Source organism: Coptis chinensis, chromosome 7 (genome assembly GCF_015680905.1).
Source record: "Coptis chinensis isolate HL-2020 chromosome 7, ASM1568090v1, whole genome shotgun sequence".
NCBI classification, from domain to species: Eukaryota; Viridiplantae; Streptophyta; class Magnoliopsida; order Ranunculales; family Ranunculaceae; genus Coptis; species Coptis chinensis.
Genome location: NC_141462.1, coordinates 84,401,405 through 84,473,493, shown reverse-complemented (window position 1 = coordinate 84,473,493; position 72,089 = coordinate 84,401,405). Strand labels below are relative to the sequence as shown.

The 72,089-nt window shown below is 38.1% G+C and overlaps 3 long non-coding RNA genes and 1 pseudogene across 3 annotated transcripts; 3 read left to right on the top strand and 1 right to left on the bottom strand.

Moving 5' to 3' along the window:
• Window positions 1–30,375: 30,375 nt before the first annotated feature.
• Window positions 30,376–31,087, bottom strand: LOC147489500 (uncharacterized). The gene is made up of 3 exons (XR_015202977.1): window positions 31,016–31,087; window positions 30,623–30,716; window positions 30,376–30,506 (listed from the first exon to the last, which is right to left on the bottom strand). It is a non-coding gene; the product is annotated as an uncharacterized LOC147489500 (long non-coding RNA).
• Window positions 31,088–54,267: 23,180 nt separating this feature from the next.
• Window positions 54,268–54,726, top strand: LOC147489499 (uncharacterized). The gene is made up of 3 exons (XR_015202528.1): window positions 54,268–54,320; window positions 54,426–54,468; window positions 54,543–54,726. It is a non-coding gene; the product is annotated as an uncharacterized LOC147489499 (long non-coding RNA).
• Window positions 54,727–56,681: 1,955 nt separating this feature from the next.
• Window positions 56,682–58,228, top strand: LOC147489498 (uncharacterized). The gene is made up of 3 exons (XR_015202340.1): window positions 56,682–56,814; window positions 57,629–57,662; window positions 57,831–58,228. It is a non-coding gene; the product is annotated as an uncharacterized LOC147489498 (long non-coding RNA).
• A 2,447-nt stretch (window positions 58,229–60,675) lies between these two features.
• LOC147489497 (U2 small nuclear ribonucleoprotein B'' 2-like) lies at window positions 60,676–64,100 on the top strand (annotated as a pseudogene).
• The last annotated feature ends 7,989 nt before the right edge of the window (window positions 64,101–72,089 follow it).

The following is a 72,089-nucleotide window of genomic DNA, read 5'->3' as shown; positions in this document are numbered from 1 at the left end:
TGGGGTAACACTGATTCTTCCAGATTTTCTAAAAACACTCCTACTAAAGTTACGTCTATGTTCGAGGTCAAACCCAATCCAGAATTAAAAACTCTGATCGAGTCCCTAACCAAAAAGGTTGATGCTCTTTCGGTTCAAGTAAATGATCAAAAACCCAAACCAGTCATGGCTGCCAACACTTACCCATGTCCTCTTTGCTTAAGTCCTGAGCACGCTGATTCTTATTGTCCTTTGGCATACGAGTGCCCCCCCCCCCAATCATCTGAAGAGGCTTGTGCTTTCAACATCCTTAATGCACCTTGACGACAACATCCAAATTTGGCTTAGAGCCCCCCTGCCCAACAACAAGCTCCTTCGGGTGTCAACAACGCTCCTGTACAACCACCCGCGAACTACAATTCCTACTGTCAAGGAAATCCTCCTCAATTCTAGCAAGGGCAAAGTCATTTCCAAACAATGCAAATATAGGGTACCAAAACAACCGCAGCCTTGTTCCCGCTAATCAAGGATATGGCTACCAAAATCAACCCATAAACAATAACCGTGAACTTGTTCCTGCTGCTACACTGGTACAATCCACTGCCGATAAAACAGCTGAAACTTTTTTGACTTACATAAATCAACATAATCAAATCCTAGCATCTATCCAACAGTCTCTTCAGCTGTTAGCACAGGATAAAAGTCAAAAGGGTGTGTTTCCTGGCTAAGCAGTTCCAAACCCTAACCCTACAAACACTGCCTTTGAACTTAACAATACACCAGGATCTAGTATTCCCAGCCAGGATGAGGTAAATGCCATCACCACTCTTCGTTCTGGCCGAACCATTGACAATCACATACGAATGCTAGACGTCGAATCGACGAAAGCCACGGCTAACGTCCTTCCAACTCCTACCTCGCAACCTACAATGGACAAAGTTGTTCCTTCCATATCTACATCCACATCACTAGGGAAAGATGCCACTGATCCATATGCGAAATTCCAACCAAAAGCTCTGTTCCCTGCCCGTTTGGCAAAGAACAAACCTGATGAACAATTCGATGAGATCCGTGAAACCTTCAAAAATTTGACCATAAACCTACCTTTTCTAGATGTGCTTAAGCATTTGCCTAACCATGCCAAGTTTTTGAAGGACATGTGCACCAACAAATGACATACGAATGTTCCTCAACAAGCGTTCCTTATCACTGAGTAGTTTCCCTCGATTACTACTACCAATGGTGTGGTTAAATACAAAGACCCAGGTCAACCAACTGTACCATGCACATTGGGCGACAAGTATACCTCTAACGCACTTTTAGACCTAGGCACCAGTGTTAACCTACTTCCCTACTACTTATTTAAGCAGTTAAGTCTTCATGAATTAAAACCTAACAATATGACTCTGCAACTCGCGGATCGCTTCATCAAGTACCCAAAGGGCATAGTAGAAAACGTCATAGTCAAGGCCTAAGATTTTTACTACCTAGTTGATTTTGTCATTCTAGATACCGAAGTAACCTGTGACTCCTTTTCTATCATTTTGGGACGTCCATTTCTTGCAACTGCTTACGCTCTCATAAATTATCGAGATGGTTCAATGACATTGTCTTTTGGGAACCTTTCTATCGAAGTCAACGTGTTCAAATTAATTAAACAATTTCCCGATCCTATAATGGAGGGTGAGATTAGCTTGGTTGATAGTCTGGCACACAATTATTTTACAAACTCTTTTCCCCCAGACGAGGTACACCAATTTATTTTTTTTGATAATCCTGAGTTTGACGATGACTTATACGTTAAGGATGTTCAAGCATTATTAGAGTCAATACCACTATTTGACCCTACTGTAGCAATACCAACCGATCCAGACGAACCTGACTCGCTCTTTTCCATTGAAGAGACGGAAGCTCACGAATCCTTGATCCCCAATCCTCCAACTCTGGATTTAAAACCTCTACCCTCTGATTTGAAGTACGTGCATCTCGATCCCGATGGTAGTCATCCTATAATAATTTCTTCTCACCTGACTATCGACGAAGAAGCACGTTTGATTCGTGTCATTCGTGAACACCGCTCTGCTATCGATTGGTCATTAGATGATATCAAAAGAATAGACCCTAGTGTATGCACACATCGCATACATCTGGATGATGACACAAAGACATCGAGAGAACCGCAACGTCGCCTTAATCCCGCCATGAAAGAGGTGGTGAGGGAGGAAGTTTTACGTTTACTTGATGCGGGTATCATATGCCTTATCTCTGATAGTGACTGGGTTAGTCCTATCCACATTGTTCCCAAAAAGTCCAGCATTCAAGTTGTACAAAATTAAAATGGTGAATGCATCTCCACTCGCATTCCATTAAAATGGAGAATTTGCATTGACTATCACAAACTTAATGCCAGAACACGTAAAGATCACTTCCCTCTCCCATTCATTGACCATATGTTAGAACGTTTAGCCGGTCATGCTTACTACTATTTTCTTGATGGCTATTCCGGCTACTTCCAAATTGCCATTGATCCTACCGATCAAGAAAAGACAACTTTCACATGTCCCTTTGGAACCTTTGCATACAAACGAATGCCTTTTAGTCTTTGCAATGCCCCAGGCACTTTCCAACGCTGCATGCTTCACATTTTCAGTGATATGGTGGAACGTTATATGGAAGTCTTCATGGACGACTTTTCCATTTATGAAAATTCCTTTGATGACTACCTATCCAACCTTTCTAAAGTGTTAACGCATTACGAAGAGAAAAATCTGGTACTTAATTGGGAGAAGTGTCATTTCATGGTTACCAAAGGAATTGTTCTAGGTCATATTGTTTCAAAAGATGGGATAGAGGTTGATAAAGCTAAAATTGTTAAAATTGTTTCGCTACCTTTCCCCCGAACAATTCGTGATATCCGTGCCTTTTTAGGACACACTGGGTTTTATAGGCGATTCATTCAGGATTTTTTTAAAGTTGCTCGTCCCTTAACCAATCTCCTGCTTAAGGATGCGGTATTCGACTTCAATTTCAATTGCAAACAAGCTTTTGAAACTCTAAAAACCGCACTAACTATCGCTCCTATCATTCAACTCCCTGATTGGTCTCAACCATTAGAACTAATGTATGACGTTAGCGACTTTGCTATTGGCACTGTACTAGGCCAACGACGTTATGATAAATTCATTGTCATTTACTACGCTAGTAAAACTCTTAATGACACTCTACGTAATTACACGACAATTGAGAAAGAGTTCCTAGCTATTGTCTATGCCTTGGAAAAAATTTGCCCATACCTGGTCGGATCATCCACCGTCGTATATACTAACCATGTCGCACTTCGGTACCTACTCGCAAAAAAGGACGCGAAACAACGATTGTTTCGCTGGATCCTTCTCTTGCAAGAATTCACCCTGGAAATCAAAGACAATAAAGGAATCGAAAATGTCGTGGCTGACCATTTATCAAGGCTGATTGGTGACATTGATAGTGATTCTAAAGCCATCTGTGATTTCTTCCCAGACGAATATTTGTACTCCATTTTCTCCTCTCCATGGTACGCGGATATCGTTAACTACCTAGTTACTGAGGAAGTTCCTTTCTCTTGGTCACGTCCTGATCATAAAAAGTTATTATCCACTATAAAATTTTATTTCTGGGATGAACCTTACCTCTTTAAGTATTGTTCCGACCAACTCATTCGTTACTGCATTCCCGACTGGGACCACACCGACATATTATCTTTTTGTCATGAACAATCTTGCGGCGATCATTTCAATGGGAAGAAAACTGTGGCCAAGGTATTACAATGTGGTTTTTACTGGCCTACCCTTTTTCACGATGCACACGAACATTGCATAGCTTGCATTCGTTGTCAGCACCTAGGTCGAATTACCAAACGCAATATGATGCCCCTAAATCCTATCTTAATTGTGGAAATTTTTTATGTTTGGGGCATTGATTTTATAGGACCCTTCCCTATTTCTCAAGGGTTTCTCTACATTCTAGTCGCTATAGACTATGTGTCCAAATAGATTGAGGCACTCGCATGTCGCTCAAATGACCATAAGACTGTTGTGAAATTTGTAAAAGAAAACATTTTCTCTCGTTTTAGTGTCCCCAAAGCTATCATTAGTGATGGGGGTACACATTTTTGTAATAAAATTTTTGGGTTTTTAATGAAAAAATATGGAGTTACTCACAAAGTTGCTACTCCATATCACCCACAGACGAGTGGCCAAGTGGAAGTCTCCAACATAGAGATAAAGTCCGTTCTGGAGAAAACTGTCAATCCATCAAGAAAAGACTGGTCTCTCCGCTTATCGAATGCCTTGTAGGCATACCGAACAGCATTTAAAACACCTATAGGGATGTCTCCTTACCGTATTGTTTTTGGAAAACTTTGTCATTTGCCAGTTGAACTTGAGCATCATGCCCTTTGGGCCATCAAAAGCCTTAATTACAATATTAACGCGGCAGGGGAGAAACGAAAACTGCAATTAAATGAGCTTGAGGAGATTCAGAGTGATGCTTATGATCTCTCGAAATCCTACAAAGCTAATATGAAAAGAGTGCACGACAAGCACATTTTGCGTAAAGATTTCAAAATTGGCCAAAAAAATTTACTGTACAACTCCAGATTACACATTTTTCCAGGTAAATTAAAAACATGATGGTCTGGTTCTTTCATTGTGTCAACTGTGACCCATTATGGGGGAATCACTTTGCTTAATCCACAAGATAACAGCAAATTTCAAATAAATGGACAACGCCTCAAACATTACCACGAGTTATGCTCCCCAACTGTTGAACAGACTCTTCTTCAGGATCCAATCTACATAGACTAGATGTTTCGTTTGGCATACTCAATCTTGTTTCTATATAGGGTACGCCATTTTTGTAGCCAGGCCATCTTTTATTTTATTATCTCAAAAGTTCTTTGAAGTGTGTGGTTGCAAGTGCCGAAATTGTAGTCCACAAAAACTCTATTTCAGAACTGAGTATAAATGTCTTTTGCAACACGAGCAAACGTTCTTACTGGTAAATGATAGGTACCAAAAATTTCACTTCCTTCCTTCTCTTCCCATTTCTACTCTGTGCCTCGCGAACTTCAGCTAATCATTTGGTGTAAGTCTCACTCATCACGAATAGGTAATGGTCGTAGTACTTTTGCTCGTAAACAACGTTCGCGAAAGATGGGGTGGTGTATACATTGTCAAATACCTTTCTGTCCAGGTCTTGACTTCCTATGCGATACTAGCCGGTATAAGGTATACTTTTGTCTGACACCAGCTGTGCAAGATAAATTTCGTCGCCGCGTCGTTTCTCCCACAGGTTGGGAATCGTCTTGAGGATCTGACGTTAAAAGACTCGCAAACGTCTTGAGAATCTGACGTTAAAAGACTCAAATCGTCTTGAGGATTTGACGTTAAAAGACTCGCAAACATCTTGAGAATCCGACGTTAAAAGACTCGATTCGTCTTAAAGATCTGACATTAAAAGACTCACCTTGTAGATATATATATATATATATATTGTTGCCTTTCTAAAAATGGCCCTTGCATTAAGTTGTGCACATAGAGATTCGTATTCAACCTCGAATGTTGCATACTTGGAACACGTACGGGAAATGGATTCCACCAGACCAACCCCTAGAATTTGTTATTTTGAGTTCCCTTTGGGGTGGTTTGAGGATAACCGTATGTAATAAGGGTAATTTTATTAGACCGTAGCATGCACAGTCTAGGATGGTACCGTCCTACCCCTAACCCCATAATACATAGAGGCAAAGCCACAGTCTGGTTGGATTGGGTTCACTCCAGAGCAGACATGACAGTTACCTATGAATTTAGATGGTGACTCTTCTGGATATCCAGTGTTGTTCACATTAATCTCCCTTGTATATAAATAAAAACTCTATTTATAAATAAAACACCACTCCTTCTTTTCAAAAACTGTTGTGACCTTTGAGAATGACTCATATAATTGGATGGCATTTTTCGTGCCGATCATTACGATAGCTCTTTCATCCAATTCAGAGTCAGAACGAGTCGTGGGTGAGCGTTTAGATTTTTTTTAGGCTTAAATTGGGCTTTAGGCTTTATTTGGGTTTCGGGAAAATTTTGGGCCCAACCAAATCTCATATTCTCAGCCCATTTAAACCCGAAACACCCAACCACACGCGTCACAATTCCAACTTTCGTCTTCCCTAAAATCTGGATCTTGTTCCCTCACGATTTAGTCTCGCACGATACAGGCCCACGTTAAACCCAAGTCTTGCACGAGACCACCACAGCTCAGAAACCGATTCCTTTCCATTAGCAACTCCAAATTCTTCCCCTCATCTCAAATCAATATCCATCATCTTCCTATGATCACCAATGGCCGGAAACAAGCGAATTTCGGTGGAGAAAAATTTTGGTTCACTATTTGAAAATGGGATGTTTGCTCCATTCTTCGAGACGGAAATACACTGTAGAGGATGGGAGTATTAGTTGTATGCCAATGGCGGGTTCTATTCAACAGATTTGGTGTTCAAATTTTACGACAATGGGAGCTTTAATGGAGACCATTTTTGGGTCAACATCGACGGCGTGCGCCGCGAAGTCACACCCGTTTTGATCTCGAATGTAATGGGCATGCCTGTGGTTGACCATGTGCTGACTCAGCAGCAGTCTATGTATCCAAAGACTTACGACCTAATATTCGACACACTAATCGAGAGCGAGTATAATATGGATGGGAAATGCGCGTATCATCGTTATGTGCGGCGAAACCAGTTTGTCGTGACTCAATAGCTGGGACAGAATGTCATTAGCACCTCGAAGCCATCAAACATCAACAAGACATTCATCCACCTACTCTGGATCTTCCAGGAGCGCAAGGGCAACTTATGCATAGTCACTTTTCTTTTTTATATCATTACGCATGCCACACTCAGGTCAGCCCCTCTTGTCGTTCTTGTAACGCAAGTTTTGATTAATTTGGGTTTCCTGCCTGCCACCCCGTTACTCCCTATGCTACCATATGAGAATATGCTTGTTTTCAAGAAATGCATACTGTCCCCATGGGAACCCACAACACCTATGGCAGCTGAACACGCTAACGTAGGTCCATCTCACCCACCCTTGTTTGATGAGACTGCTATGAGTAAGATGAGCCATCATATGGATGCCTTACGTGCTATGAACAGTGGCATGAGAGACATGTACACTCGCCAGGTATCGATGAAACATACCATGGGCGAGTTAAGGACGGATATGACCACTCGCCACGAGTCGCTAACAGACAACATGGGTGAATTTCAGCAAAAAATGCGAGCTTCCATGAATGCATTTCAGGACCATATGACTAGCTACTCGCCAGAACCAGTTCCAGCGAATGCTAATGGCAAACCAGCACCAGTTTCAAGCTCAGGTGATGGATACTCTAGGTGATATCCAGGAGCAATTAGCTTCCACGGGAGCTCGTATTGCATGTCGCCGCAAGACTCCTGGTTCTTCTTCCGCAGCCCATAAGGATTCTTAGTAGACAGTTTATTTTCCCGGTCTTGTATATTATTTATGTCGGATATTTTATTTACCTATTTGCATTTTAATTTTCCAACCTAGGATGTCTGTTATTTCCTACATTTTCTAAAATTTTCTGCCTTGTCAAATAGTAAATTAGTTATCTCCAAAATTATATTATATAAGTACAAACATATATAATAATATTAATAACAAAAATATATATACATATATATAAATATATATACATATATATTGTTGACGTCATACTTAACGGCAAATTTTACCGTTAACTAACGTTTTGCAAAATAGTCAGAAAACGGTCATGAAATCGCATCCAAATATGGTTAGAAAACGGCTCAATTTTCTTTCTATAAATAAGTTCAACACATCCTTCACATTCACTCCTTTCATCTTCTTCCCTCTACACTTCTTATTCTAAATATCGTTTTTTAGTTTGCTCCAAATTTCAAGCTTCATAGATGCACTAGAAAAGTTTGAGCAGCGGCAAATTGAATATGCTACTTAAGTCTTCATGCTCGTTTGTTTTATTATAGTAATGTTGTTAATGTGGCATATAGTCCTATCTAATATTTAGGTTTGTATTTTATTCCTCATGTCATTATGGTGTGTTTTCACATCTCTGTACGTTGTTACATCTTATTGTGATATTATATCTACATCTTCCTTGTCCTTCTACTTACGCTATTTACAAAAAAAAAAAAACGCACTCCTTGTAGTCACATGCCCCATTCTTCCCATCCAAACTACATCCACTTTTGCGCCATATTTCAGAAGATACACGTTGTCTAACTACCCTGTGACACCTCGATTCGTATTTTCTACATCTTCGGATTGGTGACTATTTATAGCAAGAATAGACACCTCTAAAATCCAACTTCCTTTTTCCACTAAATTTTCTTCACCACTCCATCTTTAATGGCTCTCACTCGACTTTTCGTGCCCGAACAAAATTTTATAGAAAATTTCCAAAACGGTCTTTTTCATCCATTTTTTGACACAGAAATTTTACAAAGAGGATGGTTCCCTCTATTACATCATAAGCAAGCATTTTATTCTAGAGAATTGGTCCTGCTATTCTATAAACACGGTTATTTCCAAAATGGGCAATTCTGCTTTGTCTGTGCAAACGGATGCGAGCGTGAATTAACTATGGAAATCATTTCCGAGGTACTTCAAATTCCCATTATGAACCAGGGGGTACACCTTCAGGATTCACCATTCGACAATATCAGGCATCTGATATTTGCAACTATCCTTTACGGTGAATACAACCGGAAAAACCATATTGTCTATCAGCGATCCTTACAAAGAAACCAATTATCTGTGATCCAATGGCTAGCTCATAATGTGCTTAGCACATCTAAAACTTCCGAAATAACAAAACCCCTCCTCCATCTACTCTGGATCTTGCAGACTAAATGCAATAATTTTTGCATAATTAAATTTCTCTGGAACGCGATCGCACGTGCTAGGAAAAAGGCAGCTCCTTTGCCAACCATTGTGACACTTATCATAATGCGCTGGGGTTTTCCTATTACTGCTCCTAATACACCTCTCAGAACAGCTAACATTCTCATCATTCACTCAGTTTGTATGAACGATTTCTGGACTCCCGACGTTGCAAAGAACCATGCGGGTGCATAAACTGGTGAAGCTTGTTCCACTGACAACATCTTCACTGAAAATGCAATACGCAACGTATTGAATCCTATGAAAGGCCTTCGTTTAATTCACTAAGGACTGATGACATTATACAAACGTAAGAACATTATCATCTCTAGTCTTCTTGAATTTCACGACCTGCGAACAATACAAGAAGAGGAACAAACACAATTCTTGCAAGCCACAACCAGTTCTTGGCAAATCACACTCTCATAATGGAGAACCACACCGAGATTTACCAGACATAGAGCGAAATGTTGGAATGGGTTGTTGCACGGATTGACGGCATCGAGAATCTTATAAATGGATTTCTCCACAAAAGGATCCTCACCGTTACTTTGGCCCATGACACAATTTAGATTGTGCAATTTGATGTTCTTTGTCATTTTCTTTTTAGTTGTTAGTATAGTGCAATTTTCCTATGGTTATAAATGTCATTTGTTTTACTTAGTTATTTCCATTGTATCCTCATTTTTGTTTATCTTTGTCTGCAGGTGGTAACTTTCTTCACACGTCTTCTACAATGGCATCTCCAAAGATTATTCTAGAACAATCTTTCCATTCGTTGCTGAATTCTCCTGCATATGGACATCTTTTCAGAGACTTCATCACACAAGTTGGTTGGAACTCCTTCATATTATACCCTGAGCAAACAAACTCTCCAGGTTTGGCAACTTATTTTTATGATCATATGGAGGATGTACCTGCTGTACATGGTTTCATGTTGAACAGAATTGCAATCCGTATTGGTAACACCCAACACCTTTTTTACGAGCCAGCAGTTGCTATGGCTTTAGACCTTCCTCATCTTCAGCCAGACATCCCCATTCAATACATGATACAAAACAACTTTAATGACTATTCTTGGGAAGATTTCGTCGCCCGTTATGGCGATGGCCTCGCCCAAGTCATTGAACATGTAGAAGCTGGCCGATGGCCAGACAACACTATTCCACTAGCAAGTATAACCATGAATGTTGGGACTACCATGTTGTTTATTCTTTTGAACATCATGGGGGATTGGCATTTTTCCACTTCTTCAAAATCAGCTTGTAAGACGTTCCATGCCCTGGCCCAGCAACATACCGCCTTCGACATCACAAACCTAGTAATTAAGAACATTAAGAGGGCTTGGTCTTTTCGGCAGCACTATATCACTTTGCTAGTTACAGCATGCAGGATAATGAGGGTGTACTTCCCACAGTTTACGACCACTTTTCATGACTGGGTAAAGGTAGACTCTATGTGTCCAACAAACAAGATAATTCGTTCTTTGCGATTTCAGGTATGGCGGCGCCCTGCAAGGTATCTAATGAAAGTTCGTTGTTTCCCTAATGACGATAACATGATAACTCATCTGGACACTTCAAGAAAGAGGAAGTGGAGCGAAGTCTAGAAGACTATGATAGATTGGCGTGACGCAAAGGAATGACATTTCTATAAAGACAAAGCAAGGGACCTACCCCCAATTTGTAATTGGGGCAATGTGAGTTGATGTACATATTTGTTTTACGTTTTGATATGAAAAATAAATAACCTAACCAAGTGCTTTCACTTTTATGATGTATAATATATAGTGTGTTACCATAAATTTCTGTGGAAGATGTCAGCTATATTTTTGCTCAAAGCCTCTCAGGTATATTCTTTCTTCCTCTTAATACTTTGAGGACACAGCGTCCGACTGTTTGGGGGTTGTGAGAACCTTTCGTAAATTTACGCATGCATAGTTGTATATAGTTCTATTTTATGTGTAAATAAATGTGTTTAGTGACAAATTCTCGTTTCCTTTTCTGTGATGAAAAATATTTAAAAATCTCACCCTAGCATTTGAATTATGACTTGTTCTTAGAAACTTAAGTTAATATGTATGCAATAGTTTTTACGTCTTTTCATGAGTAATCATGCACTGACTATCATTAAATATACATAGCACTAAGTTTCTGGGACCCACGGATAGACAACTTAATAATTTCCATATCCTATAAGAATCTAACCAAAAAGCCTCAAAATGTGTGATATGTGAGTAATGACACAGAGGAGTAGTTTTTCCGAATAGAGAAGTTCACATGTCTACTTACTTGATCACTACCCGAATCCTAGGCGAGAATTTAGGCCTTCTTTGGATCGATATAGCCAAAAATTCACACCTGTAAAAAAAAATTACCGCTAGTCGCCCCATTAAACCTTTCATTAACCCTTTCTATTTCACCAAAAATTTATTACCCATCTATTAACCACAAATAAATAAGTCCACCTGGATGATGAGTATGAGAAATAGGATGAAGTGCGGAAAAATGAAGAGAAAAATTTGTCACAAATCAAAATCAGTTACCTGCTTCAAAAGAAAAGAAAAAGAAAAATAGAAATATGTTTTCAAAAATCAAAAGAAATATCAAAGTCAGAATTTCCCCCAAAATCAAATCAAAAGGGAATACAAAAGCTTAAAAAAGCCAAGTATGGAAACCCATGTTAGAAGCAGGAAAGAAAATAAGGATTTCTCTAGTATAAATATCTTGAAGACTTTATTCTCTCATACTTATCATTTTCTATTTTTCCATACCATTTTCTTCTACACTACAACCTAAGCCCCATAAAACCTAATAAAGACTTCTAGCTCAATTAGGAGTAGGGTGGTGTGATAATAGGTAGTAGATGTGAATTCTCGACCTCGGCTCCTCTGATTGTCATTGAGTATGTGAGGAAATGTGTGCCCACTGAACACTGGAGTTAGCAAAACTTGAGTAGAAAATAAAAGAGAAATTGTGTTTCGACACATACCTGTGAGAACCTATTTAAGGACATTATCCAAAGAATCCAGAAACAGCCCTGCTTGTACATTTCATTGTAAAAGATCAATGCATGCATGCTCATATATAGATATTTTGATTATTGTATATATATTAACTTGAATTTCAAAAGAATTAATCCTTGTTTCCCCCGTTAGTGAGATATATAGATATCTAAGATTAATTAAGGAAACAAGCCTTTGTTACTGAGTCGTTGTAGTATAAATGAAGTTTGTGAGTATCTGATAAGAGCCCAAAACTGTAGTTTTAACCCCTTAACAATAATACTTTTAGACCAATTATGCGAGTAATAAATAAGAGTTAATGCTGACTACATGCTTTTATGTATTTCAAGCATTGGAGTCAATTATGTGCAGAAATGTGTCACTTTGGCGAAATAAAGGAGCAAGGGTTGGTTGCTAAGAAGTTCTGTGATTAAAAGTCAAGATTCAAGGAGAAAAAGCCTTTAAAAAGCCCGGTCAAAGTTTGAAAAGTCAAAGTCAACGCGCGTAAACAAAAGACAAAAATCGCTAGAACCTCCGAAGCCCATATCTTTGGATTCAGACCTCAGAATTGGGCCTACCTTATGTCAAAACGACCGGCTCGGAAAGATATTTTCAATGATCCAAACTTTGACTCAATCAAAGGAGCAAAACTAGATGAAAAATCTACTGAAGTCAAGTCCAGCTACAAAGGGCTCTGTGGACTGAGGAGATTGGGTTTTGGGCTCGATTTTCTGGCCCAAAACATGGCTTCTCAGCCCATGCACAAAAATGTGGATCTGGTCTCCTCCATTTCAACACAGAAGACTTAGCTTTTAAGGATCCTAGTTTTTTAGGTGGCCATTAGAAAATAGTTTTAGATCTAGATTTAGACTCCGTTAATTAATTAGTTTTTATTATCTTGTTTTAAATTAAGTAGTTGAATCAGTATTGTTATTTATTTCATTAGATCAATAAAGTTAGTTAGTTCTTCATAATCTAGATTCATTTCCATTAAATCATTTTAGTTTCAACTCATAGATTTAATTATCACTCATTACTATTTCAATTCAATCTTGCATGATTAGATTCCATTTAGTTCAATTAAGCAAATTTAGAATCTTTATATCATGTCTTGTTTAAATTCAATTGGAAATGATAGTTTAATGACTCTAAGTTAAACCTCCATTAGAGGGGTTTGAGGAAGCCTTGATGAAAGCTTGATTGTTGTTAGCGTAGAATAGTCGTAATTTTCCATTCCAATCTAGAAAGTAATTAGTTCACCATGAGAATGGGTTTGATTGCTTCGCATGCTAGATGTTAGTTGGTAGAGATTATCATGAACCAAGGCCCAAAATATCGATATCGATGAATATATCGGTGTATTCAAAAACCGATATATATCGGATATATCAAATATATCCAATTTTTTTGGTGACCAGTCCAAACTATTTAAAATATCGGATATATCAGAAATATAATATCATAAATATCATAAATATATCGGAAATATATATGAAATATCGGATTTATATTAAAAAATGGTCAAAAAGTCAACCGATATATATCGTAAATATAGGATATATCGATTATATCGTCGATATAAAGTTTTATATCGGAAATTCCGATATATATAGGGAAAAAAAAAGGGTTCTATATACAGTGGATATATGTCGGAAATATCGATGTCGGTGTACCAAAATACCGATATATATCGGCGATATATCGAATATATCGGTGATATTTTGGTCCTTGCCATGAACAACTGGGGATTAGGAAGAACCAATTGCTATGTGAAAGCATTGACATTTAGATTACGACATTTCTTCGTTAGTTGATTAAGTCGAATCAATGTGGAATCAATCCCCCATAATTCCTTATTATAGTATCAATTTAGCATTTTGTAGTTGAATTATCATATCTTGTTAGCATAATTTGCATCGTAGTATAAATTCCCATCATACTCTCATTAACTTTGGTAGGATTAATAGTCGTTGAAAACGCTAATTCTAAAGAACTAGGAGTGGAACGAATCTTCTACTCCAACTCTATTGCGATAGCATTGAGAGTAGAAAACTTTGATAACCATAGTGGAAAATAGCTTTAGTTTTACTTGCGTTAGAGTCTCGTTAGTTATTCGTGGGTAAAACTATTGTTTTATATTATATCAAATGGTGTCGCTGCCATCTTAGTTTCCTTTAGTATTGTTTTCTTTAGTATTGTTAGTCTTCCCAAAGTCCCATTAAACCTACCCACCCTTGTTTGTTTCTAACAGTGACTGTTTGGTTCAGAAACTTAAAATTTTTCAAAGAACAACTCTGAGTGCGACCCGCGCCCTTACAAGCCTAACTTCGAGCGCCCCTAGCGCTGAAGTGCCTGGAACTCGACTTGGACTTGAGCGCGACCCGCGCCTTGCCAAGGCAAAGTTCGAGCGCCCCTCGCGCTGAAGCTCCTGGAACTCGACTTTCACCTGAGTGCGACCCGCGCCCTACCAAGGCAAAACTCGAAAGCGCTGGAACTTCGAACTCGACTTTCACCCTCGAGCGACCAGCGCCTCCCTTAAGCTTAACCAGGCGCACGCAGCCCTATTCTGAACCGCCCAATTTTCACTGGTTATTTCAAATTTTCATTATTTCAAGTTATTCAATGTTTCTAACTTGTTACATACACTGAACTCGCGTAAACAAGACGCTATTCATAAGCGAAGCAAGGAGGCATTCAGGTACTTTTTTCTTCCACTCCTCGCATCTCCTGTTAGAGGTTTATACTAGCATATCAGGATTGTTTTGAGTGTTGTCGTGTTTAGTTAAGATTGGTCTTAGCCTTGCATGAAATTAAGGTCAGGCAGAAGAAAAACGCCTAACGTAATAAACCGGCAACGACAACAAACACGCCTTTCTAGTATACCACTCACTACACCTCTAGCTAGTATACCACACACCACACCTGAAATAATGGCTAAAAAAAGAGAGTCTTCTCTCTCTGACTCTTACAAAGCCTTAAACAATAGCCCAAAATCGTGCATCATTCTATCAAACCCAGTGGGGGATTTTCGAATCCCCCCAAATATATTTAATTTGTTACCCATTTTTTATGGGTTAGACCATGAAAAACCTTATCAGCACATGCGTAGGATTGACCAAGTCCTTACTACATTCCACCATCCTACGGTTGGTCTTTGAACAAATTAAACCGAGGGTGTTTTTTTCACCTTAGCCGATAAAGCAAGCATCTTGGTTAACTGCCCAAGCGCCTAATACTATGGACTCATGGGCCAAACTTGTTCAACTATTTATGGAACATTTTTACCCACCACTGAAGACAGATGAAATGCTTTCCAAGATTCATTTCCTTCGACAGAATCCTCATGAATCATTTTCAGAGGCTTGGAATCATTTCACCGATCTTCTTATAGAGTGTCCACACCATAACCTTGCGAAAGACACATTAGTTCGTGCCTTTTTCAAGGGACTGTTACACCACCGCAAAGAGGTGCTTGACATAATGAATGGGGGTAGTTTCCTAAGTAAGGGAGCCTCAGAGGCTTATAAATTTTTAGAAGATCAAACAAAGTGTAATCATAACTGGGGGGTAGTGACGATATCTCCCGCTCCACTAGTTCTTCTACAACAATTAAGGCCCCCGGTATGCTTGAGATGAAACCCGACCCTGAGCTTAAATATTTAATTAAATCTCTAACTAAAAAGGTAGAGGCTATCTCTGTTCAACAAAAACCTATCCTCCAGGGTTTAATAATCAAAATGTTAGGCCAGCAAACAATTATAACCAAGCCCCTTCACGACAAGGTCAAGGACAAGGTCAGGGTAATTATAATAATTATAACAACCAAGCTCCACCACGAAAAGGACAAGGTCAGGATAATTATAATAATTATAACAATAATAATTATAATACTAATAGAGGTATAGTTCTAGCAAATAATAACTATCAAAATCCACCAATTAATAATCAACGTGACATGGTTCCTGTCACACAACCTATAGCTAACACTCCTCCACAACCGGATCATTTTGACGCCTTTATGCAAACCCAACAACAGATTTTACAAGCCATCCAACTTTCTTTACAGCAGTTAGCACAAGAGAAAGTACAACCCAAGGGTGTGTTTCCAAGACAAGCGATACCTAATCCTAAAATAACAAACACAGCCTTTGAAGTAAACGGTAATACTAGTACGGAAAATGCAAGCGTAGGTGAGCTAAATGCCATCACCACTCTCCGTTCTGGCAGAGTGGTTGACAACACCGTAACTATGCCTATAGTTACCCCACCAGTAGTCCCTACACCAGATATAGAATTAGATACCGATATAGAAACTGAAGATCATACCCCTGTAGAGGTACCAGTTAAACCGCATCCTAAGAAACAAAAAACTAAGGTTAAACATCATGTTGATCCATATGCTAAATATAGAGAGAAACCACCGTTTCCTCAGAGATTAGCTATGTTAAATAAGGATACAAATTTTGACGAGATCAGGGAAGTTTTTAAAAATCTAACGATAAACTTACCTTTTCTCGAAGCGATTAAAAAATTACCTCACCATGCTAAGTTTCTCAAAGAGTTGTGCACTACTAGGCGTAAGACAAATATTCCTAAAGACGCCTTTTTAACTGAACAGTTTCCAACTTTATCAGAACATAATGGAATTGTTAAGTACAAGGACCCCGGTCATCCCATCGCATAATGCACCTTAGGAAATTCCCACACTCCATCCATCGCTTTACTAGACACGGGGCGAAGTGTTAACTTACTCCCGTATTATCTATACAAACAAATAGGTCTACAAGAGATGCAACCTACTAAAAGGACGTTGTAATTAGCGGATCGATCTATTAAGTACCCTAAGGGTGTGATTGAAAACGTGCTTGTTAATGTCCAGGATTTCTACTATCCTACTGATTTTGTTATCCTTGATACAGAAGTTGCTAACGACTCTGTTCCGATCATTTTAGGGTGTCCTTTCTTGGCAACTGCTAACGCGCTCATAAACTGCCGTGATGGTTCGATGTCCTTGTCTTTTGGCCATCTTTCTATTGAGGTAAATGTTTTTAAAATGATGAAATAGTTACCAGATTCGTCTGCAGATGGGGAGGTTAGTATGATCGAGAGCTTAGCTCAAGATTCTTTTAATAACACGTTTCCAGAAAACCAGATGCATAAATTTCTTTCTTTTGGAAGTTCAGATTTCGCCGATGACTCCTACTTAAAGGAAGTCAACACCATCTTTGAGTCTACACCTATCGTAGAGACCATTCGTTGTTCCATCTATCGAGTTTGAAGACCGCCTAAGCAAGTCTTCATTACTCGTGATGAGGACCCTCCGTAAGCATTTATCGACATTCCCACCACCCCTTGCTTAAACCCTTTCGCCCGAGTTAAAGTATATTCAACTTGATCCGGATGGTAGTCACCGGTAATAATATCTTCTATTGTCTAAGGATGAAGAGGCACGCGTTTGATTAGGGAACATCGCTCGCAATTGGTTGGTCCCTAGCCGACATTAAGGGAATTGACCCTAATGTTTGCAGACGATCGTATCCATTTGGAGGATAATGCAAAGACTTTCGCGAAACCTCGGCGTTGTTTGAACCCCGCCATGAAAGAGGTGGTCGGGAAGAAGTCTTACGGTTACTTTCGATCGAGGGTATCATATACCCAATCTCTGATAGCGAATGGGTAAGTCCCATTCATGTGGTTCCTAAGAAATCAGGTATTACCATGGTACGTAATGCCAAGGGTGAATATGTTGCCACGCATGGTCCTGTGAAATGGAGGATCTGTATTGATTACAGACGATTAAATGTCATGACACGAAAGGATCATTTTCCTTTACCCTTTATAGATCAGATGCTCGAACGTCTAGCTGGTCATGCTTTTTACTATTTTTTGGATGGCTACTCTAGCTATTTTCAAATTATTATTGATATTGATGACCAAGAAAAGACTACCTTCACATGTCCTTTTGGAACATACGCCTATAAACGAATGCCTTTTGGCCTTTGTAATGCTTTTGGTACCTTCCAGCGGTGTATGCTTCATATATTTAGTGACATGGTAGAACGCTTCATGGAAGTTTTCATGAATGATTTTTCTATCTATAGAGACTCTTTCACTGACTGCCTGTCTAACCTATCTAAGGTTTTGACATGGTGTGAAGAGAAGAGTCCGGTTTTAAATTGGGAAAAATGTCATTTCATGGTGAAAAAAAGAATAGTGATAGGGCATATTGTATCTAGTGATGGCATCGAAGTAGATAAGGCCAAACTAGATAAGATAGTGACTCTACCTATATACCTGGACGTCCGTGATATTAGAGCCTTTCTAGGCCATGCAGGTTTTTATAGGCGCTTTATCAAAGATTTTTCAAAAATAGCTAGGCCTTTAACTATGCTTTTAAAGGATGCCATCTTTGATTTTAATTTCATCTGTAAACAGGCTTTTGAAACTTTAAAAGCCGCCTTAACTTCTACACCCATTATATAACCTCCCGATTGGTCTAAACCTTTCGAACTCATGTGTGATGCTAGTGATTATGTTGTTGGTGCTGTCTTGGGACATAAACTAGATAATAAATCCCCCGTTATTTATTATGCTAGTAAAACTTTAAACGATACTCAAAGGAATTATATAACTACTGAAAAAGAATTTTTAGCTATCGTTTATGCTTTAGATAAGTTTCGTCCTTATTTGGTTGGTTTTAAGACTCTAGTTTACACGGACCATACAACCCTTAGGTGCCTTCTCGCAAAGAAGGATGCTAAACAGAGATTAATCTAATGGATTCTTCTCCTGCAAGAGTTCACATTAGAAATAAAGGACAAAAGAGGGGTCGAAAACGTAATTGCCGACCACTTATCTAGACTTACAAATGACGATGATAGTGATTCTGAGTCCATACCTGACTCTTTTCCTGATGAGCATGTATGCTATTTTTTCTGCACCATAGTATGCTGACATTGTGAATTATTTAGCGTCTGATATTATTCCTGATGATTGGTCAAGAAATGAACGTAAAAAGTTCTTGGCCAAATGATAAGTACCCAAAACTGTGTTTTAAACTCTGTAGAGACATTACATTTGGGTCAATTATGTGTTTAATAAATGTAGATTAATTGTATTTTTATGTTTTCACAGGTTTAACCATTCAACAATAAAATACACACAAAACCTGCATTTTAGCATGAAATACAACCGAATAAAGCTTGGACTTCAAATCTTCAATATCAACTCATTTAAAGCCTCAACACCTGACAGTCCAAATATCCAATCACGAGTGCAAATTAAAGCCTCAACATTTGCAGTCTTGAGGGCACTACGAAACTTATCGACAACCCTACCACCAATATTGAAAGCTGCTTCTGAGGCAATAGTTGATATAGGAAGGGACAGAACATCACGAGCCATCAAAGAGAGATCAGGGTATCGATAATGATTTCCCTTCCAAAAGTGAAGGACATATAACTCTAATTTCCTATCCAATCTTGGTTCATCCAAGTATAACTCTAATTGATTTTTTTTGGTGTGAGTAGACATTTCTTCATCATCAAATGTGTCAAAATCCTAGATCATAAGATATGATAGGTGGTATATAGTCACAACAATATAAAATTGATAGAAATATAATTAAAGAACTATATAAATGTAGTTTTACCTCCATAACACTATCAAGGCAATCTGGAGAATGATTTGATGGATTCTTTGAAGTGGTACTGGTAGACTCATTAGCATTTTGCATATATTGTGCAAAAAGAGAGGATAGCTTAGTAGAAACATCATCTAATTGAGGTGAATCCTTACCAAAAAAACCTATTGTAACACCACTTCACAAATTCTAACTTGTATCGAGGATCTAATATCACAGCAATGGCAAGAATCCCAGAATAATCTGACCAGTACTTCTCAAATTTAAGGTTCATTTCAACAGCCATGGACCGCAGAAAATAATCACCATCTTTTATAGCTTTGGCCAAAGTGTCTTGCACCATAAACACTTGGGGAAAGAACAAGTTTGATGTAGGATACTGTGTCCCAGAAAATATGCAAGGCACCTTATAAAACACACCCAAAAACTGACAAATCTTCTCAACCCTACTCCACTCTTTCTCCAGCGGGACAATGAGTATAATTCGAATCACTTAACTCTAAATGAATAAAAGCATTACGGTAGTAAAGAGCACTTTCAAGCATTAGAAGCGTTGAATTCCAACGAGTTGGAACATCTTGTATAAACCCTTTTACGTTCCAAAGAAACTTGTGCAATACAATTAGAGAACTTTTGCTTTCTTTGTTGTGAACCTTTCAAATACTTTACACTTTCTCTAATCTTCACAAATGAAGAATCAATTACTTTTAACCCATCTTGAACAATAAGATTTAGAATGTGCGCACAACAACAAACATGTAAATATTCACCGTTACATAATAAAGCATTCTTCAAATTAAGTTGGTTCTTCAATAAACCAATAAATGAATTATTAGAACTAGCATTGTCTAAAGTCATAGAAAACAACTTCTTTTCAATTCCCCACTCGATCAATAAATTATAAATTTTCTCAGACAATGCAATACCAGTGTGGGGAGTAGGCATGAAATGAAAGTTCAAAATTCTCTTTTGTAACTTCCAATTAGTATCAACAAAGTGGGCAATGAGGGAAAGATAACCATCAGTGCTAATGGAAGTCCACAAATCAGAAGTTAGACTAATTCTTCCTGGAATAGAATGCAACAAGTCTTTAACAACTCCTTTCTCTGTCTTATAAATATTTAGGATGTGGTCCTTAGTAGTATTTCTAGATACTAACTTGATTCCTTCATCAATATAACTCAATGCATCCCTAATTCCCTGATATTCAACAAACTGAAAAGGTAAATCATGTCTAACTATGGCCATATACATTTTCTCTCGAAACTTTTCAAGATCAAACTTTTGTGTCCTCATTGACAAAGAAGATTCGGAATTAGACAAAAACATTTGTCCTAAGTCAGCGGTATTTCTCCTAATACAAGACTTAATATGGCGAATCATATTATCAATCCCCATTTTACTGTCACACAAATAAACGACCCCACACTTACGACACTTAGCCTGGCTTTCCCATCAGCATGAACCGGTAACAATTCAAAACAATTCCAAACTTTCAAAGTTTTCTTACGAGGCTTACCATTGTTTGTATTTTGTTCAGCACAAGTGGCTTGAACTGCAGGTTCCTGGGAGTCCTGGGTCTCTATGTCTACAAGATCAATATGAGTTGGCGCCACATTGTGTTGTTCAGCAACTTCAAACTCCATCTATAAGAAGGAAAACAAACAGCAAGAATAAACAACTTAGTTAGAGATGTCAAAAAGTGAATCTAATAATATTATACGTACTGTTCACGTTCTATAAAATGGCTACATTGAACTGATTGAAGTGTTAACATAATGATATAAAAAAAGATTAACTTAATTAATAATTTAGAGAGGGGATTATTCTTTCCAGATGTTATTGGAAGCTTTTTCATACCATTGCACCAGCCACATAAAATAAGCTAAGTAAATAGAAAAATAAAAGATGAATTACCAGTAAATCAAGGTAAGGGGTTTGAGAAATTTGGGCAGTAGCTTAAGGAGAATTGGGGTTGAATACTTGAATGTGAGTATGTGACTTTGACGGCTTCATTGTTCTCTTTATAGAATTGAGACTAGGGTAAGATATCTTTTATTGAATATTTGAATGAATCTATAATATTCAATCTATATGCTGAATTGCCGGTTAATAATCCTTCTCAATCCAGGTGGAGGAGGAGGAGATTCTGGTAAATTAACTGTTGTTGACTTGTTGTGGAAAGAGAACACGATGTGTACTTGCGTCTTGCGCACCTTAACTTGGGTTACTACTTACTAGACCAGAATTCCAGAAACGTTATTTTGGTTTTTATGGACCAATTTGGAACATTAACGAGTTTGAAATGATAAGCTCAAAGTTTCGATGGAATTTCGTACGGCATTCAGTTTGTTTGATCTTTATCTTTTTAGTATTTTCTTTTAGGTAATTGGTAAATTGGGAATTTGGGATTATGATATTTAATAAAATATGGATACATATATGTTTAAGACTTTAAGGACTTAAAACAGGTCTTACGAGTCACGGGTTGATGACCCAACCCATTGGACCTGGGAATTAATCGGGTATACTAACGGGTTATTCGGGTTAACATGTGTGACCCTAACCCAACCTATTTATTTGACGGGTTTGGCGGGTCAACCCTTAAATGACCCAAAAGCCTTTTTTCTCAACCCAAACCCGCTAATTTAATTTCGTGTCGGATTCGTGTTGTCAGGTTAGCGGGTCGTGTACAAAACTGCCACCCCTACTCTGATTCATGCATTCAACCAGCTAAAATGATCAGCGTAGAAAACTCTACACGACGGTATCTAACTTCCAAAAAATGGTCGTACTGTTTGGAATATGAAGATAAAGCCAAAGCCTATTACTATTTAGTCCAAGCCCATTACTATTCTAGAGAATATTTCTATAATATTCCCTAGAATATTCCTAGAATATTCCCTGGGATATTATATTTTATTTGTAACCGTTAGATTTAGATTAGATGGATTGAATCTAGACCGTCTAAAAAACTATAAATAGAAGAGTCTAGTTTAGGTTTTTGGATGGAATGGTTAGATTCTATCGGTAGGAGTAAAGTAGTTCTTCGCTTTCCCAAGTATAATGAAGAATTTAATTTCCAATTTTTAATTAAAATGTTTTTAATTCAGTTTTATTTTCTGTTAATTAAAATAACAATTTAGTTATATGATCTCGGAGCAGAAACTCTGCCCGAGTGAGGATTATATCTGTTAGGGAGGGTGTTTCAATAATTATAACGATTAAGAACTGAGTAAGTTCACCCAGAGATGAGGTTCTAAATCAATTCCACACGCTAATAACGCTCGTTCAGAGATGAAGAGTCGTTATTAGGGATCAAAAATCGAGACTAACTTTTTTAACGGAGATATGATTCCCTCAAACGGATTTTCTATATTCGAAATCAAAGTCTATTTTATTTAATTTTCATCAATTTCTCACCTAAATCCATTTTCACAAACATCATATGATCGAATTAGTTTTTGTTTATAAATAAACATTTGCAATTTTATTGAAATGCGAACGAAATGACAAACCCGACCACTGTTTTATAGAAAGATCAATGCCGCCACTGCATTTTCCGTAAAATTTGCAAAATAAATTAATTTGGACACAACACTCCATAATTATTTCTAATCCCTCCACAATTTTTTTCATTTTCCTCTAAACAATAATTCCAAAAAAAAAAAAAAAACCAGAAATCGCACTTACTGCCTTCTTCTTCTTGATTAGCGAAAAAAAATGTTTTCTTCTTCTTTCTTCTCTTCTTCTCTGCACTTCATCCCCCTGCTTCTTCTTCTTCTATTCACATAAACCTCATCTCGCCCCTAACTTCTCTTAATTTCTGCTTCTAAATCACGATTTCTTCTTATTGAAGGTGTTGCTGCTGCAACTGGAAAGGCGTTGGGATGGTGGCTGTTGGTTGCGAGTTGGCGGTCAAAGTGGTTGGTCGGTGCTGTTGATGATTGGAGACTATGGGACTTTGTTTGGTGGTGGTTGATTTGTGACAGTTGGTGGTGACGGTAGATGCAAGTGTGCTGTTTCAGTGGTGCTGGACTGAAGGTGCTGGCTGTTTGGTGGTGATGTCTGTGCTAGTGGTGGTTGTATTGTGGGGGTGCCAATTGGTTGCAAGTTGGATGTGAAGATGGTTGGGTTTGCTAGAGGTGGTGTTGTTATTGGCGAGCTAGTGGAGATTGTTTGGTATGATGGATGCTGCGTGGACTGAAGCCGATGATGGTTAATTGGTGAAGTTCTAACGATGGTGGTGGTTCTGTTGGGATGTAGTGGTGGTGATTTGGTGCCGCTGTTGGTTGGTGTCGCGAGATGGTGGTTCAACATGGTCAATGATTGGAGGTCATGACTGTCTCGGTGGTGTTGGTTTGGTTGTTGCTTGGGAGTGCTAACTGGTCTGTTCTATTTTGTTGGAGGCGATGGTGGCAGGTTGAGGTGGTGTTCTGTTGTGGTGGTGTTGTGAAGATGGGTATGATGAAAAGCTGGTGCTTGTCTAGGTTATTGACTGTATGAAGTCATGCATGTGGTGAAGAAGGTTGCGTCTGATGATTGATTGAAGAAGATTAAGAAGAAAGTTCTGCTTTGTAGTTGTTGTGCTGTTTGGAACGTGGTGCAAATGGAAAGATGCACGAAGGTGGTTGGTCCAATCAGGTTGGTTGATCAAGGAGATGGTGGTTGATTAGTATTGCCATTCACCACGTCCATGTTCAAATTGATTAAGGACGTGTCCGTGTTGTGGAGATAGTGCAACAACTGCTTGAACAAGCTGATTCGTGGTAAGGTTGTAAAATTGAATAATGAGTAGTGTAGTTTGTGCTGTTTCCAAGTAATGGTGTGCTTTGTAATGTAATGAAGAGATGAACTACTAGTGGTGATGGACTGGTTTGGTGTTAAAGGCATGTTGCGTGTGTCGTGACTACAAGGATTGCGCTAGTATTGTTGTCGAGTGTTTTGTTTGTTTGATGATTGGTGGTAGGAGAAAGTAGCTGGTGTGATGTTTGGTTTGTTCACGTGAGTAAAAGTTTGTGTGGGTAGTTGTTGACTTGTTATGAGTGTTAACTTTGGGTTTGCTGGAGTGAGATTGATGTGTCTCCCACCTAACCTAAGCAATTACTCCAACTATGAGATTGTTGAATGTAATGAGTTGAGTGCATGCATGCGGCCCGAGGGATGTGTGCACATACCAATGAAAAAAAATAAAATAATAATAATAATAATAATAATAATAATAATAATAATAAAATAAATAAATAATAATAATAATATACGTAAATAATAAATAAATAATAATTTTGTGTGTGTGCGTTTAGGACTTATGACCTTGCCTCTTTTTGTGTATGTAGATGGTGTATGGTCGTTGAACAAAACAGAAGCGTATCAAAACCTAATTATCCCTCAATAAGTAAAGGATGAGTAGAGGTGATCGCTCCACTTTTTAAGTATGTTATGTTATGTGAGGGCGACGGATTTGGAAAGGGGGTTTAAGGGATTAAAAACTATGATTGTAGAGATTTTAGATTCTAATGCTAAACTACACTAAATTAACTAAACTATTGAGAATTTATAAGAGAGGGAATTCAAGAGATTAGAATCAACCAATATTTTTAATCTATGACCTTCTACTTCATCTTTCTATCCTCTTTTGCGGGCTTTGGTCCAAGCAACGAATCCTTTGGCCTTAGGCTTCCAAATAGGCTTTAAAATAGGTCCAAGTCGCATTTTTAATAGCTTCAATTCCTTGGCTTTCTCCATGATTGTCCACAAGCTTCCCATGTGATCCTTAATGCTCTCAAATGTCTCCTTTTTTTTTTTTTTTTCTAATATTCCACGTAACTCTCTCTTTGACCTGTAGAATCATAAAACATAACTTACAAACACTATTAGTCCACTAAGATGGCTAAACAAGAGGTATAATCGAGGGTTAAATTGCACTTTTTGAGCACTTATCACAACTCCCAACTAGCCTTTTGCTAGTCTCTTAGCAAATAAGATAAAAAAAAAATAGATAAGTGATCAAAATCACATCCTAATAACAAAAATAAAATCCTAACTCACTTTCTTCAGGCATCATCGCGATTGCATTTACCATATGCAACAAGGCTTTAAACCTTTAAGTTCCCCAAAAAGGACGAGTTATAGTCTCGTGAGGGTTTTCAGGTGATATACCCACAAAATCAATCAATAACATGTTCAAGAATGATAGTATTTTCAGAGAGAGAAATTTCTTACCCACTTAGTGCTTACTCCAACAGACGATCTCCATTGCTAACTACATTGTTACAAAGACTCATAGATTATGATGGGAGATAGTAAAAATTGACAAAATTCTCAATCAAGGCTTATGTGTGTACTTAGTCAATCTCCTATACTCTCCTATCCAAGAAACGGAATCCCTAGTTTACCATAGATAGATAATCTCGACTTTCAATCCTCACTGGTCATACTCTCAAAAAAGAATCTCTCAGAACATGGTCTACTATTTTATCTCATGTATGTGGGGAAAAGAATAATGAATACGAACATCCCACATACTACCTTGAAAAATGGACTTCTGGATGAAATTAGTCTCATGGAAAGAATGTCAATCACATATGAAGTGTCGGGTCCTTCACTTTAGCATCCTCTCACCTATTCTAGACTTCAGAGATCATCTTGAATGATAAGTCATGGGTTGTAACTTGGCTTGGGTATTGGTTTATGAAGGAAAGGTAAAAAGGATTCTAAGGTTGTTTCCGAAAACACTAAGGGTTTTGCTTCATTCTTTGGAAGATTTCTTCAAATTCTGTATTGCAGAGAAAATTATTCATTTGTCTTAGCTTTTCCATCAATTCTGTTCAACTTTTTTTTTTTTTTTTTTTTAATTAAGCTCAGTGTTATATCCTTGATTAGTACTGGATATGCTTGTTTTCCACTAGCTTCTTTCACTTAAAACAAAATGATGGTCTTCATTGTATCTCTCTGGTATTTCCTTGTAATCTCCTTTTGTGCTATTTCTTTCTCTTTGTGCCCCTCGTATTCTCATAAACATATTGGTATGGCTGATAAAGATTTTGGCTATACTCCTTGTCTGGAGTTGAGTAAAAAGGTAAAGGGAAAGAAAATGGCTTATTGTAAGGCTCAAAGGGTTTAACATGATGGTCCTACTAGGTGGGATAAAGGCTGAATGAGTTCACTACTTGACTTATCAGTATGATACTCTGTTTCGAATAGACTACAAGACGTAATGGCTATCTCCCCAGTTGATGTCATTTCGTGATTAACCAAATCAACAAATAATAAGACTATATTACAACGACATAAAGAACTGAAAAATGTTGAGTCACAAAGACTCGGATTTTTCGTAAGAACTCTCCAAAGAATGGGTATAAAGCTCAAGTCTCATGGGCTAAGTCTAAAAATTCTACTTCCAGTTTACTAGGGGTTTAAATCTCTCTTCTAGCAAAAGTACACAAAACTGACCAAGTATTATGGTGGTGCCTTTAAAAAGAATTTTATCAACAATAACTATGTCCGAGCATAATAAATAGTCTAAGCGGTAATGAAATTAATAATATCAACTATCTATCAAACTCAACACTATGCAATATAGAATATATATCCCAGACTCATCATTAAAATTCATTTTTCTCATGCTATTGATATAGAAACAAAAATGTTTTTGTTTTTGAAAGCTAATTTTTAAAATTCATTTCTCAAGTACACCCACCCTCCCCCTACTTATGCATACATTGACCTCAATGTATAAAGAAGTAAATGAAATGGATGACAAAAAGGTAGGATATTACCATTGATGCCGAATATCAGAATTAGTTCAAGAAACAAATTTTTAGGTCTTTTTACGTCAGATTCCCAAGACGTAATATGAGTCTTTTAAAGTCAGATTCTCAAGACTTTTGAGTCCTTTATAGTCAGATCCTCAAGACTAGTATTCCCACCCACTAGGTTCCACTTTGTAGGAATTTTCCGATCTCTCAAAGATGTGATTGACAAAAGTATACCTTGTACCAACAATTTTCTCTTAATGGTTGTAACCCAGGACAAGTTTTAGAATGGCAATTCTTACAGCAACCTAGCTTACGCACTCTCCTCTTATGTGCAAATGGACTTTTACCGAACCCTACACGAGCCATAGAAATAATCTTCCTTTGAACGTCAACAGGGAGTAAATCCCATAAACTAACAGGTGGGGAATACTTAGGTTTCCATCTCAAAACTAATCTTTCGACAACATGCTTACTTCCTATAGACATTTTCACTCGATCTACTAGAATTCCTTCCTTTGAAACTTGGTGACCCAGCACTATCCCTTCCTTTACCATGAAGTGACACTTTTCCCCGTTCAGAACTAAGTTGGTATCGCAACAGCGTTTAAGGACTAAGGAGAGATGGTGCGGACAATCCTCAAAATGATGTGAATGTGGTCTTCTCTTGGTCCTCAGGGTGAATATGGATCTAAAAATATCCTGAGTAACCATCAAGAAAGTAGTAGTAAGCTTGTCCAGCTAATCTTTCTAACATCTGATCGATGAAAGGCAATGGAAAATAATCTTTCCTCGATGCGCTATTCAACTTCCTGTAATCGATGCAAACTCTCCATCCAGTCTGAATCTTGGTTGGAATCAACGCATTGTTCTCGTTCTCGATCACTGTGGTTCCGGACTTCTTCGACATAACTTGAACTGGACTAACCCATTGACTATCAGAAATAGAGTAGATAATGTCGGCGTCAAGGAGTTTCATGAGCTCTTCTCGGACTACTTCCTTCATCTTCGGATTAAGCCTCCTCTATGGTTGGTTAGAAATCTTGGAATCCTCTTCCAAATGAATCCTATGTTGAACTATCATAGGGCAGATCCCTTTGATATCATCAATTGTCCAACCTATAGCTGACTTGTGTTTCTTTAAAAGTGCTACTAACCTGGATTCCTGCTCCTTAGTCAAATCTGATGCAATGACTACTGGGTAGGTTCCCAAATCTCCCAAGAAAACATACTTGAGTGTAGACGGCAAAGGCTTCAATTCTAGCTTAGGCGGCTCCTTCTTAAGCTCTTTAGATGGTCCATCAGGCATAGGCGATTCAAACTTTTCTTTGAACTTGATGTCATCCATGACAGGTGATGAATCCAAAATCGCATTGATTGCCTCGACATTAAATTCCTCACACCGAAGTGCATCCAAAGCTTTCAACAACTCGTCCGCCAGGATATGAATGAGTCGATAATCCTCGCGCTAACGCTTCAATCATGCATACCTCGTTCACGCATTACACACCTCCCCGGGCCGTGAACATATGGAAAACATTGGTCTCGACTTTCATATTACCAAAGGATAACGTCATATTACCGTTTCGACAGTTGATGAGTGCATTTGCAGTGGCCAAGAATGGTCTGCCTAGAATGATTGGTGATGCCTACCAGATGTAGATTATGTGTCGAGTACTATGAAATCAACCGGATAATAGAAATCTTCGATTTTGACTATGACGTCTTCAATTATTCCTCTAGGTATCTTCACTGATCTATCTGCGAACTGTAAAGTAACATCAGTCGATTTTAGATCCTTCAAGCCTAACTTCTCATAGACAAAATATAGTAGAAGATTCACACTAGCACCCAAATCTAATAAAGCTTGCTTGATGGCGGTCAGAAATGGGATATTAATATGCAAATTTTGAAATACATCACAAATCTCCTTGTACTGGTCATCCTTTATGGTATTCACTAGTTTCGAAGGAAACGGTGATGGCGGATTCTTCAATATCGGTTCTCTTCGTTCAGCTTCGGTTGGCTTGGTAACAGATAGTGGAGTGACAGGTGGAGTCACTCGTGATGGCTTCTTCTTACTTACTTCCACAGTAGTTCCGTCAACTTCTTTTGCAACAGTTTCTTCAGCAGGTGGCACAACACTAGATATATCTGGAGTGTTAGAACTGGGTGGGATGGTGGGGACATAAGTTTCCTTAGGTTCTGCAAAATCTTTTCCTGGTTCAAAGACAATCTTGTTATCAACTTTCTTGCCTGACCTCAGAGTGGTGATAGCATTAACTTGTTCATGAGTAATCTCTATGTTATCTACCTGCAGGACACCTCTTCCTTTCGGATTTGGCTCTGGCTGGCTTGGCAATGCTCCTTTTGATCTCTCTGTCAAGGCGACAACGATTTGCCCTATCTGGCCTTGAATGACACTAAAGTTACTCTCCAACTTCTGGGTTCTTCGATTTGTCTGTTTCAGCTTATTGACAATGGTGGTGATAGCTTCTTCCAGATGTGGGATAACTGCTTTGCTCGACTGAGGCGTAGGGGCAATATATCCACTCATAAGATCTGGTACTAACTCTCTATTTGTGTTAGCTTGGTATTGCTAATTCTGGTATGACTGTTGATTTCTGTATGGTTGCTGGCGGTTTTGGAACTGATACTGGTTATTCTTGAACTTATTTGACTGATTTTGGAATCCTTGAGGAAAATTCCTCTGATTTGTATTTTGTGGCTTCCAATAATTATGTCCCTGATTGAATTGGTTATTTCTTCCTAAAGAGTTGATACTACATGCCTCTGCATTAGTATCCAGATAGTATGAACGCTCTTCAGTGGTGTGGCCTTCATTAGAACATAGCTCACAAATGGCATAACAAGGCTTGGTTGGCTGAGGTTTAGCTTGGAAATTGTTTGCTTTTGGAGGATTCATGGAGAGTTGATCAAACTTCTTGTTCAGAGTTTCAAATCTTGTTGATAGGCTTGCCATAATTGATAGCATTACTTGGTTTGGATCTTCTTAAATTTGGTTGCCAAATTGCCAAGTATCATAATCCAACAACAATGCAATTTACATAACTCATCCAACAAATTGCTAATCAACCGATCCATCTCATACAAACTTAATTGAGCTACCATGTTATCTCACTTATAACCTAAAAAACAATATAAAGAAGAATGTGTTAGTTTGTTTAATAAGCTAAGTAAACTAAAAATATAATCATATAACGACATCTACAAGAGAAGAATTAGCAAAGATTGTTGCAGAGACCTCTTTCAGCCGCGTGGGAAGTTAATTTGCACCAACAGTAAAAAGGTCCTTGACAAGTGGGGGCAGAATCCCTGCTTCTATTAACACCTTTGCACTGGCATCAGAAGATGATATACTTCCATTTAATATATTAAAACTTCAGCCGTAAACCCAACTACTAAAATATATACTGATTCGTAGAACCGGCAACTTAACCATCTCGACAAATAGCAGTTAAATCAAGTAGCCAATCCTCAAATCAAAAGAAAACGATTTATATATGAACAACATCGCAGATACCCTAATACATGTCTTATACAATACAAATAGAATCATAAAAACAATACACAAACATAATATAACTTTTTCCAATTTCATTCTCGATGTCCACAAAATAAATAGAACTTAAAGTACCTGGCATATTCAAAAGGTCGTGTAGGCACATGATTCCGATAGGAACATTTAGAAATTTCCTTGTTGCTGAACCTACGAATAATAGACAAATATAGTTTAAATGCTAAGTAATTAGTCACACCAAATCAATGCTAAGTAATAGTAAGGCAAGTAACAACATTTAACAATCACTATCACCATCCCCCTGTTATTGCTATGGTATTCCTTTGGCACCCTAGCCTGCAAGTAAATGAAATGTTACAAATAAACCACAACATTACATTCTTGAGTTAAAACCTACATTTTACAAATGCAAATTTTGCCTTAGCTTGTTACAAAATGGCCATTCTGGTGTAGTGAAGATCTCCATCCACCATCAGAGTATTTACAACACTCAAACAATTGCATAGCTACCACCCAGAAAAAGACGAGACAATCTATCCATTACTTTAAAAAAAATATATTAATATACAAAATTAAAAGAAGAGATGTCAATTCAATCTATCATGGGCTCTCTTTTTTTTCCCAAAAGGAGTGCAAGAGCACAATAAATACTTGGGTTTACATATACTATCAAATATAAGCTATCGAGTTACTTTTTTTTCATATACTAAAGAAAAGCTAAAATAATAGCTAGAACGATAATGTGTACCAGAGTATCCAAACGCATGTATTAGTGATATCTGCAGCCCAATTCCAAATTGAACCCACATGCATTAAACAGAAACACATTTATTAGTGATACAAATGAAAACTTAAAATAAAATAATTAAAAACTAACCAGGGGTTTAAGTATCTGTCTGATAGCTGTGTTATACCATGCCAAGATTACCAAAGCTCAAACAACTATATCCATCCAGACATCAGCATCATATAGGCAAGACCTGACAGTGAATATTCTGCAAACCTAAATAGAAAGAAGAGTACAACTCTTACAAACAACACAACGATAGTCGAAATTGATCCAGGGAGTCAAAGGGCTTCCTACTTCCTACCTCAGCTACTATACACTTGTAAATAAATGGCGTGTACTTACTAGGATAAGAGCACAATCAACATTGACTCTTGTGTTCACTTCTTGGCTAAGAGTTTCAGATGTAGTAGGGGTAGTACTTGTGGTACTAGTGTTGGAGGAAGTGGGAGTGGTTCTGTTGGACTCCATGGATACAAGTGGGAAAAACACAAAAATGAGAAAGTTGCAAAAAGATAGGATGGACTGAGAAGAAGTTCTAGTGCAGTATGAGGAAGAAAGGAGGGGGTGGGGGTTTATGAAGGCGAAGGGAGGTGGAGGTATGCAAAACAAATGAGACTTTAGCCAATGGTGTGAAGCCATGTGGAGAGAAGAAAAGAGAATCTTGGCCAGAGATATCAGAGAAAGAGGAAGTGATGAAAAACGAGTTGGGTGAGGAGTTTGAAGAAGGTGGTGGCTAGTTTTGTGACAGATGGTGGAAGAATGCAGGTTTGGAGATACCCATATAGCCATTAGGACAGAAGATGCTTTGCAGTTACATTGGCGCAATCTTTTGGTTTAAATGTGGCAGAGCTAGAACTCAAAGTCAACATTAGCATCGTGTCATCCATCATGGCCCACATACACCACAATTTGCATCCCCAACCATGTTCCCTGTGTTTGCATCTCCAGATATGCATGGCCTTCTCCCCATGAACTTCCCTCTTGCAATCTTTCCCTACATCTTGACATGATTCTCAGCATCTTAAACAATCAATTGTGAATCCCTTCACCTTTGACCTGACAAATATATTTGAAAATTGGATTACTCTCTATAAATGTGAGATTTCCGGAGCTAGATTGTATGTAAATAAATATATTTGGCATGCATAATCGATAACTATGTGCGCACCTGGTATTCCTCTAACTATAGTCTATAGACCTATACTTTGGAGTGTCAATTTCGACTACGAAATTTACCTCTAAAAAATCAACATATATCATCCATAATTTGCCAACTGTGTCGGGATTTAACATTGACGCAACTTCAGAAATCATCAATATATCAGGACATTTCAGGTATATCGCCGATAATATCAGTGATTTATCTGATATGTCCAATGGAAAACATATGAAATATTCCACATAAAGTAAAAGGAAGAAGAATTTCGCTCAATGGCACAAATCCTTCGAACTTTGTTATGCCTAATTGGCTAATTCTACCATTGATGCCAACCCTTCACACATAGATAGCCATATATACACAATTCATTCCAGATATGCAATTTGTGCTATATATGAAAGATTGAGAAACATCAGGCATATGGTATACATTAAAATTTGAGAGATAATTAGATAACACTCTCTGCATGAATCCATCTCGAGGCATGAGCACTTCCAGAATTGGATATGATATTAAGATCTCAAATGCACTTAGGTTCGAAATGCACTCAATCCATCTCTGCAATCCACTGGTTAGTGATGACGATAGTATGAATTTCCATTTGTTTAGTTAACTAAAAACATCCAACATGCAACATAAATTCATCCTGAAAAATGCAGCCTAAAAGAGGATCAATGGTCATTCATTATTGATAAAAAAAAAAAAAAAGGGGGTTAGTTAGACTTACCCCCCATTACTAGTTGCAATTAGTGTTACCCCCCCCCCCCCCCCCCTCTCTCTCTCTCCCCATTTTCAAAAATATTAGTGATACCCCCCCCCCCAATTGCAAGATCCAACGGTTACGAGATGAATTTTTTTTAGGATGAAGAAATCGACCGTTGGATCACTCAAATGGGGGTATCACTAATATTTTTGAAAACGGGGGGGTAACACTAATTGCAACTAGTAATGGGGGGGTAAGTCTAACTAACCCAAAAAAAAAACACTAAACTAGGTTGTGGAGTTTACCATGCCAAGGTGCTGAGAACACACAGTCAAGCTCTGTTAAGCTCCCTCGCAGCTAGATGAGGGTATCTATGGGAGGCATCTTGAGGTGGTTATATGGGACCAGACCTGTGATATAACACCCCGTGTTTTATTTTTTTATTTTTCCTAATAATAATAATAATGGATAATAGATAAAATAAAATAGGATAAGTGTTAGTGGAAATATGAGACATGGGTTTATGGGATAAACCTTTTTCCCTATTTCGGGGGTTTTTAAAAACAGAAAAGAAAAAAAATAGGGTTGGTCAAAAACAGAGAGTTTTACAGAAAAGAGAGTTTCACAGAGAGGAAAGGGAGAAGAGAAGTTTCTTGTTAGAGATCTTGCTGACAGCAGAAAAGGAAGATTTTTCTGTTAGCTAGCTGATAGTCGGAGCACGCTACGGGTGAGTAGAAATTTTACGTTTTTTTTTATTTCTCGTTTACTGTAGGTTGTATGATACAAGGAAAAAGGAAATATATGATTTTTACTATTCATACTGTTCATATGCTGCTTTATTCAGTATTGTATGTCGTTTAGTGCTAATTGCATTTACATGTTGGGTTTCGACTGAAGAACCACTCTGGTCTCCAGAAAGAAAAACTGGTCCAGATAACTTGATAAAAATCGAGTAATCAAGCGATTAAGAAGTTATGTAAATTACTTTATATATATAGGTATTCAATATGCGTTTTTTCGCGTTTTGGATTGAACTGTCGGAGCCTTGAAAACAGGTTGTTAATGGCGTCGCCAAGAACCAAATCGTCCTGATTTCTGTTGGGTTTGAATGAGTTGTTTTGTTTGATTTTGGTTGTGAGGTTATACTGTTAGTTTGATTTTGATGTTTGGTTTGAATGGGTGATGGAGAGTGTGATGTGAAGCTCTGTAAATGCGTTAATGGAGGTGTGAACTCGAATCGGTACTATTTAATTTTGTTGTGTGTTTTGGTGGGTTATACTGTGGTTCTAGTATAGAACTGTGTTGGTGAAATGAGATTTGATTTCGTAGTGGGTTGGGGGCTGTTGAAGCTCCAGAGAAGCCATTAATGGCGTCGATCGCGATTTTCGCAGTATAATGGAATTGAGATTTGAGGGTATCGGTGGATTGGGTTTTTTGTGAGGATTCAAACCGTGGGATTTAAATTGGAGATAGGTTGGTGGGTTGTGGTTGTCAATTGGTGGAAGTGGCGAGCTGGTGAGATGAGGGAGGAGGAAGATGAACAGTACGTGAGTTTTAGTTTTGGTTTGGGCTTGGGCCAAACTAAAAACGTGGGCTTGAATGTTTTAATTTTTTTGAATTTCAATTTGGATTTTAGTTTTAGACTTTGGGCTTTTGGGTTAGAGGAGTTTGGGGCTGGTTCACTGCTGTTGACCTGGCTGGTTGACTTTGATTGTTGACCAGGGTTGATTTTGACCAGTTGACCCAGTTTGACTTTTAACTCGGATTATGATTCGGTCTATTAGGATAGGTCTAAGGCTATTAGCATGCTTGGCTTTAGGCTAAGACATTTCTATATATACGTGTGTACGTGTATTAACTACTATGTAATATTGCAGTATTTTATGATATGCAACGTTATGACACTTAGACATCCATATAATTAATAACGCGTAAACCAAAAATACATGAAACAAGATACTCCTACGTTCTCTAAAATGATTTATGCAATAAAGTTCAATAATGCGTAAACAATTTACCGCAACCTTTTAGATCTCTCCACACATCAAGTTTTGGAAATGAGACTTATGACTGGAGATGTCATGTGATAGGTGGACATTTATTGAATGTGCCATAAATGGCCCGTTAGCGTTATAATTGGGTATTCATTGAATGTGCTATGAATGACCCGGATATTCATTGAATCTGCCATGAATGACTAGATTGTTTGGAATGCCCTAGAGAGGAACTAAGGTATTCGCCTTGCGGGTTAGTTGTATTCCTTGAGTGTACGGGAATGTAGGGTTGGGTATTCCTTGAATGTGGCGGGAATGACCTAAGGTACATAGGTACTAGATGGTGGATGTATAAGAAAAATAATCGATTAATTAATAAGAGAAATTGATTTGATTGTACGGGTGTGCTTGGACTTACATTTGAATATCTATAGGATATCTACATGTGTTATATAAAATTTCTAACTTTCTTTTGCAGGAGGGTAGGACTTAATAATATTTTGTGTAGGGACGCGGTCCTACCCTTATCCAGAAGTGGATATCGGTAAGTTTTAATTCAGTTACCTAGTTATTAAAACGAGTTATGATAATGAGTTAATATAATGGAAATCTTACTTGGAAAGAAACTATGCCGGTTGAAATGACGGAACTACCTGTCTTCCAAGCTGAAAATGATTAAGTTATGATATATTTATAGTGTTAGTTTGATAAATAAAGGCTGGAAATGTTTATATGTGGTTAGTCTACTCATACCAGCAAATTCCATTTTGCTGACCCATATTTGTTTTGTTTTGGCAACGTGGGTGTATTCTTGGGAACATAGGTGGAAGGCAGTGAAACCGCGGCGTTTGATTTGGATTTGTTTCTGGAGCAGTCCGGGAGTCTATTTTTTTATAGGTCTGATCCTTTTGGAAGTATGTAATAACGTAGTTGCATATTCATATGACATGAGAATACAATGTTGAAGACCTATTATTCTTAGAGTTTTATATTGATGATTTTTGAACGGAAGATAGTCTTTTAATAAAGTGATGGTTGAGAAATTTTGAAGATATTTTGTTGTTAAGTTGATTCTTTATGATGTGGGTTTTAGGTTTTGACATGTGTTGTATCCACCCCGTCATAGCCTGAGTTTTTAGACAATTGAACCGAGTGATGTTTGAGATATTTATATTTCAAATATTCACTTTGTAATTGTTTAGAAATTCGGGCTATGACATGTGACCTCAAAGTCATGGTACATAATGTAAATTTGCAATTTGGGGCGCATGCCCTTATTTTTGGTAACTAAAGCAAAGAAAAACAAAATCTTTGTAACAAAAAGGAAGAATATCTACTCGTAACAAGGAACACTATCTACCCAAGAGAGGATTGTTAACTCTGTTACAATAAAGCAGACTTTCTACTTAAGAACATGCATGAAAGATTGGCTCTGACATGCAAGGATGACCATGTACTTAGGAAAAAGAATACTAATCAAGAAACATGCAAGGACTACCTACTCAAGAGAAGAGGCCTGATTGCTTTGTACAAGCAAGAAAATCATTCATGCGACTACAACAAGAAAGCTTATAAATTGAGTAACAGGATAATCAAATTCAGAACAAGCAAGGAAGATATTTTACTCCATAACATGCAAGGAAGAGTGGCTACTCTATAACAGGAAGAATAACCATCTCATCTATAGGTTAATACTTTGTGAAAAGCACGGCAGACTTTAGACTAGGACCATCTACAAACCACTGTACTGAATAACAAGACAAACCTCCAATTCAAGAAAGAGGACTAATTAACGGCAGACTATACTCTCACTACATGCAAGGACACCTGTACCAAATGAGTAAAATTTGCAATTGAAAATATACTTACTAGGATACCCTTCCATAAAAGATCCATTGTTCCATCTTGAAAAGGGGACCATTCAGCATATTATGAAGGAATGTGGCCTTGTAAGCTTGCCAAGATGTGTGACATATTTCCCTGCACTTGGTTTGACTGCCTTCACATGCGATGTACAAGCACTACAAGGTGTGACCAATAACTTTCTGGTCAAAATCCAAGTGGGAAGAAAGGTTCATGTGCAAATTTGCCGGATAATAGAGAACTCTTGCTGATTATTTTCTAGCCAACTAAAGACTTAAAATTACTTGTATGCCAACTCAAAATATATGTATGAAGTAGTATGGTGGTGGTGGGTGGGACATATAAGTATCAAACACCATGGCGGCTAGTCAAGCTTGTCGTCTAGATTAATGGCCAACCTCAATCCAAAAGTAACTTTGGTCAGAATCTAGTGCGAACAATTAAAATTTCAAGTACTTTATATAGTCTTCTTCATTTTTGTATCAAAGCGAATATGAGTTCTGAACCGAACTCTTGATCAACCAATTATATTTCAACAAATAAGGAAACTAGTAAACTAGTACCAATAGTAACAGCAATAATATAGAAACCATCTACTACAAACATATGCGAAATGCCACAAGAACAAACAAGTCACTACAAGAAAATAGGGCTTTAGCCACGGATGACCCGGAACGTTTGCCACGGACCAAAGCTGTCGGATAATTAGCCACGGTTGTTCTCCATTGGTATTGTAATAGTTGTTGTAGCATGAGTTGACAATATTTTGCAACCTTTCTCCACGGTCAGGACGTGTAGGTGTTCCCACAGTTTGGACCGTTGGATCAAATCTTTGACACTATCTATTCTCTCCCATGGCTATACGGCACCGTCATAGGTCCAAAATTGCTCCAAAATTTTGGGCGCGCACCAAAATTTCCAACCCACAAAAACTCAAAATATTCAGAGAAATTTAGAAACTAATCTCACCTCTAGATTCCACCACCTCTGTCACCATCTCTCTTATCTTCTTCCCTTTCAGTTCGTCCACCACCACCACCTCGCTAATAGTTCGTCACTACCATTTCTCTCACGATTTCTCTCATCAAACATCAAAGGTAATGCTTACAACTGTTTAATTTTTAAGTGTTTATTTTATTAAAGGTTTCTCCTTTTTTTTGTTTTGGATGGAAATTGAGTAAAGGGTGTTTTTTTTGTTGTTATTCTTGACAACTCAAAGGATAACAATAAAAAAACAACTGGATGGAAAAAAGACAGATACCTGTATATAAACATAAAGATTAAAACTATACCTTGGTCCTGGAACAATGAGAGTACACGCGCAAGTGAGGGGAGCCGTTATGAGTAGCCCGAAGAACATTCTTCCCCATTAATTTGTGCCAAAGAAGAGCACTTATAGGGGAAGAAAGAGGTATTAGGAATCAAAACAGCAACAGTAGATATCTTACATGCAAATGACTGGATTAAGACAAGGTTTCACTTATTATCGGAAAAAAAAAAAAAAAAAAAAAAAAAAAAAAAAAAAAAGACAAGGTTTCACTCCAATGAGGCAATGACATACTTATAGTAATCTGGGTTGGGGACAAAGTTTGTAGTATTCAGCAGACCATAGTTCCCGCCAATTAACGACTGTCTGCAGAAGGTCTTGTGATTGAAGATTGATGTCATACCAAGTTGATCTAAATACACAAAATCAAACTCTTGGTCTTCATTGCCTTCAACTTTATCTTCAAACTATCGGTAATCAAAACTCCTCTTTTACATCTCAACTTACATACGATTTTCACTTTGGAATTAAGTGCGTTGTACGTACCACCAACAAACTGATTGAAGTTGTAGTTTGATATTTGACGTACGTTAGATTAAAGTTAGTATTTTTTTTAAGTTGGGCTTTTGTTTTTTCACTGTTAGTTAATTGGGTTTCATTTATTTGATTTATTTATATGTGGATGTTGCTGTTCTCACTAGTTTAGTTAGGCTTGAGATTTGAGTGCTTGATTTGTTTGCTTATTTCAACTTATATGATTGATGGTTTGCTGATAATTAAAGATGGTACTGTTAGTTTGTGATGAAAATAAGGTTGAAGTTTGTTAAGTTTTGATCATGTTACTGCTATGTTACTGCTTTTGAGTGTTTTTCCTTGACTGTTTGTTTCATGGATGTATTTTCAGAGAACAATTTTTTTTTCTAACTATATATAGTATTAATACATAACTATTAAATTACTAATTCTTTGTTGGTTTGAAACATATAGATAGAAACATATTTAATTGTTACACATTTTTTTCTGCACAAGAAGGTACGCCTCAGTGTTTACAAGGTTCTCTTGTAGTGTTTTACTTACTACGGAGGTGAGATATATCGATGTCAAACTATTAAATGTATTTTGTTATTGGTTGTATAAGTGAATAAAACAACTATGTGAAATGGGTTTATTTAATTTTCAATTTAGCTCATTTGGATATGCTCTCTTAATATATATTTTTTTCTAATCAATGTGACCTCCCTAAATGGCCGAGTTTTAGTTTTCTTAGTTTGAGCATATTGCACACATTTATTTATTTCAAAAATAGATTTACATTGATATTTGTTTGGTTACTGTCTCTTTTGCTTTATCTGTTACAATTTTTTTTTTTTCATTACAAATTGCTTAGGTTTTCAATACATATTTATGTGATTTTTGCTAGTCCAATAAAAATAATTCATTTTTAGAGATTTTGTTAATTTTGTTAGACATTTTTTTTGCTTGAGATAAGGGTTTGGGATAGGCTTATTCATGAATGGATCATGCTATTTATCTTGTATATAGTTTGAAGTTTTGAACTTGTGTGATTCTTGTTTATTTGTAGATACGTCATGGAGGGTTTTTCTCCAACTGATAGAAAGTAGTTGGGTCAATTTAGACTGCCATGACACCCGCTTTATAAATGTGGTAAACTATTTTATGGACTTTGTGGTAAAAAACTACCGTAACAAGCTCTTAATGTCGTGTCCTTGTCGTGTGTAAAAATGGAGAGAAAGCAAAAACCTACGAACTCGTGAGGTATCACATCTATAAAAACTGATTCGACCCAACATATTTACACTGGATATTTCATGGTGAAGAAAGACATGATCCGAATGTGGAGTCCCATGGGAACTCTAATCTGCATGAGATGAATATAAATGATGCATTTACTATCGTGGTTGAAGAATTTGGTGGTGAAGAGTTAGATTCATTTCTTGGAGGTCTCGGAGTTGATAATGGAGAGGCACCGGGCATTAATGATGCTGAATCAATATTGTGAGATAAGAACTTTGAAGAGGTCATGAGTGCTTTGTATCCTGGTTGCAAGAATTTCACTATCTTAAGGTTTGTCATAAAGCTGTTTAGAATAAAAGTTACACGTGGGTGGTCTGACATAAGTTTTACTGAGTTGCTTCAGTTACTTAAGGCAGCATTACCGACGGATAATAAAGTTCCGAAAGACACGTATCGATCTGAAAAATTAGTTAAGAAGTTGGGGCTAACTTATGAGAAGAACGATGCATGCCCAAATGATTGTATTTTATATTGGAGGAAGAAAAATGAATTGTTGCAAGAATGTCCTACGTGTAAGGTGTCGAAAAATAAAATTGCAACAATTGAGGAGAGAAAAAACCATGTAAGACTACTTGTGAAGCAGTTGCGGTACTTTCCAATTGGGGATAGGTTGAAGAGAATGTACGGTGTCGGTTGGGTAGCCAAAGCTATATGTTGGCATTCCACAAATAGATTGGGGGATGGTGAGTTGGGTCACCCAACTAACTCATCATCTTGGAAACACATTGATAAGACATACCCAAGCTTTTCTTCCGAGCCACGTAATGTTCGATTGGGCCTTGCCACTGATGGGTTCAACCCCTTTGGAATGCAAAGCACATCGTATAGTTCTTGGCCAGTGATGTGTGTCACATATAACCTCCCTCCTTGGCTATGTATGAAACAGCAATTCACTATGCTAGCACTACTCATTGAAGGACGACGACAACCTGGTAATGATATAGATATTTATTTACAGCCGTTGGTCCATGAATTGCAATCATTATGGGATAAAGGAGTGTTAGTCAAAGATGCTAATAGGGGTGATGTCTTTAATATGCGTGCAATTCTCTTATGAACAATTCACGACTTCCCAGCTTTTGGGAACATCTCTGGATGTAGGACTAAGGGAAGATATGCTTGTCCCCCTTGTGGTCTAAATACATCTACTGTGCGACTTGTTCATGGGAGAAAAAATGTTTACCTTGGTCATAGACAATTTTTGCCACAATTAGATCCAAATAGACTTGATGTGAGAGAATCTACTTTCAACAAGGAAGAAGAGCTCATGTCACAACCATTGTGTTTGTCTGGGGAGAAGGTTAAAGAGTTAACTCAGAATCTCAAAGTGAAATGGGGAAAGTTAAAGAAAAGGAAACGGGGATGTGGTGACTCCGAGGATGAGGAAGATGTGGTTGGGGAAGATGTAGACAGTGATTCTAGTTTTTTGAAGCAGTCAATATTTTCTAAACTTCTTCCATATTGGGAAGAACTCCCCGTTCCTCATAACATTGATGTGATGCACACTGAGAAGAACATATGTGAAATTCTTATTGCTTTGATATTGGACACGAAAAAAAACCAAAGATGATCTCAATGCATGCAAAGACTTGAAACTTTTGGGGATAAAAAAGAAAAATTGGGTGACAGACAATAATCGTAAAAAGCGTGGAGTGTTATGTCTTACACCTGCCGAGAAGTCTTTGTTTTTTACCACCCTAAGAAACATGCGCATACCTGTTGGTTTTAGTAGCAATTGGAGGATTATTGTCAAGGAGGGGTCCATGGAACTCAAAGGGATGAAGTCTCATAACTATCACATTCTAATGCAACATTTGCTTCCTGTATTGATCCAACACGCATATAAAGATCGGAAGGAGGTCCAGGCTGTTATATTGAGTTTTTGTACTTTTTTTCATGCTTTATGCTCGAGGAGAATTGATGTTGATTCTTTGGTTATACTTGAGATGGGTATGGCCAGAACCTTATGTGAGCTTGAGAAGATGTGTCCTCCGTCGCTTTTTGTCATAATGATGCATCTTCCCATTCATTTAGCATATGAGGCCCGCATGTTAGGACCAGTGTTCTATCGATGGATGTATGTCTTTGAAAGGTATACTTAGATCAAAAACTTTTCACATGATTATTTGGTTTTATTTCTCATACTTTCTATTTAAGTTTTGTTATTTAAAGGTTAATGAAGCAGACAGGGATTATGTTATTTAATAAAGCACGCCGAAGGTTGCATTGCCGGCGATACTTGAAGGAGGAGACAATGATATACCGTGGGAGGATCTGAAGGAGGGGTGACCTCCTTCAAAAGCTAGAAGAGTCCACCGAGGGTTTTGAGGTAACAATGCCTCCCTGGGTTTGCTTTCGATGAAGTTGATGAAGTAGGTCCTCTTGGTCCAAGTAAACGTTACCTTTTAGAGGGTGTTGAGTGGGAGCAAGCACGTAAGTGGATATTGAAAAGTCATCCAAAGTATGAAATGTGGGAGAAGTAAGTCTATTGTAGTTTACGTGTATGTATTTTTCAATTACCAAATAGACATTTTTATATTATTTATTGTGCTTTTATTAATGATATTGAACAGAGAGTACAATAACTTCCTCGAGGTCTGCAAGAGAAACACAGGAAGAAAGTCTGGCCAGTTCAAAATACCTGAAAAAGACGAGTTCATGCCATGGTTAAGGAGACAACTTGATGTTCAAAACCTGAAAGATGACGAGCTTATAGAAATAGCAAGGGGACCAGCATGTTTTGCTATAACATATGAGAAGTATGCAGTCAATGGTTTTTTATTCGTCACCAAAGATTATGAGTTGACTAGAAGAAACCAAAACAGTGGAGTTTGTACCAAGTGCCCAACTACCTTTCGCTCGAGTGCTAAGGATAAAAATCCTATAGAAGCATCTGCTGAATACTACGGTGTTCTTAGGAAAATTGTTCAATTGGAGTACCCCAAATACTGATTACAAACCAGTGTTATTCAAGTGCAATTGGGTTAAGCTCCCAAACGGTGTAAAGGTGGATAATGAGTCAAAACTGTTGTTGGTCAATCTATCCAATATTCTTGGTTCATCTCAAATGAATGACGAGCCATTCATTTTTACTGAGCATGTATCTCAGGTCTTTTACTCTAAAGACCCAGTCAATCTTGATTGGCATGTGGTTATTGAGGTTCCAAGAAAGGTTTACTCTGATATGGACTCAACAAGAGTAGTGTCAGAAAATATAATTGTGGATGAATCGTTCGCGAGGCCTATCATTCCAGAACGTATGGAGGATGAGTTGATCTTTAATGAAGAGAATATGGTTGCTGCTGTTGAGGTTATCAACCAAAGAAAAAGATCTAGAAAGAAATGAGATGTTATTTTATTATATGAAGTCTTTTGTTCCGAGAATTACATATTTAAACCCTGTTTTCTTTGCTTTTCTGAATTCATATTTAAATTAGTGGTTCACGTTTTTAAATTAGTGTTTCACATTTTGACTAATTTCTGAATTCATTTTTTGTTATTTGTACATTGATCCTTATTGTATTGATCATTAACTTAACTGTATATACAAGTGCTTATTTAATTTGCAGAGTTTAGTTGTCGCTTTGTACTATGGCTAGTAGCACATCCCCAGATTCAGCTTACCCACTAGAGGACTCCCCCAACACTAACACCGGTAATTAGTTAATAATTCATGATTATCTAATTAAGTTAATTATTTCCATTTCATCCTTGTATAACATCATCAGTTTTTGCATTATCAGGTGGGTCTGCTACTTCACGACCACACTCAGATAACACTAGAGGTCCTACTCTACCTATATCCGATCATTTGGAAGATGGGCAGAGAATTGAACTTTGGCTTAATATCTATAACCATCTTGATTTTCCTGAAGAAGGTGTCAGCAGGCTATCTAGTGAAGCTGATCGCCTTGCGGACCGTGAGATCCCATGCTTCTATAAGGATTGGCCAACTATGATGAAACTTAGTAAAGGAACTCACTATAACAGAATCATTAAAAGCTTGAATGACACTTTTGTATTTGTTAATGGTGACGAAGACAAGGGGGTAGACTGTAAGTATGTTCGAGATAAAGTCATGGCCGCATGGAGGAGCCACAAGGGTGAACTGAAAAAGAAATATGTTCTTTGGTAAGGATCCGAAATTGTGAAAATGAAGGCACTGCACGGAATCCCTTTGGAGGATTGGAAAGCTTTTGTGAATCATTGTCATTCAGATGAATTTAAGGTAATCGTCTTAGACATTCTAACGATATACTACTATAATGATATGCACTTGTCCTTACTAGCTTATAAGGTACAAAGCAAACTGTAACTTAATTTGTGTATGTTATGTAGGCATTAAGTGCGAGAAATATTAAGAACCGTGCAATGCAAATTGAACCAAACTGTGGGGGGAGGACACCAGCACAAGTTTATCACCGTAAAATTGCAAAGGAACAAGGTGTGTCGGTGGAAGAAGTTGATCGGGGTGATATGTACGTAGAAATTCACACACTTAAAAAAACTGGTACACCCCAACGACAGAGTTTGGCAGTAAGTCTTTATTTTATATGTTTTTTTCTTGGATGCTTAGTCAATGCATTATATATATATATATATACTATTTAAAAGTGTATGCTTAGTCAGTGATACATCTGTGTTTATCTATATGATTTTAAATTTTTTTTATGTTTTCCATTGAATAGGATAAGATTTCTCAACGTTCCCCTTTGAACTCTAACACGACCTCCAACTCCGACTTTGAAGCATGCGGCAATGATGTTATGACAGAGGTATGAATTTATACTTTTCTCAATTTTATTTTTACTCCTCGAATTAAAATCTCCAAGTACACAGGTTGTTGGTAAAGACTCAAGAGGGTGCATGCGGGTCATGGGTTCTGGTGTCTCTAAGTCTTCATTTAAGCATTCGGCTCCTTATAGGAAGAGATATCAAAAACAAATTAAGGTCACTGAGGAGTTAAAAAATTAGTTTGAAAAGAAAATTGAAGAGATGAAGGACTCATTTGATGGAAAAGTAAATCAGATTAATGAAATGGTGCAGAATCTTGTCCGCCAGATGCCACCCACATGTAATTCCCCTATTGGACCCTCTTCTTCTAGATCACATGATATATTCTCTCAGGTACGAATACGTATGACTTTATTTTATTCTCATAGTAATAGTAAAATTTAATGGTTTGTGTATTTGAAATTTTAACTAATGTTATTTTATTTTATTTTTTATCTATTTTTGAAGGGACCCGATTACATGAATGCTGAAGTCAATGTGAGAGCCTTTTGGCCCTTGGGAAAGGTTGCATCTGGGAGGGTGAAACAAGTTGATCCAACATTTAAGATTGGAGATAGAACTTTGGGGGATGGAAAATTCTTGGTTTACATTGAGGCAATTCTTGTAGGTTCTTGCTAATTGCCCCGAGCCCTATAATCACTTTCGTACCCTTGGTCAAGTTGGGCGGGGACATGTTATTGGCCCTAGCAATTTCTGCAGTTTCTCCCCTCGTTGTTAAAGGCCATTTCCCCTTTTTAGTAGACACATAGTGTAATTTTCATCTTGGACTTGGAAGTATTTTATTTTGTATTAGTCAAGTCGGGGATTTTGGACATGTTACTTTGCTTTACGGATACATTGTTTTGTTATGGATACTTCCGATGTGTTATTTTGTTTTATGGATATTTTGGTTGTGTTATATGTTGGATGAGCTTGTTTTATAGATATTTTGGTTGTGCTATATGTGGTACTTGCAATTGTGTGGTTGTTTGTTTACTTTTTCAGGTGGCGGGATTCGTTGTACTAATCTAACCCCTTTTAGCTCCGCCAACGCAAGCTAGATATTTGTGTTGCTGGTCCCAAGCCCAGATAAAGGAGGAGGGAAAAGGTAGAACTGATTGGTTTTTCCAGGTTATGAAGTGAAAGCAACCTATCCTGTCCCTTGAAGCACAAGAATATGCAGATTTAGTTCCCGAGTTGAATAAAATAGTGTCTACAATTCAAGTGTTTGGTAAGTATTGTGTATAGCCATGTTACTTTGATAATTATCCATTTTTTTTCTTCTAACGAACACTGAATCTCTTGATAGTTTCTTGAAGGTGAGAATTTTTCGTAGCCTGAGAGGTTTGAGTTTTCTGGAGGTTCTTCTTGGAATCCATAAAATTCCAACCAACCGTGATGTGGAGATGGGAATTTTTTCAGAGGCGATCATCGTAAAGTACATCTACATTGATAGTGCATTAGTGCCTGCTTACGTCATTGACAATAATTTTTTCTCATATGTATAGAATGATACTCCAGAACGTGTAAAACCTTTAATTTCAAAGCTGATCCTGCAAAGCAAGAAAGGTTTGAGCAGTTTCTTAAGGAGAAGTACCAAGGAGGATTTAAATTTCAAAGTTTCTTCCCGGCGTGATCCATCGCCTCTTTCTAGAGAGAACTGTAGTTTACATAAAACTTGTCTGTTTTTTCCTTATTCTTCTTGGCCTGTAGGAGGTTATTGCTTACTAATTTGAAGTTGTTGGAGCGAAATGTCTTTCATTTCACATAGGGCCACTAGATCCACTAATCCACTATGTAGTAGGTCTTTGTATAGGGTTATATTAATAATAAAAGGTGATGACTTGGCCCAAATTTTTGGGTTTGGTTTGAGCTAGTATATATACTATTTTGTATATATAGCGTGTGTAGTAGCCATATTCAGGGATGTATCACATAGGTACTGGGCCAAGAGATAAGGCCCAGACCTAGTATGTGTTGAGCCAAGAGAAAGGCCCAAGACAAGACTAGGCCCCATGAGGTAAACCTAAGAGATGGATATAAAAAGGAAGAGAGAGGAGAGTAGAAGGGGGGAAGGGGGGGGAGGGGGGGGCTAAGAGAGAGGCATAGAGAGGTGAGGAGAGAGGTGAACTACGGCGGCTTGATCCCGAAATGGGTAATGCGAGGGCAACCAAATTGGTGCGGTGATCCAAAATCTAGAGTGAATTTGAGTAAAAAGGAGATTCACGAGATTCGCGGTATTGTGGTTGTAACAAATGGCGCCGTCTGTGGGGATCGAAAAGAGCTGAATGTTGGATCTAGCTATCTTTCCACGGCCCGAGTCCATCACTTCATTGTCAAAAGACCACCTGTTTCTCTGAGAAGATGCCACAAGCTCAGAGAAAGTGTGCATCGACCATTCATCAGAAATTCCACACTGGGAGCCCAATGTCATGTCATTGCTGCAGTTGAAAGTACAAACAATCGTCTTCCTTCCTCGCACCGAAGTTGTTGTTTGGTGACTTTAATCCTAGGATTCTACTATCAGAGGTCCATCTAAAGAGCTGGGGGCCTGGTGAACGCCGAGCCCACCTTGACGGTGTTGAAGGGTCTACATTTCTATGCATCGACATATTAGAAGTTGAAGGTACTGAAAATGGAAATTTTGGTACCGATGGTTCTGCTGCTACTGCTGAGGGCCCTGCAATTAGGGACAACTCTATTGAATCCTTCACCTCAGTAGAGAAATTGCTGTCCATGAATAGATCTGGTACAAGGAGATGTAAAACTGTCAGATGCAACATTCTTTTAATCGGTGTTAGATGCAACATATGATATGGTCCAAGTTTACAGGGGCAGAACAAGAATTTAAGTATAGGATGAAGAAGTAGAGGATGTGCTGTGGAGGTTGTTGGAAGCCGAAAATGCTGCTGAAATTCTTATGGGAATCTCAGAAGAAAAGAGGAGGAGGGTGGTACTTCAGCTAGGATGAGGGGGTTTACATTTTGTTGTTGGTGGGGGTGAATTGGTCAGATCTGGTGGACCAGTGGTGAGTGGAGAGATGGGTGGAGAAGATGGGGAAATGGGTCGGTTTGGACCCATTTCCAATCTTGGCGAAATGGGCTTATTTGGAGGTTGTTGGGCCTTAATAGAGAACCCGCTAAACGGGCATCCAGATCCGACATTTGCATCGCGATATTCGAAGTGGAGGGAAAATGGAGCAAGTTGAGGTTAGCCTCGAGGACAAAAATGTCATGGTGCTTGGTTCCCGGCTACCATAAAAAAAGACCGGTGATAGTTCTATATTGGTTGAATACAAGTTGCGACGGGGTGATAAAGACGAAGCCGATGAAAAATCTATGGACTCCCAAAGACATCCGACCTTGTCCACCTCCGGTTGGCCCGCACGGCAAAACTTTTGATCTTCCGGAAAAAGTGGACGCTTTACGATGGTGGTTTGGGTGGAGTGGAGTTGTTACTAAGGTTCTTGCTAATGACAAGTACAATGTCTTTTTCAAGCATCGAATCCAGCGAGAGAATTCAAACAATCGACCTAAGACTTCATATGGATTTGGATCGATGGCAAATGGGTTTGTGATTCGTGGAAAATGTGGGCATAACACGAAATGAAGGCAATCATCAAATCCAGTGATTCTAAAAAGCTAGCTTCGGTTCTTCACACCGGTGTAGCCGGTCAACCGATTCAGTGAAGACATGGAGAATTTCGGGAGCACATGCTTGCTAATGTGATGACTTGCCTTCCGAGGCTTTCTTGTCGAGCCGAGGGAAAATATAAAAAGCGTCAGTTCTCGAAATTGTTTCTCAAGTTTCAACACCTTTCAAGAAGGTAAGGGACAAAGAAGCAACAAAGGTTATCATGCCCATAAAAGCATGTGTTTGCAAAGAGGAACATCCGCGGGGAAGTAAAACCTGGTTTAGAATCTCGCGGTTTCCTTTCCTCGCCCATGAAAGGCAAAAGAAGTACGTTGCAATGTAGAACAACCAGAAATTCAATTCCAAGTGAACTCTTTTCTAGCTCCTCATCTAAAAGGTACAATCAAGATAATCAAACAGAGAATGTATCTACAAGGAAACTAGGACAAACAAAAGGATCGGGTAACAAACGTAAAGAGGAAGTACAAAATCTCCGAAGTTCATTTGAAGATATTAGAACCGGAAGGTCCTGCGGCATGAACCTATCAAAGAATGGGAAGATAGATTTTCAGACAAGGTGTTCACCAACGCCGAAGTTATACTATAGAAAAGCATCCGCCACTTTTCGCGGTCCCTTAAGAACTCGGTTCTTCCATAGCGAACCAAAATGGAGGAGAATTGGACAAGAAAAGTCCGGTCTTGAAAAGAAAAAGGTGGCAACCACAAGTTTCAAGCAAAAATCATTAATTTCAGGTCCCAAGATGAAGCTCTTAACAAAGAAATGACAATTGTCCCAAAGAGAATGTATGCAATTCTTTGGATCCCGCTACTGAGAAGCATGAGCATCGCTCACCCGGCTAGAAAGTGACTTGCACAAATGTGCGAAGAAAGGTGAAAGTCGTGGAAGGGATCTTGCCGAAAAGTATCCAAGAGAGAAATTCGTTGTGGGGAGGATGTGAAGCGAAGATAATAAAACCTCCCTCTTTGTTTAGAAAATGATGATGCTCTTTTCAATTGTGTTACACAACCTATCCAGAGGAGCCAGGTGACAAGGAGTTAGGAATGGAATATATCGTAGAGATTGTTTCTTGTAGTAATAATAATGAGGGAGAAATGCTTAGCTGTTACGATGCAAGGGATAGTTCTCATACTGGAACTGAAGTTAGGGGATCGGAGCCTTGTAACAATGATGGTGTCTCTGAGAGCTTTCGACAGAAGGAGAATCTTCAGTTTGTATAATGTGGGAAAGAGTTCGTATCAACTACGAGGACAGGGAATATTTTTGATTTGAATGATACTGTGGAGAACAATGAGGATGGGAATGTGGTGAAATTTACGGATGTGGCAATGGGGGATAATTATCTAAGCTTATTGGATTCAAAAGATGGTGATGAAGATAATGAGGTGGTTGAGGCTTTTGTGACAAATGAGAATACTGAGGTTTCGTTGAATGGACGCCGCTGAAGTCATTCTACTACTGGGGAGTTGGAAAGATGTCATGTAGTTCTTCTTAATAATGGTGATACGGAAGTTATGGAATCAGACCACAGGAACAATGATGCAAAGTCCGAGAATATTCAGAGTAAGGAGGTGATAATGAGGTTACTTCGCGTGTATAATGGGTGAAGAATTATTGTAAGCAAAATAAGTTGAGTGAGGTGGGTTGTCATTTGCGCAGGTTGCAGAGTAAAGGCGATGTGATAAATGATCATATGGTGGGTATTCTTGTTGATGCACACAGTAAGAAGAATGAGTTTGAGGAGGCACGTCGATTGATAGAAGACTTTTGGAGCTTAAGGAAGTTTCCACTTGGGCATAATGTGATGGTATCCGGATTCGGGATCTTGTTCAAGCTAGGAAACTTGAGGGAGCAATGGATTTATGGCAAAGTAAGAAGTTAATGGAGAGGTATGTTTCCGAGGTATTCCGATATAATATTTTGGTTTGCCGACTTTTGAGAGGAAACATGCTAATTGTAGTGAGGATGTTGAGTTTACTCTTACGTGTGAAAGAGATAGAGAGGAGCTGCCTCTATGCCAGAGAGCGGAGGGGTTCGAGAAGACCCTTCGCGAATATTCTGTGGGACTATCTGAATGGGGGCGGGGGGGATGAGCCTTCCGCGGACCCTCGTGTCCGAATCAAACATGGGGCAGGCAGAGCTGTCACGGTCCGGCGTGTCCGAAGCCTCGAGCGAGATAGGATATGCGGACATGAGATCCGAGTCAAGCCTGGGGGCAATGAGAGCCCCAACCGGCGAGAGCCCGCGGAGTGGGATGAGCCCTCTGCGGATCAGAGATGCTAGAGATACATGGGGCAATGAGAGAGCCCCAACCGACGACAACCCAGTAGAGCCCGCAGAGTGGGATGAGCCCTCCGCGGACTAGAGATGCTAGAGATACATGAGGCAATGAGAGGGCCCCAACCGGCAACAACCCGGTCGAGCCCGCGGAGTGGGATGAGCCCTCCGCAGATCAGAGATGCTAGAGATACATGGGGCAATGAGAGAGCCCCAACCGGCGAGAGCCCGAGCGAGCCCGCGGAGTGGGATGAGTCCTCCGCATATCAGAGATGCTAGAGATACATGGGGCAATGAGAGAGCCCCAACCGGCGACAACCCGGTCAAGCCCGTGGAGTGGGATGAGCCCTCCGCGGACCAAAGATGCTAGAGATACATGAGGCAATGAGAGAGCCCCAACAGGCGAGAGCTCGAGCGAGCCCGCGGAGTGGGATGAGCCCTTCGCGGGACAGAAAGGCAAGAGACAGGCAGGTCAAAGAGAGTAGCCCCAGAGCCTGGTTGAGTCGCAGGTCGGAGATGCAAGAGATATGCAGACATGAGATCTGAACAACGGGGGGGATGAGCCCTCCGCAGACATGAGATCCGAGTCGAACTTGGGGGCAAGCAGGGTTACCCATCATCAGACTCCACTCCAGAGCAGAGATAGCGGGGGGATGAGCCCTCTGCGGACATGAGATCCGAGTCAAACCTGGGAGCAAGTGGAGTTGCCCCTCATCCGACTCTCCACTCCAGAGCAGAGACAACGGGGGGGATGAGCCCTCCGCGGACATGATAGAGATTTCTATGAAGGAGAGCTTATGGCTGGGCGGAGACCCTCCGCGGACATTGTAGTGAGTTATGAGAAGGAGAAATACAGGGGACGAGACACTCCGCGGACATAGCGGTGAGTTCTCTGAAGGAGAGATGGTGGCTGAGGTGATACACTCCGCAGACAAGGCAGTGAGTTCCGAGAAGGAGAGCAGGTGGCTGGGGGAGGTGTACCGCTGATATGGTAGTGAGTTCTATGTGAGAGGGGTTGGCTGGGTTGAGACACATTGTGGGCATGGTATTGAGTTGAAGAGAGAGAGCGAAGGGGATGAGACAGTGGAGTTCTACGAAAGGGAAATGAAAGGGTGAGACACTCTGCAGATATAGTAGTGAGTTATGTGAAAGAGAGCTTATGACAGGGCTGAGACACTCCGCGGACATAGTGGTGAGTTCTCTGAAGGAGAGATGGCGGCTGAGGTGATACACTCCGCAGACAGGGCAGTGAGTTCTCTGAAGGAGAGATGGTGGCTAGGGTGATACACTCCGCAGACAGGGCAGTGAGTTCCGAGAAAGAGAGCAGGTGGCTGGGGGAGGCATACCGCTGATATGGTAGGGAGTTCTATGTGAGAGGTGATGGTTGGGTTGAGACACATCGTGGGCATTGTATTGAGTTGAAGAGAGAGAGTGAAGGGGATGAGATAGTTGAGTCCTACGAAAGGGAAATGAAAGGGTGAGACACTCTGCGGATATAGAAGTGAGTTATGTGAAGGAGAGATTATGACAGGGCTGAGACACTTCGCGGACATAGTGGCAAGTTTTCGGAAAGAAAGAGGTTGGCTGAGATGAGACACTCCGTGGACATAGTAGTGAGTTCTATGAAGGAGAGCTTATGACTGGGTTGAGACACATTGTGGGCATTGTATCGAGTTGAAGGGAGAGAGCGAAAGGGATGAGATCCTTTGGGGATACGTTAATGGGGTATATGAACAAGAACTGATGGATTGAGTACTTCACAGACATACGGTCCAGTAGCAGAGTACATGGATACGAAATGTCCTAAGGAGGAGAAGACTACGTACAGTCACAAGATACTGTGGATATCTAGAGTTCAAAGAGAGAGACAAGAAAGTTTGAGGACTTCTCAGGTCCACCGTCATCATCGCCACCGAACCCGAGAGGGGGCAAATGTAGTAGCCATATTCAGGGATGTATCACATAGGTACTGGGCCAAGAGATAAGGCCCAGACCTAGTATGTGTTGAGCCAAGAGAAAGGCCCAAGACAAGACTAGGCCCCATGAGGTAAACCTAAGAGAGGGATATAAAAAGGAAGAGAGAGGAGAGTAGAAGGGGGGAAGGGGGGGGAGGGGGGGGCTAAGAGAGAGGCATAGAGAGGTGAGGAGAGAGGTGAACTACGGTGGCTTGATCCCGAAATGGGTACGTAGGCAACCAAATTGGTGCAGCTGATCCAAAATCTAGAGTGAATTTGAGTAAAAAGGAGATTCACGAGATTCGCGGTATTGTGGTTGTAACAGCGTGTCAGGGCAGTATCTTGGTATAACTAACATATACTATTTTGGATATCAATTTATGGTGTACAAGCTCTGTTTTTAAGGATCTCATTGTCATCATGTGATGTACCTGTTATTTACAATTTCTTATATACTCTTGTTTTTGCTCTTTAATCACCAGATTACTTATTTTGTTCATAAAATCATCCGCATGTCTTTTTCTTCTTGTGATTTATGCAGATGAGAATTTATCTTGTGCTATTGATATCCAATCAGGAAAGGGAACCAGTAACTCTTTTATCCCGAAGAGATTGCTGATTGACAATAATGAGTATGTTTCGTTTTATTCTAGTATTTATGTTTTTGAGTGGATAGGAACATCTCAAATTAGGATGGAAGATTAAATTTCTTATAATTTTCTCGAAGGTATTTTTATGCTTTGCAGTTTCTTTGAATAAAAACAATAATAGGAGCTTCCTTTGAAATGAATATATTTTATGTAGAGGTCCTTAAGCTAATGTACAGATGTTAGAGGGATGTCAAAAAACATCAAACTTTGATCTCTGTTTCTGTTTCTGTTTCTGTTTCTGTTTCTGTGTGTGTGTTTGTGTGTGTGTGTGTGTGTGTTTTAATTAATTTGTTTATTTATTTATATCCCATTTTTATTTTTATTTTATTTTATTGTGCACAGATACATCCGACTTGGCAATGGTAACCAGCTTGTTAAGGATCCAAAGAAACTTGTCCGCCTCTTGGCAAGTGAGAAAATTCGCTGGAGTTTGCACACTGAAAAAGGGAGAAATCCTCTTGGCAAGGGATCCAAAGTTTCTTAAAGGCTTATGTTCCAATCCTAGCTGCAAATTGACTCATAAGGTGGGTTACATATTGTCACACCAAAGGGATTTCTTATAAATTATGTAAGTTATCAATTGATTTTGTTTAAGTTGCTCCGAAAATTTGTTTTGATTTATAATGCAGGTCATTCCAGAAAGAATGTCGGACTGCTCATATTTCTTACAAGGTGAATTGTTGTTCTCTGTTATATTGGTTGAACATGATCTTAAGTACACTAAAGTTCTGACACTCCTTTAATAGGATTATGCACGAACAAGAGTTGTCCATATAGGCATGTGAATGTAAACCCAAATGCTCCTGTTTGTGAAGGTTTTCTCAGAGGCTATTGTGCTAGTGGTAATGAGGTATCGCTCTGTTTGTGCACTTTATTGTTGTTTGGTGGATTTGAAAACTTAAAATTGCTCTCGATTTATTTTACTACTGAGACTATAGGCTCTATGTTTTGTTGTTCACGTCACTGTTTATTATTATTTAGTTAACCTTTGGTTTTTACTACACCATGCTTTTGTATCTGTTGTGTCCAATTTGTTAAACATTTTAGTTTTGGTCTTAAATTATTGAGCAGCTTAAATTATTTAGTTGCGACTTCTATTCAGTTCCATGAATAGTTAGTCAAAGGGCACCTTCCCCATCATTTCGGGTAGTATGTACAGTAATGATAGTAGTCTGGCTGATTATCTGGTTGTCCATGAAACTGGAAAACTGAATTATATGTTTCATAAATCCTCAATATTTATATACGTTAGTATGATTTATTATTATTTCTCCATTGTTGTCTAGACGGGGACGTGGATGCGAAGTATAGTGTCACACTACTGTCTTCATTTAACATGTAACTAGCCTAAAATGTACTCATGCTTAAGAAAATGAATCAGCTAATCATGAACTTTTTTAACCTATTTACGAACTCCTTTTCCCAGATCCTTAAATTAGTTAAGTGTATCTTTATTAACTATATATAGTTCCTTTGAGTATGTTTTCTAATAGCCAAGTTTGTTGTATTTGATTTATCAAAAGGTGACATTTATAATCTTGGTTTGTGTTATTATATTGTCTTGGTTCTAGTTTGGTTTTAAGTATTTGTGAACAGGTCCAGGAAACTATGTTTCTGATTACTGGATTTCAAAACTTTTTTGTGGTTTTTTTTTTTAAGATTAAGCTAGGGTTAGGCAGACCCTCACCTGTATTTATTGAATCCTCCTTGAGTACAATCTATCATTAATCTTCTCCCTTACAATCTTGTCTGATACAAAGTCCAAAGGAGGGACAAAACAAATTAAGCTATCCTCATTACAATGGATACCTTTGCATTATCTGATTGTCGTATATAACATGTGTTCTTTTTTGTTGTCTAATGTATACTAGTGGACCTTCAATACAGCTTTCTCTAGTGGTAGTGGTGGCACCCATTTCACTAGTATCCTGAGCATATGTGTGCATGTTTCTTGGTCCCTTGCATCACACATTCCAAATTCCCGACTTCGACCTTTATGTCCTGCATTATGTTATCCTAAAAGTTTGGGCCATGAACATGAAGCGTGCATTTGGCATGCTTTTCAATTAGTAAACCATTGAGTAGAAGATGCAAACATGCACTTTGGGACATCTATTCTCTTATATTGCTTTGCAAATTTGCAATACTTATCGTATTGAATTGTGTCCGGATGGACCACTGGAGAATCAGAATTGAGCCTGTCATTTTGCTATAGTTTTGGTTCTTTGTCAGCATTTGCAGAAGATTCTTGGCTAATTTTCCACCTGGTGGCTGCTTTAATAGTTGGTAAGGATAAGAATGTTAAAGAGTCATGCTTTCTTTACATGTTTGGGAATATATAATTTAGATTTAACTTTCCTCTGTCCCTGTGAGACTGACGTAGACTCTGTTGATGTGGAAATAACGATTTGCAAGACATTACCCTATTCATTTATAGACTTCGTGAAGATGGCTGGTTACACAGTATTTATTTTTCAAATCCTAAATTATCATGGGGTTGTACGTTTTATACAGTCCTATCAGGCAACTAAGCTCGGCTTTTCTTTTCTTTTCTTGGCAGCTTCAAGTTCTTTATGGCTTCAATTTAAACCTCATCATATTATTGTTTGGAGCTGCATATCTTGCTACCAAAATCCTTAATTTCGATCTTGCTACTCATCATGGAATGTGGCAAGAGTTCCGCATAACACCGTCCATTTGCCAAGGTATAGAATATTTACCTTAATTCAAAGTTATTTGGAAGTATTACTCGTAGTGAAATCGACGATAGTTAATCTGCCAAAATAAAATTTTCTATATATTCATTTTAGTTTTTCACTTGTTTCCTCATCTCTTTTTAGGGATTAACTATAGTCCTTAAACCATGTGTTATCATTGAAATGCATATGTGGTCAAGCAGTTGACTGAGCTCTTCTAGAACATAATTATAAAATAACAGGTTTTACATCAGCTGAACTTTGTCAGAATTGTATGAAGAGATTTTGTGCTGTCTTGAAGTTTGTGAAGGCTTATAGAAAGGTCAGGTTTTTGTTTTGAGATTGGGTTTCTTAAACCCCTAAGAGAATTAATATAATTGATTGTATGCAATTGAAGTGGGTCATACCTTAAGGAATATGCATCAGTGAACTTCTGAAGAAAGCCTTGTAGTACAGTTTTTCACTTTTTCCTCGATTACATCCAACTTATCTCTTTCCCAGAAAAGAATAGAGTCAGGGAAGGAATTCTCCATTAGCTTCATTACATGAAAGAACTTAACAGAAACATTTCTGCATCCCTACAGTCTTTCAATTCATGTTGCTTATTAACATGTGAATGGGTCTTTAAGCAATGACCATGTGCTGTCTATAGAGAAGGCGATAAGCAGTCACTAAATCCAAAGTGTGGAGTCTTAGTTGTGAATGGTTAGATTATGATTATGTGTAGGGATATACACTTGACATAACATTTTTACTTCAAAGAGAGTAACAGCAAGAGAAAATGCATAAGTATTATTATAACAATCAGGTCTGCATGATAGTCCCTATCTTCAGTTGATGGTCCTTGGGTTGATAACTGGTGTTAAAAGTATATGAATGCCAAAAACTATTGTGGTCACAATGAAGTTATGTTTTCACTTGCTAATAGTATCATGTTGGAGCTTCTCTTGTTTTCACTATCGTTTACTTCTAGTCAAGTGTGACCTGCTACTGTGGTAAGCTAAAGTCAAGGACTGTTTCTTATCTCAAGTTCTATTGAATTACACATGCATCTTATTAAACGTTGTATCATTTTATGTTCTTCACAATATACATGAAAATTTATTTCTGACATATATGTCTAACTATATTTGTAGGATGATACGAGGGAATGGATGTTGATATAACTATGTAAGCATGTAGCAGTTGATGACAACCAAACTTCATGAATTACTGTTGATATAAAGTTGGAGCACTAGAATTCTTCAAATTATGGTTTTCTATTCAGCTAGGTTCTGACTTTTAGACTTATGGAATTTTGACTTTAATATCATTTCCTTGTGATTCATTTGTATGTAGGTATTTGTATGCAGGTGGATGCTCATGAAAAGGTTATTAAGGCTAGGGTTCTATGAAGCTCGGACTTCAAATCATTTTCGAAAGTATTCAAGTGCAAGGGAATGATAAAACATAATAGAGAAACATGCGCGAGGTGAACTAAGGCATTATTACTTATACGGGGTGATGAAATATATTGAAAAATATTTGAAAATTCATATTATATTGAGCTTGTGGTAATAAATGCTACAGACTTTTTTTTTTTTTACTTGTATGAATATTCATCTCTTTATCTATTATTCGGCAAAGGAATTTTGATTGGGAATGTGGCTTCTTTGTAATATTGTTATTAGGATGGATGGATTATTAGTTGGATTGAAAGGCAAAAGTGGATAAAACTAGTATATATATATATTTTGTTTTTGTTTTTGTTTTTGTTTTTTTTTTAATTCTAAAACGTTTTAGCCACGGCCAATGTCCGTAGATAATGCAAAAAGATGTGTGTGGCAGAGGTACTTTTACCACGGATTATGCCACAGCTTTTATCTCTCACAAAAATAATTGCAACGGATTATGCCACGGTTATTATCTATGGCACTTGCCACGGCTTATGCCACGATCGAGAGCTGTGGTAGTTGCTACAGCTATTCCCACGGTCATTATCTATGGCATTTGCGACGGCGTTTGCCACGGTCATTCGCAGTGGCAAGTTCCTACAGCTTGAGCTGTTGCGTGGACCGCCGCATTTACCCACGGTCATTCGCTGTAGCTAACATGTTCCTGACAGGTCAAAACCCCACGGACTTGCGACAGCCGATAGTCGTGGCTAAAGCCCTTTACCCACGATTTTGGTCCATGGCTAAAAGTCAGCTTTCTTATAGTGAGTACCAATTGTTATACTACAAAACTGATATCCATTCTAAGCTCAAAATGAAGGTTGTTCATTTAATTTAGCTAATCGGAAGAAAAACGAAGCATTGGCAAGATTGTTTCAGCCAATGAAAACCTTAATTCAACGAAGCATATAAACCCATAATGGTTAGTTAAATATATTTTTTGAGTGAAAAGAGATAGATGATTACAACGTCAAAACCCCCTAGAACTTGACCAAAGATTGAGAATTTGAGAAAAATAATTCGAAATTAAGAGATAGAGAGAGAGAGTACCTGATTGAAAAACATGTATCAACGTTGGTTCGCGAAACTTTATGTTTGTTATTTTCAAACAAACATTGATTAACTTTATTTATTAATTCGAACATCAATCAAAAGGAGTAGGAGCAGCACGAAGTGAAAACATTGACTTTCTCAAATCTTCAGAGTTCGTTTTTTTTTCTCCAGATCTTCCTTAATTTTTTGCTTTCCCTTTCAACTATAAGGGTCACGAGGAATCTAGAGAGAGAGAGAGAGAGAGTTTCCCCGCTACCTATTTTCGTTATTTCGTTTTTTTTTTTGTTTGATATTTTGTTGGTTTTCTTTCTTTTTGTTTCGATTTTTTTTTTATTATTGGTTTACTAACGGATACAAATGTTGCATAAGCGTGACCAAATTATTAAAAATAATAAAAAATATCATTCTAGATATTTTCTAACGATTGTTCCCATTACCAATGGATATATCCATGACACAGTAAGTAACAATTATAACCGTTACTTATGTAAAATTGGCTCCGTTAGAAAATGACAGTTCTAGTGTAGTGCATAAGTGAGGAGTCTATTGACGATTCAATTTTGGTTTTTTTTTTTTTTTGTTAATTTTTTGATGGTTTAATTAAATGCCATTTTTATTTGTTAAGTTGTTGACGGTTTAAGTGAAAGCGAAAATGGTCCAACCCAACTGGTGCCCAAAAAATTGTGAGAAGGTTGATGGTTTATTCTATTGCTAATTTGACTGTTTTAGAAACACCATCATATTTTCTTGACACTTATGTCATACACGACATAATGTTGCAACAGCCGTCATAAAATTATTATATTTTCTTGACGCATGTCTCATACACGACATAATGTTGCAACAGCCGTCATAAATTTATTATATTTTATTGACGCTTGTGTCATCCACGACATAATGTTGCAACAGCCATCATAAATTTATTATATTTTCTTATTTTGTGTCACTTATTTTTTTTGTCTCGTGTCACTTACTAGAAAAAAGTGACACAGAGAGTTTTAATGTGTCACTTTTTTATGGAATGAGGGCTAATGTGTTGCTTCTAGGAAAAGTGACACAAGTTATTTTATTTTTTGTGTCCCATTATTTGAATGTGACACTAGTAGTTTGCCTTACTGTGTCACTTCTGGGTGTAAAAAAATCAAAAATAAAATTAACAAATTATCGAAATAAATAAGCGACACTACTAATTGCTTATGCGACGAAAGTGAAAGTCGTGATTTGGGCCCGCGGCTATATTTTTAGGTTCACTCCCAAAAAGAATTAACTTAAAAAGAACACTTTTTTAGGGTTAAAAAAAAAAAAAAAATAGAAAAAGAAAATCTGTCTCGCAAAAACGCTGAAGAGACCTCACCATTCTTCCTCCCAACTAATTCTCACCGGCGTTCTAACACCACTCGCGCTCTTCCACCCAGCGGTCTCTCATCCATCTCTCATTCTCCGTCCCAGTTCCCTTTCCAGCTATTTCTCTTTCTCTCGCGAGCAAGAAAATGAAGGTAATATTGTTTTTCATTTTTATTTAATTTCAGTTTATCCCTTGCGATAACTTAGTTTGAGAGTCATAGAAAGTTTGAAATCAAGATCAAAAGCAAGTAGTTTCAGCAACAGTCAAGGTTTTAGCAGTAGAATCTCCTTGGCAAGAATAAGATTAGTAAAAATATTGGCAACAAAAAAAAAACAAAGGGTTGCATGCAAGGATGCTTTCAGGAGATGTGCCACCAAACCAAACAATTTACATAAAATATCTCAACGAAAAAGTCAAGAAAGATGAGTTGAAAATATCTCTGTATGCTCTGTTCTCTCAATATGGAAGAATCCTAGATGTTGTTACGCTGAAAACAACTAAACTTTGAGGCCAAGCATGGGTTGTGTTTAGTGAAGTTACAACTGCTAGTAATGCAGTGTGTTCGATGCAAAACTTTCCATTTTATGATAAACCAATGAGGATACAATCTGATTGTTTGGCCAAAGCAGAAGGCACATTGTTCCTAATAATGAAAAAAAAAAAGCAGGAAGAAAAAGCTGAAAGGAAATGCAGGGTTAAGGAGCCGCATAATGCTGCTACAGCTAATGACTAAAGTGCCCAGAGTAATGGGGCTCCTGCTGCTTCTCATCAACAAGGAAAGCCTGGCGAACAAGAGGCTACTGCTCCAAATAGTATATTATTCATTCAGAATTTGCCCTATGAAACCCGAAAGCGTTAAGATGTCGCAACTTCTGTTTGAACAATATCCAGGTTTCAAGGAAGTCCGGATGATAGCGGCGAAGCCTAGGATTGCTTTCATAGAGTATGAAGATAAGGTCCATTAGTCAATTGCCATGCAGTCCTTTCTCCTTTGTATGAACAAGAGGTATGTACTATGCCTTTCTCATTTTTTTTTAAATAGAGGAATAATTTGTGGATCCATATCTGATTCAGTGCCTGGAATCAATTGTTTAGTTAATGAAATAAAAGGTTGTCCAGCTGTTTGATTTCCTTTTAGTTTTAACAACCTATGCCAATAGACCGAGACTTCTAGCCAAAATTACACCTCTGAAGCAGCTTACTTCTCTACTCATGATCTTGTAAGATTGAAAATCTTGTAAGATTTGAATGATAGGCTTGATTAACTGATTATTGAAATCTTAACTGTAAAAAAAAATAGGATTAGTGAGCATGTTGTGCCATGACTTGCTTACACACTTGAACCGAGCAAGTTCTTTAACAGGAGAATGGAGTAAAATATAGGAGATTAGGTGGTTTTGTCTTGCTATAAAGTATGTATGTAGTTTCTATTAGTGGTATATACCTTACATAAAATTTGTTTTATGGTTCTTAGACATGGAGTGGTCAGCTGAACATTAGCTGCAATTGTAAGTGGGCTTTCATCAGTTCTTTTGCTAGTAGCAGATTCCAAGAAGTTCAGTAAAATAAGGATCAATCACTCAGCTTTCAGAAAGTTTTGGAACATAAGCTAATCATCATGACCTTAGTTTCAACATGTTCTGATTCACCTGATTTCCTTTTGTTCCTCCCTGTTGCAACAAGCAAAGGTTCCATTTTACAGGAAATTGGAACACACAAGAATACAACTCGTACACTAAAGTTTTTGTTTCTTTCTTTCAAATGAAGAAACTTGCCCTTGAGAAGTCTTACACTTCTTTAAACATCAATTCGAATTGAGTACATACATCAATGAACGTAACGAGTCAGGCTGTATTGGGATGACATTTCACTAGTGGACTGGGGTGACTTTTTGCTGTTGGGATGGGATGTTTCATTTTGACTCATTGATATGATCAGGAGCAAAATAACAAGAGGGCACATTGATATTCTTGGTGGAGGGATGAAAAAGAGGGGAGACTCCATCTTTATTTACTCACTCTCTCATTATCATCTCAAATGGGTTATGAAGTTTATAATGTCTTTAAGTTAATCCTGGCGGTTCAAAAATACTATATGATCAGTCAGCAGGTATGTTATCTTCTTCCCAAAATAATATATTATCTTTCTTTCTTTAAGTTTCATTATTATTTGACGATGTTTGTGGTTGTTCTAAGCATTGGTATTAGTATTACTAGTTTTATTGAATTCTAAGCAAATTTTGGATCTCGAGTTAGTATCTATTAAAGTTTGAGAAACGCCACACCTTAGGTATCCATGCCTTTATGGTTTCTTTCTCTATAGTTAAATATATTATTGACATCCGTGTTTCTCCATATACGTGAGATGTTTTTTATTTCAAAATCTGCATATTAAAAATAACTCATTTATGTGTGGATATGATTAGCTTGGTAGTTGACATGTACAACAGTTTGCTTACTTGTATTGGGTTCCTTGCAGGATGAATATTAGGAAGCACTTTGAGGAGGGACCTATGGAAGCTCTTGAGGTAAGTTATCAATGCTTCTATTTGACTGCCTGACATGATTTTTTTGTGATCACCATAACCTATTTTGTAGTGAATCTCCCATGCATGCTACTACTACCTACGACAAAAATAGTGGGTTCCTTTGTATTGTCTTTGTCTATGTTGCTTTTTGATCCTTCCATCATATTCAAAACCATCTCTACCGCAGTTTCCCATTGGGTTCCCTTGTACTGCCTTTGTACTGATAGAAATATTGGATTCTTATCTATTTTTGCAAGAGGAGCTAAAAAATAAGGTAGAGGAGGGGGTTTTGGCAACGGAAGGAAAGAATGACATACTTACTATGGCATTGGGAACTCCATAGCCTAGTGGTCGAGTCAGGGCAGGTGGACAATATACCACTCCCACTATGTACTTCAATCTTCATAATAAAAGATCAAAGAAATATCACGAAGATTTGGAAGCGAAGTTGAAAGAGAAAGAAGCTTAAAACGAGAAGTTGAAAATTTTGGTGCTACATGTGCTTAAAGAACAAGGTGTGACTAATTCACCAGCGACGACAGAACTGTTGAGCGAGTTGCTTAAGCAAGGACCAAAACTCGTCAACTCACTGTCATTAGAAAATGTAGAATCCAATAGTGCCAAAAGTGATTATAAGCTGCAGGCGATTACCAAGTCTAAGTAGGTAAGTTTTTTGGCTTTTAAATTTGTATTTATGATTTTCTGCACATTTCGAGTGTTCTCTTTAACTAAACTCATATTTAATGTATAGAGAAATGATGGTGGTCAACATAAAAAAAGTGTGACTTCAGTAAAACTTAAGTCAAAAAATGTACAGGTAAGTTCATTCTATAGTTTCCTTAATCATGTTATACTAATTGTGGTATAGTAAATGCAGAGAATGATACGTATTATCGGAAAAAAAAATAAAATAAAATAAAAAAATGATACGTAGCTTTTTTCATTCCTTTATTCCAATTGCTTCACATATACTAACTTGATGTACACTTCGTCGTATAGTCAAAAATAGACAATGGAAATAGCATTGTGGATTCCAAAAAACTTAAAGCTAAATATGGGAAGGTAAAAAAATATTTTCTTAATTAAACTCAAAGGTTGATTAAATGTTTGCCTGCATTATTCATTTTCATAATATTTATAATATATTTTTCGTTGAATAGGTATTGGAGTTCTCTAGCAAGAAGAGTTACACCACTAAAATAGATGAACTTCGTCTTGAATTCATCGACTTTATCCAACAATTTATCTGAGTAGTTAATTTAGGTAAGTGGGCTTCCATATTTTCCCTTTCTTTATGTATATATACTTTTCTTATCAATTTTTTTTTCTTACTTGTACAATATACCCTTCTTGATTCACTTGCTTTTTAATTTTATATACTAGTCATAGTGGAATGATGACTTCATGATATGATGCAGGTGCATGAATCAATTAACAAATGAATAGATGGCAACTAGGTTTTTTAGTGTTAGAAGTGCGCATAACAAACTAAGATATTGCTAGGATAGTATTGGCGCTATGTAGTTTTTTTTTTTTTTTTTTAATTGTGATTCTTTTGGTATTGGAATGACTTCTTTTGTTGGGAGTCAAACTAGATGATAAATACTTGGTTTGATCGATGAAATCAATAGAAGTTAATTGTTTTGAATGTTGTTTCTTTCTTCTCAAGTGGATGTTGTTTTCGTATCATAAAGCAGGTTAAAGTGATTTTGATTGTGATGTTTTGATAAATGTATGTGGATGTTGTTTCTATCATAAAGCAGGTTAATGGGATTTTGGTTATGACGTATAAGGTGCAGGTTGATAAATGAATACGATTAAATACAAAAATGAGAAAAAGTTTTTTAAAAAAAAAAAATTCATTTGTCTCACTTTTGGAAAAAGTGACATAATATCTATTAAAAGTGACACAACTGACCACTCTTATGTGTCGCTTTCTTTTTCATACGAGTTACATGGAGTTGATTCCCAAAAATGACACAAGAAGTAAGAGGCTTTTGTGTTGCTTTTGATGTACTTGTGTCTCACTCTAGTCCAAAAGTGACACAACTAGTATACTTAATGTGTCACTTTTGACGTACTTATGTCTCACTCTGGTCCAAAAGTGACACAACTAGTATACTTAATGTGTCACTTTTGACGTACTTATGTCTCAATCTGGTCCAAAAATGACACAACTAGTATACTTAATGTGTCACTTTTGATGTACTTATGTCTCACTCTAGTCCAAAAGTGACACAACTAGTATACTTAATATATCACTTTTCACGAAATTATATTCCACTCTGGTCCAAAACGGATACAACTAGTGTCACTTTTGACAAGCACTGTGACACTCTTTCTTAAAAGTGACACAAGAGGCTATTTTTAAGTGTCACTTTTATTAACAGAAAGTGACACATTTAGTAAGGCTTTTGTGTCACTTTTGGTAGAACTTTATGTGTCGGGGGCTTATAGGTCACTTCAGAATTAGTTTCAAAACTGACACAAGTGACTTCTTGTGTCACTTAAAAAGTGACACAAAAAGCCCTTATTTTAGTAGTATATACACGACATAATGTTGCAATAGTCGTCATAAAAATATTACTAAAACACCTATCTTGACGATTTTTAACAAAGCCATCAAGATAGATAAAAAACAAGCGTCATAATATGTCATTTTTTTAGTAGTGCGTGGACTACGTGTCTAAATGGATAGAGGCCATGGCTTGCCGTAGCAATGACCATAAAACAGTGGTGTTTTTTGTTAAGGAATACATTTTCTGTCATTTTGGCATTCCTAAAGCCATTATTAGTAATGGTGGAACACATTTTTGTAACAGAGTTATTGCGTCCTTAGTAAAAAGTATGGAGTTACACATAAGGTAGCAACTCCATATCATCCGCAAACTAGCGGACAAGTAGAAGTTTCTAATAGGGAAATCAAAAAAATCTTAGAAATAACTGTAAATCCTTATAGGAAAGATTGGTCGAAGCGTCTATCTGATGCCTTATGGGCGTATAGGACTGCTTTCAAAACTCCTATAGGTATGTCTCCCTTTAGACTTGTATTTGGGAAACTTTATCATTTGCCCATTGAATTGGAGCACCGTGCTATGTGGGCTATAAAAAGCCTTAACTTCAATTTTGATGAGGCGGGTGTCAAGCACAAGTTGCAATTGAATGAGCTTGAAAAAATCCGTAGCGATTCTTATAATCTCGCGAAGGATTATAAAGCTAACATGAAACGTGTTCATGATAAGCAAATCTTGCGTAAAGAGTTTGTGGTAGGTCAAAAGGTCTTACTTTACAACTCCCGTCTACATATTTTTCCAGGGAAATTAAAAACTCATTGGTCTGGTCCTTTTCTGGTTACTGAAGTCACCCTTTAAGGGGCAATCACCTTGGTAAATCCCAAGGACAACAGTACCTTTCAAGTCAATGGCCAATGGTTAAAACATTTTCACGAGCTAATTTCCCCTGATGTGGAGGAAGTCTTTTTACAGGACCCTGTCTATGAGGACTGACCTTTGTTGTTTGGTGTACTTCCTTTCACTTCCATATATTGGTAAGTGCACCATTTAGGTAACCGGGCCCTCCGTATGGAGTGTGTGGCTGTAAGTATCGGATCCTAAGTCCACGGTTAACATAATTCACATTTTCCACTCTTGCATGTTTTCTCAATTTTTGAGTCATGTTTCTCTATGGTGTGAATTATGTCTTTATTGCTTTTCGTTTTTCTTATATTAAATCTTAAATATCAAAACCATAAAAATAATAATCTAGGAAGTCTCGGGAATCTGACTTTAAAAGACCCACGTTTAAAACAAATTTCCTAATCTTTGTTGCCAAAAATTTGTTTGGGGGTGGGGTGTTGGTTTTCCGTCCTTGTTTGCTAAACTTTCTATTTTTGTTACTTAGGCTGTTTAATCGTATTTTGATTCGGGTTGACATTATCTATGAATTTAGATTTCATTCGTTGGCATAACTTACGTCACACACGTACTTCAAGGCATTTTCCATCTTATTATATGTCACCCATGGTTAGAATAGAGTGTTTTATGGATCATTGGATTAGAAATTCTCTCATGATCATTTCCATATCTCATTCGCAAAAATCGCGAATCGGCAATTTTAGTTGGAAGTTGCGCGAAAAAAATAGGAAAATTTTGGAATTTGAATTGGGCTTGGGCCCAAGTCAATAGTACAACCCAAGAACGCATCGCGTTCTTCTTCTTCATCTTTCCAATTCCGCCATTACCAAATTCTAAACCCTAACCAAAATAATTAAAAATAAAAAATAAATAAATAAATAAATAAATAAACAAACAAACAAACAAACAAACAAACAAACAAACAAACCTAAACTCCACCACTCCAAAAAAGTTAAACCCACTCCAAATCTTCTCCACAACATCCCCCTCACCATTTCCATCATTTTGCACCACCAAAACATAACAAAATTCACAAAAATTTATGCCACCTCCCATTGTTTTAGTGAGTTTGGTTTCATACTTGCTCCCTATATGGTTTTCATTCCACAAATCGTCTACAACCGTCAATGGCTCAAAGACGGAGAATTTTGCCGGAACAAGCTTTTACGGCCGACCGCTTCGCGCCATTTTACAGTGATGAGATGATTAGGAGGGATTGGAATAAGTTGTGGTATTCAACAGATGATTTCTACTACTCTGATTTGGTGGAACAATTTTTATAAGAAGAGGGAGTTGGATGGAAATAGAATTTTTGTTAAGGTGGCTGGGACGAGGAGAGAAGTATCTAGGAGGTTGCTGGCTGAGATTTTAGGCATTCCGCCTAGACGCCATCTTGACACCACATTGCAGAAATCCCAATTTGGTGGGATCGAGTCTTTGATGAATGCGACGGTTTTGGAGGGAAACTACAATGCGAGCTCGCATTGTGTTCGCCAGTCGTCTCTGCGAACCAACCAGCTGGTTGTAACTCAGTGGATTGGTAGGAATGTCACTAGAAAAGAGAAGGTCAGTGACATCAGTCTGAACTGTCTTCACATTCTATGGATACTCCAGGAGCAGAAGTATGAATTCTGTATTCTCGAGTTTTTTATTAATATGATTAGGGGAGTTGGGAAGAGTATTGCACCTCTCCCTATTTTGATAACAAAGATCATGATGAGTTTGAAAGCAACTCCGAAAATTGAGCGTACTGTGATTAAGTTGCATATGAATGTCATATCGTATACGGACTGTGTTCAAAAGGTTTAGAGGTTGCCTGGAGAGAGGGCAGTGGAAGAGACTGAGTCGGATGATGAGGGGGACACGACATGTTTTGATGTCGATGCCTTGGAGAGATGTAATTCTGATGCAGAACGCATGTCAGTGCTTCATCGTGGCATGCGTTCTCTTAATACAATTTGTGAGGACCTTCGGACTCGCCACACTGTCATACATCGTAACTATGCGACTCGTGCCCAGCGCGAGGATGAGCGTTGGGAAGAGATGAAGGCAGAGATGGAAGCACAGCGCAAGTTCTGAGAAGAAATGCTTGAAAGTTTCCCATCCCGGGGGGGTTCTTCTTCTGAGGAGGCGTCTGTGAGGCACGAGCGTCATCACCGAAGGACGGATGGCTCGGGCCCATCTTCATCTCATGCTCCATCTTCAACCAGTAGCGCATGGTTTAGGGAATATATTGATTGATGTTGTTTTTATTGTTTTTATTAGTTCGGATGTTAATTTTGAATTCAGTAGTTAAATTTGTATTCGGTAGTTAATTGTATTTGAATTTCAATTTTAATATAATATGGTTCCTTTCAAATTATGCGTTAATTCTTGTGTTAATCCCACCTTTCCGAATTGTTTGGGGGTGGTATTATTTCTTTCAGTATGGTTTTTATATGATCCACAATTTATTATGTAATTTTGCGATGATTGTTGGGAATGTTGCCGATATTGGCATGGCTATGAGTAGATATTGTGGTAGAATGAAATCTCAATGAGTTAGGCAGTACTATCCTAAATTCAACCTAAAAGATATTAGGTTTGTTTTGGAATAAAGAATATGGGTTGTTTCCGTTTTCGGTTTTGGAAATATTTTGTTTCCGGCAATTGCCTTAAAGCTTTTTGGCAACTTGCCGATTCATTTTGGAAACTCAAACCCCATATAAACTTCCTTCATTCTTCACACAAACCCACATATCTCACTTTCATCTCTCACCTTTCACTCCCAATTTTTCCTTTTTTTCTTCTTCACTTCAAAGCACTTAAGCTGCACGGCGCGCGCCTGCGCCTCAGTTGAGCACCACCTGCGCTTACCCACCTGTAACTCGAAATTCACCTAAGCGCGACCTGCGCCCATCCCAGGCAAAAAGTGAGGGCGCCCTATGCCTAAGTGCATGTTACTCAATTTAGACCAGAGCGCACCCCGCTCCCATCCCAAGCTAAAAGTGAGTGCGCCCTGCGCCTAAGCACCTGGAACTCGATCATAGCCTGAGCGCACCCTGCGCCCTACCCAGGCATAGTTTGAGCGCCCCCCGCGCCTTGACCTCCGTAGGCACGAAAAATTCCAATTTTTTATGGGTTGTTCCAAGATCGTTTGCAGCTGTTCTAGAGAGTAGTTTTGTGATGACATCTCCTACAGTCATACCGGAGCAGTCTTTCGAAGACTTGTTGGGAAGCGAGACTTATGGAGGTTGGTTCCGCGACAGGATCTTGCAGTTAGGATGGCGGTATCTATTGGTAAATGATGATGACTCGTATTCACCCCTAGCTTACTGCATTTTTCTACAATAATATTACTTTCTATTGTAACCAAGACGGATAACAGAAATTTTCCCTTACAATTAATGACACGACAATGGAATTCAATAAGTCTTTGGTAGCGTTAGTTTCAGGATTGTCATTGCCTGATCCTATACACACGTGGGGATATATGACCGATAATGCATACCTCTATGACTATACATATTTCCATGAGTATTACGGGGGAGGGGTGTTTCGTGTAATGGACCAAAGGCGATATAACATAGCCCTTGGTAACCTGTCGCTGAATGTAGGCACTACCATGTTATTCATCCTGATAAATATTTTAGGGGAGTGGCAGTTTAATTCTACCAATAGTACCGCTGGTGACATTCTCCTTGCTTTAGCTGAGGGACGTCGCCGATATGACATTCCCCGAGTATTAGTGGCTAGTCTTAAGAGAGCCCAAAGCATGAGGCATAAGTATCTTCTTATGCCTGTTTTGGTTTGACGCATCATGCGTGGTTGTTTACCTGAATTTTGTACCCAGTTCACGGATTGGAAAAAGGTTGAAGTCATGAGACCCACCAATTGGGTGGTTCATTCATTTCGAGTTATGACTTGGCCGGGATGGCAGGTGCAACCTCATTTGGTTGCTCCTTACACCCCATCAGACCTAGCAACACTCGACAGGTTAGCACGAGTTGATGACACACGGCAGCGGGCTTGGCAAGTTATCATGGCATGGCAGGATGCGAAAGAACCTCATCTCTTTGAAGAGGAAGATAAGGAGGATGACGATTTAATGGGAGAGAAGGTAAGTTTTTTTAGTTTCAGTTAGTGTCTGCTTATGTCACAAGCAATTTTATTCTTGTTAACCCCATAACGGGTGGAACTCATATAAAGTTGCGTCTGTTTTTATTTTTTCTATATTAGTATGTTTTAACCTTGTTTTGCAGATGTTCCAGAATTTCACGCGTTTCCGTTGTATTTTTATACCTTTTTTATTTCAATACTCTGAAGACAAAGCATGCTTCTTGTTTGGGGGTGGCATAGAAACACGTGTAATTATGGCATCTGTTAGGATATAGATATGTACAATATGCACTTCTTTTCTAGTAAAAATTCAAAAATTTCAAAAATATGAATAAAAAGTTTATGCTATACACTTAGGAATATTGATATTGTTTTCTTTCTCTATGCTCTCAATAATCTAGAAGTCTCACGTAGCTTTTGCATGAGAATAGTTTTTAGAAACTTAGGTTAATATGTACGTAATAATCTCTGCATCTATCTATAACTATATTACATGAGTATCTATGATTGTTTGGCAGTAAGTTTCTGAAATCTAGGCTAGAGTACTTATTCTACAAATCCTGTGAGAATATAGCCTAAAGCCTTATATGAGCGAAACATTTGAGAATAACACAAGGGAGAAGTAAAATCCGGATAAAGAAATCACATGTCCACTTGCTTGATCACTATACCATATCCTAAGCGAGAATTTAGGCCCTCTTTGGATCGATATAGCCAGAAATTCAAACCTTATGAAATTATTTTCCGCTAGTCACCCCTCTGAGCCTTTCTTTAGCCTTTCATAAACCGCAAATCCTTAACCTTTTACAAAACAAAAGAAAAATAAAGAAAAAAATCAACCTACCCATTATAGAATGAGTCTGAGAATAGGATGAGTGAAGAAAAGAGAAAGGAAAAACCTGTGTAAACAAAAATTAGTTAGTTGCTTCAGAAAAGAAAAAGAAAAGAAGTTTCCATCCAAAGAAAAGAAAAGAAAAATAGAAATAGAAACAAAATAGAAACTCCAAAAATAGAATAAAGGAGTCAAAAAGCCAAAATAAAAAGGCTAAGGATGGAGACAAAGTGTAGAAGCAAAAAAACAAGGGTTTCTCTAGTTACGTAATATGAAGACCCTATTATCTCAGACTTGTCCTTTTTGAATATCCATTTCCTTCCTTCTTAAACCATCTCCTAATTCCTGCACCACCTAATAAAGACCTCTAGCTCAATTAGGAATAGGTTAGTGTGATAGTAAGTGACAGATGTGTTTGATCGAACCCGGCTTCCTTGTGTGTCATTGAGATTGTAATGTAAAGTGTGCCCACTACGCACTGGAGTAGCAAAACTTGAGCGGAAAAATCAGAATGTTTTTGTCTTGACATTTATGTCAGGACCTACTTAAGGATGCTATTCCGAGTTTTCAGAAACGGACCTGCTAGTGCATTTCATAGTATTACTCATTGTATGTATGTTTATTCGTAGATGATTGATTATTATGCATATATTAGCTTAGGTTTTTACTTGATTATTCTGCATTCATTGCTAAGTGAGATGTATACATTAAGCTATTGTTTTCACTCTTGGACTGCCCATCAACACCGTCCCACATTTGTGTAGTTTTTTCTTTCCCGCATCAAAGTAAGCCTGATCTGACCAACTTTATTAAGAAGTTTGGACGGTCCACGAGAACCAATCAAGATCCATGCACATTTTTTCCTTCCTGTTTCGAAGTCGGCCTGATGTGACCAA